General features: G+C 37.8%; 1 protein-coding gene and 1 non-coding gene across 2 annotated transcripts; both read right to left on the bottom strand.

The window, feature by feature from the left end:
• Window positions 1–26,408: 26,408 nt before the first annotated feature.
• On the bottom strand, window positions 26,409–26,514 carry LOC131923016 (U6 spliceosomal RNA). Its single transcript, XR_009382473.1, has one exon. It is a non-coding gene; the product is annotated as a U6 spliceosomal RNA (small nuclear RNA).
• A 35,054-nt stretch (window positions 26,515–61,568) lies between these two features.
• On the bottom strand, window positions 61,569–61,754 carry LOC131922412 (keratin-associated protein 8-1). Its single transcript, XM_059277196.1, has one exon. It carries the CDS (start codon window positions 61,752–61,754, stop codon window positions 61,569–61,571), a length of 186 nt encoding a protein of 61 aa, XP_059133179.1.
• Between the last annotated feature and the right edge of the window lie 2,201 nt (window positions 61,755–63,955).

Here is a 63,955-nt window from a genome sequence, read left to right as displayed (position 1 = left end):
AAGAGAAGCTACGCCCAAACTCCCAAATTATATGTAATTTTACTTTGTTAAGGTTAAAACCTTCCTTTTTGAAAAAAAAAGAAAAGGGAAGTGCTGTGGATATCATTCTGCATAAATAAAACACTGATTGGCCAGTGGCCAGGCAGGAAGTATAGGCGGGACAAGGAGAGAGGAGAATTCTGGGAAGCAGAAGACTGAGGGAGACATTGCCAGCCGCCGCCATGACTAGCAGCATGTGAAGATGCCAGTAAGCCACAAGCCACATGACAAGGTATAGATTTATAGAAATGGATTAATTTAAGATATAAGAACAGTTAGTAAGAAGCCTGGTATGGCCATATAGTCTGTAAGCAATATAAGTCTCTGTGTTTACTTGGTTGGGTCTGAGCAGCTGTGGGACTTGTAGGTGTCAGAGATTTGTCCTGACTGTGGGCCAGCCAGGAAAACTCTAGCTACAGACCACATCCTTTCTACAGGACATGGAAGGGTATCAAACAAATTTGGGGTCCTTAGTGTCTTGGTCATCCTAATCAGTACTGCTTTCCATGTTCCTAGATCCTTAAAATCTAACCCTGGAGTTCTAACCCTAAATTTAATTCCAAGGATCAGATCATAAACTCATTGATTCCTACCCCTTCTGCAATTAAATCATGAAACACACTACAAAGAATTCACAATTTTTTGTCTCTGAGTTTTATCTCTGTGCAGGCATCACTTGGACAACTGAGCTGAGTATGACAGACCCTAAATAAGCTCATGCTAGAGGAAGGGTGTTCTTTTGGGAAATGGGCATTTGCAAGACCAGATATATGCACAAAGAAAGTCACTCCCATTGGAGATCTTGTACAATCCCAAGTGTAGGGCTTATTGTTTTCAATATTGCAAGAACAGAAATGGAGCTACTGCCATATCTTTCCAAACTCTTTAGTTACTTTGTCATGAAAGCAAGTCATGAAGTCCACAGACATGAAATCCAAGTCAGAAATCAGAATAAAACTTGTATTCTCAGCCATGGATGATTGTGCTGTTGGGGACAACTGGAAATCACTGGAGAAATTTTAATTGTTTCAACTTATGGTGAGAAGGAGCCTCCTGGGGGTACCAAGTGGTAGAAACCAGGAATGTTCCTAATTTTAGGAGACCAAGAAGAGTACCAAAAACAAAAGTGTATTTGATCTGAAATACCAATACTGTGGAGGTCTAGAAACTGATTGACAGCCATATGTCTATCAACAGATACATCTATTATGAAAAATTCTAATCCAAGCATGTCATTTTTTCTTATGTTTACTCCTGATCCTTGATATCACTGTACATGAAATGTAAATGTTTTAAAAATTGTAAATTAAAGGGAGTCTGCTTACTTATTTTTCTTTGTCTTGCTTGCCTAGATTTGATTTGAGTATCACCTTAGAATCATGCAGACTCCAAACTCTTCAGCTGTTTTTCCACTCCAACAACTATGAGATCGAAGGTGGAAGACAATATAAACCAGAAAGATCATTCCCCCACCCAATGCTCGGCTTCAGGAGGTAGAATAATGAATGGAGAGCCACTAAATTAATGAATGTCTTCAGTGGGGTTTTCCCACAGATGACAGTTACATTTTGTGATGACTTAGGGCACCAAGCATTCTTTCTCCTTCTGTTGAGGAATCCCCTGCATTTTCTCCCCCAGTATCAGTCATTGGTCTTCCTGGTCCATCTGCGGTGCTGCATTCCTAGCAACAAACATCAAGAAAATAAAACTTCACTGAGAATCTCAGCTTCTTTCCTCTTCTGTCAATCTGGAAATTCAAAACTATAAATCCTACTTTACAGATGCTATGGAATGGATGCTTTGCTTTTCACTGCCATAGTACCTACTTCCAAAACACAAAGCACCAAATTATCTCCAAGTTTTCCCATCCAGATTGTATGGCTTCCAGTACATCCCCATGAAGATGTTGATCCAGAAAAGCACAAGCAATCTGTACTATGTACATCCATGAATAATAGGATCTGAATGAGTGCTTCACACACAATTCATACTTATCCAAGGCTTCATGCCTTTGGAAGTGTTTGGGGTAGAAACTGCACTCAAGAAATGTTACTCCCTCCTTTTTTTAAATCACACCATAGTTTTAGATGCTTGTATGTAGTAGATTTTTGGACATCCATACTTATTTATATTTAAATACTGATGTACTCATACTTTAATGCAACAGTTTTAAAGTTCAAAGGCACATACTCGATGGCATATGTGTGTTCTCTAATTCACAAAGTTGTGATGAAGTTAGCAAAACGCTTCAGAAATAAATCACTTTTTACATGGCCTTCATACAACCTGACTACGTCATTTTCATTATTCTTCAGTAACACTGTAGCAACAAGCATATGCCATTGAGCATGATGTCATGTGTGTTCTCAAAGTTGGCAACTACAGAATGGCTGTGAGGTGTTTCAACAGCATTTTACTTGATAGCATGATTAGGCCTCTGCTGGAGAAAAATATGGGATATTTTGGGAGAACTACTAGAATAATTCAAACATTATTGTTGTAAAATATTTTATTGTTTGGGCTACAGCCACCTTGATAGCTTCCTTGAGTACTTCCTTGAAGCTTACCTTGAGCCAGTAGGATATGTTACCAATGTCAAATATTCATTAGATAATAAATCCTTAGTGTCCATGAAATATATTCTAGAAACTTCCATAATTTGGGTTGTACATGAGCCCCTAACCCCTTCTCATATATTGGATTTATAAGTTCTGGTTCCAAAACTATTCTAAACTTTTACTAAACAATGAATAGCATACCTTTAATCAATCTATCTGTATTATTTGTACAATATCTTTACACACATATCATCTCAATTTATTCTTGTAATCAGATGTCATGAGTAAGGCAGGTAGTTGTCACACTCATGTTTAAAGAAAGAAGTATTGCTCAAGCCACAAGCTAAAGACACATAGCTGCCAGGTGCTGTTCCTAGAAAATCTCCTTCCTGTTCATTACAAGGTGAGTGACTAAATAAAGAAAGATTTAGAAAGACCTCTCCTGACTGGGCAGGCAGTTACATTCTCACAGTCATGGTCATAAAAGCATTGGCATTCTGTCCTTCTGTCCTAACTCACTGGCCAATTGCTACTTTTGCTTCATGCCTCAAGTCAAGTGCCCTCTCTTATGGAATTCTTTCTTGATTCTCTCACCACTAAATAACCCCTTTGTGTTTTATAGCTCTTATTCACTTGCTTCTGAAAATTGTCTCTTAATGTTTTTATTCTTATTATATAATCCATATAAAATTTAACAACTGGTTTCCAAACTACTGAGTATCTAGAAGACTTGATTTTTATCTAAAAATATTTCACTCCAGCCTTGATAGTATTCCTGGGTTTTTTTGCTTTGTTTTATTTTTCTGTTTTTATTCTCATATCTGCTTTTCTTATTTAAAAATTTTAATAATTGTTTTTGCTTTTTTGGCTTATGACACATTTGATCTAGCCATGGTGAGTTTTATCATTCAGGTCTGTCTTGCAATCCTAGGCTTCAAAAGCTAGTGTTTAATACAAAGGTGTGTAACAGAATAGAAAAGAGGATATGTGAAAGATGTTTGGGCCTGGTGAAATTGTATTCAATTTGTTTCCCTTGCCATTAATATTCGATCAAACAAACTTAAGGTAGGAAAAAGGAAATAGGTTTAAAAATTAAAGATTAAAATTTCAACTTTACCTTCCATTGGTTATACAAATATGCAATTCCCAAATCAAAATGTTAGGAAAAATGAGATAGTAAAACTGTCTAATGTGTGGTATGTAAAAGACCAAGCACAGAATAAGACTGGAGAGAGCAGAGGAACAAGATCAGGGTTCCCCACCACTCTTTCTGTTATCCATATTCATTCTCTCTCTCTCTCTCTCTCTCTCTCTCTCTCTCTCTCTCTCTCTCTCTCTCTCTCTCTCTCTCTCTCCATCCTGACTATAGTTTCCCCTCCCTCTACTCCTCCCAGTACTTCACCACCTCCCCTCCCCTCCAAGTCCACTCCCTTTCTGTCTCTCATTAGGAAAGGCAGGCTTCTAAGGGATAACAACCAAACACAACAAAGTAAAATATAATTAGGTGAAGGAAAAACTGTCATACTGAAGTTGGACATGGCAACCCAACAGGAGGCCAGGAGTTCTGAGAGCAGGCACAAGAGTCAGAGACCCACATGTTCTCACAGTCAGCAGTCCCATAAAAACACTAAGCTAATAGCTGTAGTATACACACAGGACCTGGTGTGTGATGGTGTATTGTTTGTAATCTAGGAAATAAAGCTTGCCTGAAAATCAAAGGACAGAGCTAGCCACAGAGTTAGCCATAGAAGTCAGGCAGTGGTGGCACACACCTTCAGTCCTAGCACTTGGGAGGCAGAGGCAGAGATCCGTCTGGATTTCTGTGAGTTCAGGGCAACACTGATTAATCCAATTTAAAAGAAAAACAGACCCAGGCAGTAGTGGCACACACCTTTAATTACAGCACTTGGGATCACACACCTTTAACCCTAGCACTGGGAAGGTTGAGACAGGAAGTGATATGGCTGGGCAGAGAAAGGAATATAAGGCAGGAGGAGACAGAAACTTGGTCTCCCTCAGGCTGAGGAGTTGGTGAGGTAAGAGATGGTAGCTGTGGCTTGCTCTGCTTCTCTGATCTTTCAGTTTTCACTTTGATATCTGGCTCTGGGTTTTTATTATAAGACCATTTAGGATTCATGCATCACTGGTGTGGACCCATGCAGGCCCTGTGCTTGCTGCTTCAGTCTCTACGAGCTTATATGTGCCTTGCTCAGTTGATTCAGAGGGTCTTGTTCTCCTGGTGTCCTTATCTCCTCTGGCTCTTACAATCTTTTCACCTCTTCTTCCTTGGGATTTCCTGCACTCAGAAGGGAAGGGATTTAATGGAGACCTCCAATTTAGTCTCTCTTTCCCACAAGTCACTCTGATGATGACTGGACAAGGCACTGATCTATAAGTATAGCAGAATATCATTAGGAATCATTGTATTGATTTTTTAAGACCAGTAGTGTTTGGTTTTAGCCTTTACCCTAGGTCTCTGGCATATCTAGTCTCTGGTTCTAGGTTAGCCAAGCAGTATATGAGTTCCTTCTTATGAGCCTTAGGTCAAATCAGACATTGACTGGCTGCTTCCACAAGTTCTATGTGGCCATTACTCTAGCGCATCTTGTAGGCAGGACAGATTGAAGGTAAAAGATTGTGTCCATGTTTCTCTTTCATTAGCCTGCAAAGTACCTTCTCACACCAAAGAGACTAGAAGGTAGGAGTGAAGGTTCCATGGAGGCACCAGATAGACTTCTTGATGTTCAAATAGTTGTGTAGATGTTGTCCCTAGCAATAGGGACCCACTGTCAGTTTCTACAGAAAGTATTTTGTCTTAGCAATAGCCTGGGTTGTTTGGGAATTTCCATGAGACCCCTTGGCCAACAACCCAGTTGAATGTAATCTAGTCCTGCCCCTGAAAGCCTTTCCTGGCCATAAGAGATGGCCAGTTGAGACTGTATTCCCCATGACTAGGAGTCTTCATTAGAATCACCTTCATAGACTCCAGGAAATTTCCATTGCACTAGGTTTCCACCCCCTACCACCATCCCCTAGTTCCAGCTGTCTTCTCTCCCCACTCTCTACTTCCATCCCATCTCCCCTCAACCTGATCCCCCAGCTCCAGTCCACATCTGACCCAAGTTTATCTATAAAATACATTCTATTCCTCCCTGCCAAGGGAGATCCATGAAATACCCCTAGAATCCTCCTCCTTACCTCTCTGGATTTATAGATTGTAGCTGGGTTATCATTTACTTAATAATTCATATCCCCTTATAAGTGCATACATACCATCTTTATCTTTCTGTGTCTGGATTACTTCACTTAGGATGATTTTTTTCTGCTTCCATCCATTTGCCTGCAAATTTCATGATGTCATTGTTTTTAAAAGCTGAGTAATAATTCCCCATTGTGTGAACCTACCACATTTTCTTTATTCATTTGTCAGTTGAGGGACATCCAAGTTGTTTCCACTTTCTGGCTATTATGAATAAAGCCTCAATGAACATTGTTGAGCAAGTGTCCTTATGGTTAGGAAGGAGCGTCCTTTGCCCAACAGTGGTATTGGGTCTTGAGGTAGATTGACTCCCATTTTTCTAAGGAACCACCATATTGATTTCCACAGAGACTGTGCAAGTTTGCACTCCCACTAGCAATGTTCTCACTAGCATGAGTCATCACTTTTTTTATTGATCTTAGCCATTCTGACAGGTGTAAGATGGAATCTCAAAGTAGTTTTCATTTGCATTTCCCCAATGGCTAAGGGTGTTGAATACTTCTTTAAGTGTTTCTTGGTCATTTGACAATCCTCCATTGACAATTCGCTGTTTAGATCTGTTCCTCATTTTAATTGAATTATTTGTGGTTTTTTATATATAGTTTCTTGAGTTTTTTATAGATTTTTGAATAGTATTATTCTATCTGATGTGAAGTTGGTAAAAACCTTTTCCATTCTGTAGGCTGCTGCTTTGTGTCCTTTAAATTACAGAAACTTTCATGTGATCCCATTTATTGTTGATCTTAGTGCTTGAACTATTGGTGTTTTATTCAGAAAGTTGTCTCCTATGCCAGTGTATTCAGAGTGTTTTTTCATACTTTCTCTTCTATTAGACTCAGTGTATCTGGTTTTATATCGAAGTTTTTCATCCACTTTGACTTGAGTTTTGTGCAAAGTGATAAATATGGGTCTCTTTGTATTCTTCTACATGCAGACATCCAGTTTGACCAGCACCATTTGTTGGAGATGCTTTTTAGAATGTGTATTTCTGTCTTCTTTATCAAAAATCAGGTGTCCATATCAGGTGTGTGGATTTATGTCAGGCTCTTCAATATGATTCCAGTAATCAGTGTGTCTGTTTTTATGCCAATACCATGTGGTTTTTATTAGTATAGTTCTGTAGTACAACTTGAAATTAGGAATGGTAGAACTTCCAGAGGTTCTTTTCTTGTTCATTATTGTCTTAGCTATCCTGGGTTTTTTGATTTTCCATTTGAGGTAGAGAATTGTCCTTTCAATATCTATAAAGAGTTGTATTGAATTTTGGCAGGGATTGCACTGAATCTTGGATTAAGTTTGCGTGTATTTTATTGAGTATTTTTACATCTATGTTCATACAGGAAATTAGTCTGTAATTGACTTCCTTGAGTCTTTATGTAGTTTTGGTATCAGGGTAGCTGTGGCCTCATAAAATGAATTGGGTAATGTTCCTTTTGGAATAATCTGAGGAGTATTAGTGTTAACTTCTCTTTGAAAGTCTGGTAGAATTCGGCACTAAAACCATCTGGCCCTGGGCACTCTGGGATAGTTTTAATGATTTCTTCTGTTTCACTAGGGGTTAGAGGCCTATTTAAATTGTTTATCTGGCCTTAATTTAAGTTTGGTAAGTGTTACCTATCAAGAAAAAATTTTCCATTTCTTTTAGATTTTTCAATTTGTTTGAGTATAAATTCTTTAAATATGTCCTTATGATTCTCTGGATTTTCTCAGTGTCTGTTGTTATTCCCCCTTTCCTTTCCATGTCTGATTCTGATAATTTGGATATTCTCTCTCTGCCTTTTAGTTACTTTGGATAAGGGTTTTTCTATCTTGTTGATTTTCTCAAAGAACCAACTCTTTGTTTCATTGATTCTTTGTATTGTTTTCTTTGTTTCTGTTTTATTGATTTCAGCTCTCAGTTGATTATTTCTTGCCATTTACTCCTCTTGGGTGTGCTTACTTCTTTTTGTTCTGGAACTTTTAGCTGTGCTATTAAGCTGTTAGTATGAGATCTCTCCAATTTCTTTATGAAGGCACTTAGTGCTATGAACTTTCCTCTTAGCACTGCTTTCATTGTGTTCCATATGTTTGGGTATGCTGTGTATCATTTTCATTGAATTCTAGAAAGTCTTTCATTTCTTTTTTATTTTTGTCTTGATACATTTTTTTCGTTCAGTAGTGAGTTGTTCAGTTTCCATGAGTTTGTAAGCTTTCTGTTGTTTCTGTTGTTGTTGATATCAAGCTTTATTCCATGGTGATCTAATAGGATTCAGGGAGTAATTTCAATTTTCGTGTATATGATGAGACTTACTTTGTGTCCAACTATGTGATCAATTTTGGAGAAAGTTCCATGAGTAGAAGGTATATTCTTTTATGTTTGGTTGAAATGTTCTGTACATATCTGTTAGGTCCATTTGGTTTACAACATTAATTAGCTCCATTATTTATCTGTTCGGGTTTTTTTTTTTTTTTTTTTTGGTTTTTTCGAGACAGGGTTTCTCTGTGTAGCTTTGCGCCTTTCCTGGGACTCACTTAGTAGCCTAGGCTGGCCTCGAACTCACAGAGATCCGCCTGTCTCTGCCTCCCGAGTGCTGGGATTAAAGGCGTGCACCACCACTGCCCGGCCTATCTGTTCGGTTTTTATCTGGAAGACCTGTCCATTGGTGAGAGTGGGGTACTGAAGTCTACCACTATCAGTGTGTGAGAGTCAATATGTGATTTAAGCTATAGTAGTGTTTCCTTTACAAATGTTTGTGCCCTTGTGTTCAGGACACAGAAATTAAGATTTGAAATGTCATCTTGGTGGATTTTTCTTTGATGAGCATACAGTGTCCTTCCCTATTTCTTTTGATTAGTTTTGGTTTAAAGTACATTTAGTTAGACATGAAAAGTGTTACTCCAGCTTGCTTCTTAGGTCCATTTGCTTGGAATATCCTTGTCTGTCCCTTCGTATTAAAACAATGTCTATCACTGGTATTGAGTTGTGTTTCTTGGATGCAGCAGAAGGATGGATCCTGTTTTTGCATCCATTCTGTTTGTCTGTGTCTTTATTGAGGAACTGAAACCATAGATATTTGGAGATATCAGTGACCAGTTCTTGTTTATTCCTGTTACTCTGTTGGTGGTGGTAGTATGTGTGGGTTTCCTTTGTTTGATTGTGATTATGTTAAATTATTTATTTCCTATGTTTTCATGTGTATAGTTAACCTCTTTAGGTTACAGTTTTCCTTCTAGCACCTTCTGAAGGGCTGTATTTGTAGATAGGTATTGTTTAAATTTGACTTTATCATGGGTTATCATATTTTCTCCATCTATGATGATTGAAAGTTTTGTTAGGTATAGTAGTCTAGGCTGGCATCTGTGGTCTCTTAGAGTCTGCAGCATATCTGTCCAGGCCCTTCTGGTTTTTAGAGTCCCCATTGAGAAGTGAGATGTAATTCTAATAGGTCTGCCTTTATGTTATTTGGTCTTTCTCCCTTGAAGCTTTCAATCTTTCTTTGTTCTGTATGTTTGGTGTTTTGCTATTATGTGGTATTTTGCTATTATGCTATTATTCTAGTCCAATCTATTTGGTGTTCTGTATGTTTCTTACACATTTATAGACATGTCCTTCTTTAAGATAGGAATATTTTATTCTGTGATTTTGTTGAAAACATTTTCTGAGCCTTTGAGCTGAGTTCCTTCTCCTTCCTCTATACCCATTGTTCTTGGGTTTGTATTTTTGTAGTGTCCCATATTTCCTGGATATTTTGTGTCAGGAGTTTTTTTTAAATCTCTCCTTTTATGGGTATATCCATTTCTTCTATCATATCTTCAATATGAGATCTCTCTTGGATCTCTTGTATTTTGCTGGAGAAGTTTGCCTCTGTAGTTCCTGTTCAAGTTCCTAAATTTTTCATTTCCAGATTTCTTTCAGTTTGGCTTTTCTTTGTTGATTCTATTTCCAATTTCAAGTCTTGAACAGTTTTATTTATTTCCTTACACTGTTATTGATTTCCCAGATTTCTTTAAGGGATTAATTAATTTCTTCTTTAAGAACCTCTATCATAATCATAAAAAACCGTTCTAAGGTCTTTTTCTTGTGCTTCAGCTATGTTAGAATATTTGGGGCCTGCTGTGATAGGATAGCTGGACTCTAGGGAAGACATATTGGCCTGACTGTTGATTGTGTTTTATGTTGGCATCTCGTCATCTGGGTTTGTGATGATTAAAGTCTAGGTGATGATTTCTGGATTTGTCTTTGTTGGGTAGGTGGTTTCTGCTTCCTTTCTGGATTTTCAGAGAGTATGATTGCTGTGTATTGGCTGTATTCTTGGCCTGTTCAGCTGGTGTGTTCACATGGAATGCCTGCTGGTGTGGTGGCTGGGAAACTGGAATGAGTTGGAGAAAGAAAGTTAGAGGAGAAGGTCTTGGTGATCTGTTAGGGATGGGATCATAAAGAAAAGGAGACTGCAGCAGGTTCCAGCTGCAGAGCTGGAGATGAGGCTGGAAGGATTGGACCTCAGGAGCAGAAGGAAAGGTGTGCATCTGCCTTCAGCCTACTTCTTGCCCTGAGAGGGGTGGCCCTTTGGTTAGCAGCTAGTGTATGCTGGAGTTGGGGTCTGGGATACAGTGATGAATGGGGAATGGAGGCTAGGAGGAGACAGTCTGTGAATCCAAAGGAGATGTGGACGGGGGTGAGGGAAGGCTGCAGCTGGTATGCTGTTGTAGTGCTCAGGACAAGACTGTGGGTCTGGGGGAACAGAGAGACAGGAGGTCCACAGGCAGCCTACCTGGGTTTCTGGTCAGCCTATTCCTCATATTCTAAGACACTATCTCTTTTGAAAAACTGCCTTTCTTTTTCTCTAGAATGTCCAATCACTGATACAGGTATGTGAGACAATAGATTCAAGAGAGAGAATAGCCTTCCACTCTCTTGTTCCTATTAGTACAACACTGATTCATCTACTGGTCAGATCCCACATTCAGTTCTTCTTAACCTTCTTGATAGGTGGCTCAGAGAACATCAAGGCTAAGGTAGACACAAGGATGCCAGCTGGCCTGGAGCTCCACTTGCAGTGATTTATCTTATCTCATCTAGGATCTGGTATCTGGCACATGTATTCTCATGGAACAGCTAATATAGTGCTGAGGGCTGAAGCTTATTGGGAGGATGTTTTACATTTAGAAGTTATTATCCCGAAAAAATATTGTGTAATAAGTCTAAGAAGGACACTTAGTCCTTTTGCCACATCATAAACTTCTGTATGAGTTTTGATTACCCATGGGGCGTCACTTTCCATGAGTATGGTGTTATGAGGATATGTTTCCACTAAGGGTCTCTTCCTTAGGCTTCTGTATTCTTCCCTCATCATGTCCTGCAATCAGAGATTTGATCTCCAGACTGAAGTAAAATTTATTAACATCACTTTCCTGATTCATTGGAACCAATAATCAGTTCAGACCTGTGACAGTGTGTTTCTAATTCTCCTAGACCGATCCTTTCCTCTTCTAATCATGTTTATAAGATATTACTTGTTGCAGTTTCTATAAATTCAATTCTTAATTCTTTACTTATGTAATTATAAATATACATTTCTTTTATTTCCAGAAAGAATGATTATGAGAAGTACATTAGTTTTAAAAACTGGGAAATTTTTTTAAGGAGAAGTAATATTGAAATCACAGCAAACCACATACCAAATTGTACTTATAATAAAACAGAAGAGACACCAAATCTGAAGTCATCGATGATTTAAAATAAGGTCAGTGACACGGACTTAATAGAGTTGAATATGAACTCTGGAGAGGGGAAGGAGTGGCGTGATTTCAATGCAGAGCATTTGTTTTCAAGGTCAAATGTCACAAAATTGAAAGCAACCAGGAAATGAAAAGGTTAAATTTTAGACAAAGTGAATGAAGTGCAACCTGTTTTCCAAGAATGTCAACGTCCTTCTGTGACACACAAAAACGCTCACAGGGGCTTAAATTGAATCAGAGTTTTCGATGTCTTCTCCCTTGGGACAGCTTTCTTCTTGTTACTTCAGCAGCGAATGATGCACTAGTAATTGTTTTTTGAAGCAAGAGGGAATAGCATCTCTTGTAACAAAAGTGAATGGTAACCGTGATAACTGTAGTCAGAATCAGAACCATGGCAACTGCCATTAGCTTGACCCAGAACCAGACCCAGAGCGCTAGCTAGCTACATCCACAACCTTTAGAGAAAGCTTCAAAGAAGCAGCAACCCACAACTTTGGGAGGGGCACATGTCAGGAGTTGCCAACCAGGAGCTTTGCAGGTCTGAATTCCACCTGAAATCTTAGACTTGCAACATGCAATTGGGGATGGGTGGGATGCATCCAGGCTGCAATTTGCTTCAAGTAAGTTCGTTTTACTAGGCACTCCAATTGTGTTAGAAAGTCTCTTTTTAATTGGTTGTCTCCCAGTATTTATCTCTAGTTAATAATGGGCCTGAAACAAAATTGACTTCTAATTCATCATTCTTCTTTTACTAAAAAAAAAAAAAAATCTTATGACTCATAGTCCTACATAAATCAAAATATGTTTGTTAGCCTCTAATTAAATTGAGCAGCTTTGAAATTGTATCTGTGTGTGTACACATTTGTATAAATATGTTTGTTTAAATCCTTGTTAAGTAAGATGAGTGTTATTACTCTAGTTTACGGGAAATAATATTGTCTAAAACTAAAATAAGTATCTGGGACAGAAACACATAGCTGTACTATAACAGAGGTATAACTTAGTCATGAAACACCAAATTCCACATTTTTCATGTCTGAGCTCAAAATAAGAGGCAAACTTCCAGGAATTAGCTTTCACAACAACATGGAAATATCAATATTGGCATCTCATAGAAGGCACACATTTTTGATCTGCTTTTTTTCATTAACGTGTCATTTATACTCCTAGGTAATTGTCACTGTCGCCACTCATCACAGACACTTCTTTTGCTGTAAACAGATACCATCACAGAAAGTGACAAGTGTTTGAAATAAAGAGATAACTGGCCATGAAGTGCCCAATCCCAGCTGGTGCATCTATAATACCATCCATATAACTAATGCTCAGGGAAAATAGCAGAACAGAGAGAAGAAAGATTGTAAGAGCCAGAGAATGAAGATGTCTGCTGTAAGGTACTGGATTCTATATATGATGGAGAACTCCACCCAGAAAAATTTCAACAATATGGTTGATTAAACAAGACCTGAGTAATGGCACCACCAACTGACATGCCAATGTGGGTGGGATAAATCTCCTAAGGCTCCATCACTAGATGAAGAGTTACAATCAATTAATAGCAGCTAATAGAAGGAAAATCAGCATTGCCCAGCAATGAACCCTCCGATGGGTTATCTAATCCCAAGTGGTCAGTCCTAAAAAATACACACAGCACACACTAACTGAAGTCAGGAGACTGTATCTATATATAAATATGTGTGTATGTATGTAAGAGAGACAATGATTAATGGAGAAGAAGTCATGAACTTGGGAGGAAGTTGGTAGGAGTCCCAGAATTGAGGAATGGATAGAAATAATGCAAATATAGTACTCACATATGAAATTCTCAGTAATCTTTGAAGATTAAATTAAAACATCATGTTTCTTACATTTTATTTGACATTCCTGCATTTATAGAAGGCAAATGTAACTGGTTGTTTGTAACTTACCCATTCCCCCGTTCAGACCACTCTAGATGTGGTCACTTGAGGGCAGAGTAACTTACAGTCTTCCTTCTGAAAGGACTAAGTCAAGAGTAAGAAAAAGGGAAGATGCTTCTCACAAGCCTTACATTTCTATATGTAAGCAATTCACTTGACAGTTCATGCTTCATTTTCTTTGTCCTAAAATAATGTAATTCCATACGTACCTATCTCTTTGGAGTGTGAGGATAATCTGAATTAATGTGAATCCCTGGCTGATAGTTCAGAGCGTTCATTTCTAATATAAAGTCAAATCTCTGTTCTTATTGCCTCTCACACTTACAAGAGTGTGAATTCCTTGGGTTCTAAAACTTTACCATAGATCATTAAATTCATAGTACTGAGTAAATTCCAAAATATAGTCTATAAATGTTTGATGCATAACTGTTAATACACCAGAATCTAAACAGTTTGAGAGGTAGATTTTTGTCTATCTGCAAAGCATTAAAACACACACACACACACACACACACACACACACACACACACACACACTTTATCTAACTGCTGCTTTGGATCACTAATCTCCTCAGTACTGAATAGATGGTGTCCTCTTCAGTATGACCAGGTTTCTATAATCTTACTAATACTATTTGATCTCTTCCTCTATTATTTGTTATCCTGTGGTCTGATCTTCTGTCTTCTGCTTCTGTATCCAACATTATCATTCTTCTGAAGCCTCCATATTCCACAGCTACTCTTTGTTTGTATAAATGCAGTAACTACACAAAATTTGAAGAGGCAATCAGAGATGCATCCCTCCTGGAAGATGGAATTGAAAGGGCAATGTGTGCATATGTTGATGGCTCCTCCTTGCACCAGTTCCTTCAGAGACAGGGCAGCTGTGGCTGCCTATGTTTTTCCAGGGAGAACTAATTACCAGAGGAACCTCTTCAGCTGCCAAGTCTGACCCACTGAGTCTTACATCTACTTATTCTGATTATGGTCTCTTGAATGGGACAGAGAAAATAAAATACAGCTCTCTAATAGTATTCAAATGTATGGCACCAGAGGCAAAGTTTCCAGAGCCAATTTCTATATTTTAAACACTATAAAGTACCATTTTCATTGTGTTTCTAGGAAAAGCAACCAACCATCTTCCCTTACCTAATACTCATTTTCTGATCATTTAAAGTTGTTTCCTTCCCCCACAGCCCTCACCTTTTGCATTTTCGCTATCCTTATTTTATGGATCTAATTGTGGCCTTTTTTCCAAGGAGATCACTATGACTAATTCACAAGTCTGTATGTCAGCTCCAGACTAAACATAGTTATTATTCCTATTGTTTTATGGATGATAAATCACAGAAGAAACAGAGGGGGGATTCCTCCAGGAATGTCCTTTCTTTTATAATAATTACCAACATCAACAATAATCATGTTTAGTGAATGGCAGATTTCAAATATGTAGAAAGGAGGGGTTTAAATATTTTTGCCATAAATAAACGATCTTTGGGGTGATAGATGTATCTCACCTGATCTAAACATAGCATAATACGTACATGTGTAAAAATAAATCACAATACCCCACTACAGTATATAGTTTATTTTATTTTTGTATCAGTTAAAAGTCTATGCCATTCTGGTTGATATCCATGGGAGGCCTGTCCTTTTCTGAAAAGAAACAGAGGAAGAGTAGATGGAGGGGGCAAGAAGGGAGGCAGAAAGAGGGACTGTGAGGAGAGGGAGGGGAAACTGAGCTTCGGAATGTAAATAAATAAATTTAACTTTACAAATCAACACTTGTGCTAAGAATAAAGGGTGAAGTTTCACCATTTGTGTAAATTTCTCACTACGCAATCACAATTGATAAGCTGACAGTTTTTATCCATTAGTGCTCTCAACCACAAATGAGACATCTGTATCACACACCCTTCCCACAAGGCTCAGAGAACATCCTGGATAAAAGAGCAGAAGATTGTAACAGCCGAAGGCCATTGAGGAATAGAGGTAAACAGTGTGTCTGGCTATGACAGGATGATTGCTTCCATGAACTCATAGCAGCTATGGTTCCTGAACAAGATCAAGACAATTGACATTCATTTCAGGGTGGACTGGGGAAGGACAAAAGAGCTCCCAATCCTAGAGGAAGAGCTATTGACACTTGAGGGTTGCTAGAAAAGGATGGGTCAGTTTTCTTTTTTGTTTGTTTGTTTTTGTTTTGTTTTGTTTTTCGAGACAGAGTTTCTCTGTGTAGCTTTGAGCCTTTCCTGGATCTCGCTCTGTAGACCAGGCTGGCCTTGAACTCACAAAGATCCACCTGTCTCTGCCTCCCAAGTGCTGGGATTAAAGGCATGCACCACCACCGCCTGGCAGGTCAGTTTTCTATAGGGTGTGGCTCTTGATAGATTGACCGTGCTCCAATGGATGGCCCCATATCCATGTGCACATCGACAGTACTAACTAGATTTGGTGTGTTATTTTTTTTAAAAGGAGTGAAGTTGGAAATGAGTATGAGGAGGATCCAGGAGGAATTGGATGAGGAAGAAGAGTGTGGATATCATCAAAATACATTGTATACATACATAAAATTCACAAAAAAATTATATTTTTAAAAATAACTATCCTTCAGCCTTCCTGAAGCCTAGCATTTTTCTACATGTTTATCAAATTATTTCTCTCCTTACTAATTCTATAATGTTAGATGCCTTTATTGATTTTTTTTTTGGTAGTGGTAATAAGCATTAGGTCCTCATTAAGCACACACAGCACAGTTGATATACTTTTGGCTACAGGGCCCTGTAGTAGCCCTCAGGATGCCTGCCAGTATCATGTACCTCTTTATGTAATCTATCAGTTTGGGTATACACAGGATCTGTGTCTTAGTCAGTGTTCTATTGCTATGAAGGGACACCATGACCATGGCAACTCTTATAAAGAAAAACATTTAACTGGGGCTTTCTTGCAGTTTTAGAGGTTTAGTCCATTATCAGCATAGTTGGGAACCATGACAGCAGTATGCAGGAAGATATGATGCTAGAGAGGAGCTGAGAGTTCTACCTACATCTAGATCTGTAGGCAGCAGGAAGAGAAAGAGCCCACTGGGCCTAGCTTCAACTTTTGAAACCTCAAAGCCCACCCCTAATGACACACTTGTTGTAGAATATTATTTTACGGTGTGTTGCATTTGTTGAACTCTGGGAAGCTATGTTACTGTACCTGTCTAAAATACCTAGTGGTCTAATAAAGAACTTAATGGCCAATAGTGAGATAAAAGGGAGGAAGAATGGATGGGGCTGACAGGCAGAGAGAATATACAGAAGAAGAAATCTGAGAGAAAAAAAGAAGTAGTCAGAGAAGGAGGAGGACATCAGGAGTCAGCCTCGTAGCCACATAGCCAGCCACGGAGTTTGAGTGAAAGTAATATTACAGAAGTAAGAAAAGGTAAAAGCCCAGAGGCAAAAGACAGATGGGTTAATTCAAGTTAAGAAAAAACTGGCAAGAAACAAGCCAAGCTAAGGCTGGGCATTTATAAGTAAAAAATAAGCCTCCGTGTGTGATTTATTTGGGAGCTAGGTGATGGACCACCAAAGAGATAAAGAGAAAAAACAAACAACAACATACACTTCTTCCAACAAGGTCATTCCTACTCCAAAAAATGCCATACCTACTCAAACAAGGTTATACCTCTATTAATGCCACTTGCTGGTGACCAAGCATACAAATCTATGAGCCTATGGGGCCCATTCTCATTTAAGCCATCACATTCCATTCCCTGGCTCCATAATCTTGTAGCCATATCATAATGCAAAAAATGCTTTCAGTCCAACTTCAAAAGTCCCCATACTCTGTAACAGTCTCAATACTGTTTAAAAGTACAAAGTCTCCATCTCCTCCTCTCTCTCTAGGGTCGGGGGAAAGAGAGCTTGGGGGAGTGGGAGGTACCAGCTGGATCAGGAGCAGATTGGGAGAATAGGGAGGGAGATACCATGATGAATGAAGACCCCAGGGGAATAGGAAGAAGCAGAGTGCTAGAGAGGTCCCCAGAAATCCACAAAGATACCTCCACTGTGGACTACTGGCAATGGTCAAGAGAGTGCCTGAGCTGACCTGCTCTGGTGATCTGATGGCCAAACACCCTGACTGTCATGATAGAACTCTCATCCAGTGTCTGATGGAAGCAGATGCAGGATCCACGGCCGAGCCCCAGGTGGAGCTCCAGGAGCCCAATCAACAAGAGAGAGGAGGGATTGTATGAGGGAGAGATATTGAGGCCATGATTGGAAAAAGTACAAGGACAAATAGCCAAACTAGTGGAAAAGCATGAACTGTGAACCAATGGCTGAGGAGCCCCCATGGAACTGGACCAGGCCCTCTGGATAAGTGGGACAGTTGATTAGCTTGAACTGTTTGGGAGGCCCCCAGGCAGTAGAGCCTGGACCTGTCCTTGGTGCATGGGCTGGCTTTTTGGAGCCTGGGGCCTATGCTAGAACTCCACAGGGGAGATCTTGACTTGGAGGAGGTGGGAATGGGGGATGGATTGCAGGGGAGGCCTGGAGGGTAGGAAGAGGGAGGATGGGGGAATCTGTGGCTGATATGTGAAATTAAGTTAATTATAAAATAAAAAAAATTATATATTTTTTAAAAAGTACAAAGTCTTTTATGAGACTCATGGCAATCTCTTAACCATAATCCCCTGCAAAATCAAAATTAAAAAGCAGATCACATACTTCCAACATATAATGACATGGAATGTATATTACCATTCCAAAGGGGGAGAAAGGGAGAATAGTGAGACCAAATATCAGCTGGGCAAACTCCAAACTTTGCACCTCCATGTCTAATGTCAAAGGGCTCTTCAGATCTCCAACTCTTCTCAGCTTTGTTGATAGCAACATACTTCTTTCTCTTGGGCTGGTTCCACACAGTCTGCAGCTTTCCTTGACAAGTATCCCATGGTTCTGTCTTCTTCAACATCTTGGGGTCTCTAACACTTCATCTTCACATTTTCACACAAAGACCTCTCTCAGCCTCTGTGCAGGGACACCCCTGACACATGTATGGCCTTAGTGGCTTTCTTTAGGCATGGAGAGAGATTCCACAACCCCTTTCTAGTATCTTTGAATCTAAAGCCAGAAACACACAGATGAAGCTGCCAAGTTCTGCTGTTTGCTGGGCCTCGAACACGACCGCCTCATTCAATTATGCTGTCATCAGCTTTCTGGGTTTGGTGGGTTCCTTCACTGCTTAAGCTTTTCTTTAATTCCTTTCTACAAGTTGGAAGGTTAGCTGAGTGGGGCCTTGCCCTGAGGTCACCACTCCCTTAATTCCATTTAGCATCAGGTTTTTTCTTTAATCTTTTGTCTCCTTGAGCACAGGACTTAAGTCTATTACATTTCCTGGTGCCTCTTTTCTCCTCAGATTGTACACTTTGTATTTTTCCTTGCTCAGTTTGCTCCTTTTCATTATAGATCTGCATAAGAGTGACCACTAATAACCACATGACAGTGTCAGTACTAGGTCCCCTTGAAATCTCCTCTGTCGTGCCATTAATCCCAAACTCTCCAATTTAGCCCAGGCATATTTTTTTGACAAGGACAGAAAGCAGCCGTATTCTTCACTGAAATATCACAAGAAGTGTCTCTAGACCAATTACTAATACTCTTCTCTTCTGAAACATCTTGAGCTGGGCCCTCATAATATACATTGCTCTCAGCATCAGTCTTACATGCATCTACTAGCATGTCCCATTAAGCCCAGTTTAAAGTGTTCAATTGCTTTCCTAATCCAAAGTCCCAAAGTCTAAATTCCACCAACAAGCAGCGTGATCAGGCCTGTCACAGCAATACCCTACTTCTGATGCCAATTTCAGCTTAGTCAGTGCTCTATTGCTGTAAAGAAGCACCATGATGATGGTAACTCTTATAAAGGAAAGCACTTAATTGGGGCTTTCTTACAGTTTTAGAGGTTTAGTCCATTATCAGCATGGAAGGAAGCATGGCAGCATGTGGGCAGACATGGTGCTGGAGAGGAGCTGAGATGTCTACATTTGGATTACAGGCAGCAGGTTGAGAAAGGGCCACTGAACCAGCCTTGGGCTTTTGAAACCTCAAAGCCCACCCACAGTGACATACCTCCTCCAAAAAGGTCACACCTACTCCAAGACCAGACCTTCTAACAATGCCACTCCATGGTGACCAAGTGTTCAAATCTATGAGCCTATGGGGGCCATTCGTATTCAAAGCACCACAATCTATAACACTTTTAAACCAAAGAATAGATAGTAGTGAAGGGATAGCACCCTCATGATTATGTTGTCTCTTAGGGCAAAAGTAAAGGGAATTTATCATTGTAATGAAGTCCTCTAGTCAGCTGATTTAATCAAAGAGGTATTTTTAGATATGCCTCACATATTCATAAAGAGAAACTCAAACTTTTCTCCTCTTCTTCCTCCTTTGCCTCCTTTTCTTCCCCCTCACCCTCTCTTTCTCTCTCCTTTACTCCCTCCCTCCTTTCCATACCTCTACCCATACCACCAGTCTTCAGCTTCCCCTTTCCCACACTAAAAGCTTTGAACATCCAGGTATTTTCTATAGCACCAAAAAAATAGACTCTTCCCTAAACCTGAAGAAACAAAGTAGATACTTCTGCTCGATACCTAGATGAGAAATCAACTGGCCAACAACTTGACTTCTAGAGTTAAGAGAGATTTTAATCAAATGGGCATTCAGCACAGTTGCTCTAGACTCCTGATCTATGCTGAGATAATAAATGCATAGTTGGTAGCTAAGTTTATTTGTTACATAACAGTAGATGGCATACATGCAAAGCCCATGAGACATGGGATGTGCAAAGGTGAATCATCCTCCATTTTTCACCTTCTCTTGTCCATAAAGCTTGCTACAAGAACATACCACTCATGTTCACACTCTTTTCCTATCTATTCATTGAAATCCAAGCAAAGTGTATTCCCTCCTACCATTCCAAAGTATACATCATGTTCACTAAGACAACCGTAACTGACCAAAGGATAAGTGGCAATTTGAAATTATTAATGTTACAAAGAAACAGAGAATAAAAAGTGAGAAACCATTCACAAAACAAACTTCTCCTTTCCACAGATATATCACCTGTTATTTGAAGTACTTCACATAATTTCTTATTTATAATCTAATGAAAATAATAACATTCCCTTACCTTACTACTTATCTGCACAATATGTTCACAAATACTGGAGGTGAAATTCAGGACTTCCTCTATGTTGTTTCCAATGCCTGAGAAACATTGCGACCAGAGGTGTGTCTGGCAAACACCAACAATCTGTCTCTGGACTTTCAATAGAAGCATCATCTCCTCCAGGAGAACTTCTTTGGTTCATACAATTTGACATTTCTCCTCTCCTCTGAAGTCATCACCCCTGCTATATTACACTAAAGTTTTTTCATGGTTTCTCTACTTTTCTCTCCAAATTCCATGTTCTTGCCAGCAATGCCTCTATTACGTATCTATCCCTAAGACACAGTCCAATGTCTGACTCAAAAGTGGCAGTTGAGCTGAAGATAGTTTAATAAATAAAATATAAGCAAGGAAATGAATTATTGCTTAACTAAAAATGAAGATATTGATCTGATATTTAAGATCTCATTTTAACCTTTCATTTTTATTATTTTAACATAGATGAAATAGTCAAAATAACAGCTTAAATGCCACAAAATTTTTATATTTGATTATAAAGCACTCTTACTATTAGCCTTATGTTCTTAAACATAGCCGGTGGAGCTTTGAAGGAGTGGATCTTTTTTTTTTTTTTTTTTTGAGACAGGGTTTCTCTGTGTAGCTTTGCGCCTTACCTGGAACTCACTTGGTAGCCCAGGCTGGCCTCGAACTCACATAGATCCGCCTGGCTCTGCCTCCCAAGTGCTGGGATTAAAGGCGTGCGCCACCAACGCCCGGCTGAAGGAGTGGATCTTAATCTTGTTGTTTTGCTAAATAAATGTGGTGTCAAAGTTCCATCTAAATAGTTGTGTATTCCTGTTGACAAGTACTACTTTTAACCTTGTTCAGAAAAGCTTCATTTTGCACCTAATGGAAGAGAATGAAGAGACTCATAGCTACTCAAGGTTCTGAGATTAAGTAACTGTTGAATGCCCATCCCTAAGACATCTATATCACTCCTTCCAAAGCTCAGGCAACAACCCTGAAGAAGAGACAGAAAGAATAATGAGGAAGAGGGATGTGAAACAGTATCTTTTTGGCCTTACATGACTGGTTCACTCATGAATTTATTGCAACTGTGTTTTGTTTTGTTTTGTTTTTTCACAAGACTGGGCCTTTTAATCTTGTTTCATGAATGGTGGTTGGGGCTCTCAAGGATCCCTTGCCTGGGATCTATTGACTATTTGTAGATGGATGCTGATGGAGAAGGAGTCATTGGATTCAGTGGTGTAGACAATGGTGAATCTCCTATGTTCTAGTGACTAGCTAAAACCACCTGTCATGTGGATATCCCTGGTTAATTCAATAGGCCACAACACAAAATGACATAAAATCAGGAGAGGGACTGAGGTGGTATTGTGTTCCCCGAAATATTGTGCACCCTAATAAACTTATCTGGGGTCAGAGACAGAACAGCCACAATATAAAACATAGAGGATAGGCAGTGGTATCACACGCCTTTAATCCTAGCATTCCAGAGGCAGAAATCCATCTGTTCAAGGATACAGCCAAGCACGGTGACTCACGCCTTTAATCCCAGAAAGCGAGCCTTTAATCCCAGGGAGTGGTGGTAGAAAGCAGAAAGGTATATAAGGCATGAGGACCAGAAACTAGAAGCATTTTGGCTGGTTAGGCTTTTAGGTTTTGAGCAGCACAGTTCAGCTGAGAGCCATTCAGATATGAGGACACAGAGGCTTCCAGTCTGAGGAAACAAGATCAGCCAAGAAGTTGGCCAGGTGAGGTAGCTGTGGCTTGTTCTGTCTCTCTGATCTTCCAGTGTTCACCCCAATACCTGGCATCAGGTTTGATTTTATTAATAAGAACTTTTAAGATTCCCGCTACAAGGGACTTTTAAGGAGAAAGGGGAGGATTAGAGGAGATGGCAAGGGAATCAGAAATGGTAGAGGTAGGTATAATCAGAATATATTTTATACATACATGAAATTGTCAAGGAATAAATTTAGAATTTTTTAAGTATCCTATGATAATCACAAGCCAGTTAATATACAATTGTGGCTAGAGAATGTACTAATGAGGTCCCACCACTCCATGAGGAGCTCTTGGCAGTTAATGGTAGTTGGGGCAGGAAGTGTCATTTTCCTCAGTGGTGTAGCAACTGATAAGTTATTGAAACTACCTACAGCACATGGACATGAACTGTAAATTGCTAATGAATAGCTTCTACATTTAGTTGACAAAAAGATTCCCAGGTCTTTCTTACACCCTGCATTTTCTCGTGGAACTCTTTCCTGTGTGGCCAACCTCCATCAGGCAGACAGCGGGTAAGACCAGTCTTCTCTTCTTTTATTGAGTGTTTAACAGATCCTTTTATACTAAACAGTGCTAATGCCTTTGCAGAGGGGTAAATTAAACACAATAATTAAGAAAAAATAATTTTATATTTTGCTGAATATAGAATGTTCACTTTAATCTTATATACAAAGTAAAGATTCGTAAGTCTTAATTAAAAACAAAACAACAGAATGCTAGGTATAACATTGCTACATCCTTTATCATGTTGCTTTTTGTTTGTTTTCTCCTAAGGTTATTAATATCATAAGTGGGATGATTTATTCTTGTTTATCTTGCATGCTCATTCTCTGTGCATATGCAGCACAATTGCTAGATTTAAATGCATCAAATGTGGTTGGACATAAGACATTAGTTCTTACAATAATGATCTGGAAAAACTATATCAAAGAAAAAGCAATAATTCAGGATGGGGAGATGGATCAGTAGATAAAGGGCCTGCTACATGAGCATGGGGACCTAAACTAAGATCCCTAAAATGCACACACAAAAAAGTGGCATGTATCTGAAAGCCCAGTGATGAGGAGGCAGATGTAGGTGGATCTTTGGAGATCACTGACCAGTCAGCCTAGATAGTCTGAACAACCCAGGTGAAGATCAATTGAGGAAGATATTCAACAGCAACCTCTGGCCTTCCTGTGTACATACAAACACACCACACACAACAACAACAAGTGTTCTTTTAGCATTCAGGTTACAAAGCTACACAATACATTTTGTAGCACATGATTGATTTTTTTTTTCTAAATTTTCACCTCAAAGACAATTCAAGGATCTCACTGTAAAGAACTCTTGACTCCATGGTTAAATAGTCTTCATGAGAATATTTCTTGCACCAGGTAAAGGCCAGGGAATTCCTAGCCTAGACCAGAGAAATAGCATTCCAAAGAAGGGGAGGTTTTAGGAAATAAACAGACCTCAGTGAGAAAGTGCCTGAGGTAGTGAAGGAGGAGTATTAGAAGAAGATATTAAATTTCCAGATCTTCACCACTTGGCAATTCTAAACAATTAAGATAATTTCTACTGTCTTCATGGAATGATTAAAAAAAAAGTTCCCACAAAGCTCAGTGAGAAAATGACCCAGTTTCCAGTACTTGAGAATAACAGTGATTAAAATGTATAATGAGAGCTCTGATATTCCTCTCCGCTGGGTATGCCACACCCAAAAGATGCTCATAAAAGCAATGATCCAGTTATTAAGTCTATACACTGACTAATGTCACAACTACCACAGTGCTTTATTATAAACACTGTCTGCCGTTGCTACAAAATTTACTTTGTCATTCTAGTATAACAGCAAGCAGGGTAACTATAACAGTATGTGAGTATAGGCCTACCAGCAGCACATTGCTTATGGACTGGTCCTTCCAGTTATAGATAAAGTGAGTTCCCTCTCTGTAGTTCTGTATCACCAACAGAATGTAATTTGTTAAATATTGGGAAGACCATAAATAAGAATGGTAACTGGTTATTTCTTTAATTACAGAATTCAGATGAAGCTAGTTGTCTCTTTATCTAATTTATGTCAAGCAAAAGCCCAAAGAAGGCCATGTTATTTAGGCTCAGTTATGTCAATGTTGATGCTGGTAACCTAGACAATACTTATTTCATAATAACTAAGCCTGTGCTTGCAACCAACAACTCCCCAATTTTATGGTACAATAACAAAACATGTGAGTTGTGTTAGCATATATTAATTATTTATTTTTTCTGACCCTTTCAAGACAAGAGAACTACAGTATATGATTTTCAAACATGCAAATCATGTCAAGTCACATCCAGTAGTAGTTCTACACATCTTCTCAGAAGGCATACACACCCAAGTAATGAAAACACTGTCAAGAACTCATATTCCCAACAGGCAGTGGGAGGATGACTGATGATTCTTTGAAACTACTCATGTCATGTGATGCACTAACCTGATTTTTCACTTAACATAAGATTATTACCAATTAAGAGTTGATTTAATCATTTTATGTCAGGAGCAGCATTCAACACATGAGACCATCAGTGCTCATCCAGATAAACCACAGTGTTCAGGGTTTGCAGAACAAACAGAAAATGATCCAATGACAGGAATAGTGCAAAAAAAGTACATGTCATCACTTTTCACATTGTATATGGGTTAAATAGTTCACTCGAAAGCAACAATTCAGGATGGTGAGATGGATCAGTAGATAAAGGGCCTGCTACATGAGCATGGGGACCTAAACTAAGATCCCTAAAATGCACACCAAAAAAAGTGGCATATATCTGAAAGCCCAGTGATGGGGAAGCAGATGTAGGTGGATCTTTGGAGATCACTGACCAGTCAGCCTAGATAGTCTGAAAAACCCAGGTGAAGATCAATTGAGGAAGATATTCAACAGCAACCTCTGGCCTGCCTGTGTACATACAAACACACCACATACAACAACAACAAGTGTTCTTTCAGCATTCAGGTTACAAAGCTACACAATACATTTTGTAGCACATGATTGATTTTTTTCTAAATTTTCACCTCAAAGACAATTCAAGGATCTCACTGTAAAGAACTCTTGACTCTATCACTGTAAAGAACTCTTGACTCTATGGTTAAATTAAATGTTCTTCTCAACTGTTCTCAGTCCATCCTGTCTTCTCCATGCCTAGACAAAATACCAATGCAATCTTTCCTTAAAAATAAAAAGTGTGAGATTTTTTGCTTTCAGATTCCCTCCCCAGCATTAAGCCTAAGGTCCCAAATTGCCAATAAAACAAGGGAGTGCTTAACCAGATCTGTGGTCTGCTTCTCTGTTGATCACATTAATCAATGACCTCAGAGATTCAAGAGACAAAGATGTGGTCCTGGTTACACCACCACATTACATCATCTCCCCAATAAGTTTTGTATCCTAACAAATATTTAAGTATTGGGAATTTCCATAAATCAAGAACTTGTATGTAAGATTTATTCATTGAAATACTTGAAACAGTTGGACTAGTGTCTACTTTTTATTTTAAAATTCAGATAAGAACTATTATCTCAAAAAGACCAAGTATTGGTAATTTCTTTAGCTCGATTGAAAACCTCAACCTTTTCTGTGGGTGTGATTAGATAAAGTGCCAAAGACATATGCAGTTTTGTATTTATTTCATGTTGTGTTTATAAGAATCTGGGCTGTGATGTTTATAGCCTAAAGTAATAATTCAAAACTTTCTAAAGCTATTCAAAGAGACCAAAGTTTTACTAGTGTCAGTGGGGGGGGGGGAGAAAAGCACTTACTGCTTTACAAAATAACTCATGGTGTGTGTCTGTGTTTGGTTTGTAACTATTTTATTAAGGCTTTTTAAAATCTATGTTTATCAGGGATATTAGCCTACAGTTTTCCTTATTATTGTTGTTGTGTTTTTACTTGGCTTGGTTATTGTAATAATAGAGTTGTTGAGGAAAATATGGAATGCTTCATAAACCTCTATTGTCACCCTTGCTCAGAGGCCGTGAGAATCTACTGTGTCGTTCCAATTTTAGTATACATGCTGCTTAAGCAAGCACATAATTGAGTTATCTCACCTAGAGAGACGACAGGAGGAGGGAAGCAATCTGAAGAATTGTCTGCTTTGTTTCTCATTGTGCAAGGGTAGGAAACAGCACAAAAGAAAGAGGATACATTGTTACAGTCCAGTGCAGTTCGCTGTGCTTTCTGTAGCATGGAAAGTAATTTAATTTCTTATTTTTACATTTTTCTAATGGTTGAGTCTGCTTTTCATTTCTTCCATCACCCATCCTTCTAGAGATCTGATAATCTAAAAACTATTTTGTTTCCACTTTGACAATATTTATTTGGTTCTTGCTCCAAAATAAAAATGTAAGAACTAAACAGCAGTCTCAACACGCAGCACCTTCTCCGATTTTGTTTCACCCACACAATCTGATTTTTACTTTTTATTTTCTATCTAAAACGCTTTCTGGTGCTGGATGTTTGTCTGAAAGTAATAAGGGTAAAATCTTGTACATGGATTTGCCCTATTTTGTGAATACAATCTGTTTAAATAAAAAGCAATCAACTTGGTTCTCTTTAAGATGAAAGTCAGAGCCAGGCAGTGGTGGTGCATGCCTTTAATCCCAGCACTCGGGAAGCAAAGGCAGGCTGATCTCTGTGAGTTCGAGGTCAGCCTGGTCTACAGAGCAAGCTCCAGGACAGGCTCCCAAGCAACATAGAGAAACACTGTCTCAAAAAAAAAAAAGAAAGAAAGAAAGAAAGAAAAAATGATGAAAATCAGAAAAGATCAAATCAGATCCCATCAAATTTATCAAGTTAGATATCTCTGGGGTGTTCTGGGTTCTGGGTCTTGAAAAACAGTCAATCACAGCTACTATAAAGAGTTCTCTGCTCCTTGCCATCCTTGGAAAGTCATATTATTTCTTCAGCAGAGTTCCCTTGTTTCTTCTTTGTCTCAGGTGGAAATATTCCAGAAACTATACAAGAGACATGAGCTTCTGTGGAAAACTTCCAAGGACACAAGAAACACCCAAATATAGACAGAAGAAAAGAAGAATATGCCAAGGACCTATGCCTCAGCACTGAACAAAGGAAAAATTAACTACTCCAAAATGGAGAGGGGCATGACCAGAAATGCTTCCCAAAAATTTCATGGTAAGGGAAAAATGAACAGGCTAGTTCAGTAAGTAATATACATAAGATGGAGAGAATCATTATGAATCCTCTTGCTTTTTGTTGTAAAGTCCACTTTGTCATGATTTTTTGTCGTAACCTGTTTTAAACCAGTTACATTCTTTATGACTGGTTTGGGACCAGTTATATAATTTTTTAAATATCAGAACCTCAACTCTTCCATTGTTTGACAATGTTCTATTGTACACAAACGTATTTACCCACGTATCAGCTTATAGAAACAAGTTTCTTCCATATGTTACCAATTATGAATAATAATACTATGTTCATGCAGCTCAATTTGGGTTATGTAATGCACTTTTGTGTTTAACCTTTTAAGAAATTTCCAGGTTATTTTCCAAACATCTGTATCATTTTGGTTTTCCTCACCACTGTGAACATCCTAATGTCTCTACATCATCAGCAACACCTGTCACCTGAATCTTTTCCAACATTCATCCTAGCAGGTACAAGGTGATGCCATGTGAAAATGTGGTTTGCATTTGTCTGATGGCTAATGTCATCAAGCATCTTTCATATGTTTGTTAGCTGCTTGCACATCTATCTTCTCTGGAGAAATAACTATTCAATCTGGAGGTCCATGTTGAAATCAGATTGTTTTTTACTATAGAAGTGGAAGATTTCCTCATTCATTCTGTATAAAGTCAGTCACAAGCTGTATGGTTTGCATTTTCTTCCATCCTATGGATTGTTCTGAGCATGTCATTGAAAACCAAAGTTTTTAATTTTGACAATGTTCAATGTATAAATATTTTTCCTTTTATTATGCCTACTTTTTAACTATAATAAATTTTTGCCTAAAAGTCATAGTTTTATTGCTATATTTTTATGAGTTGTATGATTTTAGATCTTATATTTAGTTTTATGACCTAAAGTAGTGTTTTTGCATACTCAAAAGAAAGAGTGAAACTTCATTCTTTTGCATAGGATATTCAATTGTACAGGCATCACTTGTTGAATTCAGTATTTTTATACCTATAGAGTGTAGCGGTATTCACAAATTAGTCACTGTGTGTGTGTGTGTGTGTGTGTGTGTGTGTGTGTGTGTGTGTTCTGAGGACTCATTAATGTCTTATTATATTTTCTAATTTTTAATCATTCATTTTTTCTTTAGTATTCCTTAATGAATATTTGATTTTGTGCAAAGAACTAAAGATAAAATTCAGAATTCTTTAAAATTAACTTGTGGGATGAAAGTAAAAAATACAATTTTCTTATCTTTAAAGTGCATTAAAACAAGGTCAGCAATAATTAATTCTGCAGTAACTAATATACTGAAATAAAAAGAAAATTAGAAATGAAGAAGTCATGTTGAAATGGTAGTCTTCCACACATGAGATGAACTCACTGGTGTGTGGTCTCCTTATTTTTAAATTGAGATGATAATCTTGCATGAAACCTGGGGTTTGATGTGAAGGTAAATCAAAATATTCTTGCAAAGTTTTTCATATAAAAAAATCCACAAAATCAAAATTTACAAAACAAAAAATGCAGCCATAAACTTAGTGCATAAAAAAATTAGAGTTATCTATCTATACATGCTGGAGCATGTGGTGTGGCTGAGATGGTGAACAGGAGCCAAGACACAAACTCTGGCCTTAAACAGCTTCTTGTTAGGAAGAAGGACTCTAGGTTCATGCCCAGTACAAATTTAGAGTTTGTGCCCTTTTAACTTCGCCTGTAGAATAATTACTCCAGGCAATCTGTGGCAAAGACAGCTTGTAAAAAGATTATAAAGAGACTATAAGATAATGAAGCAAATGGTGGAAATATAAAAATAGAAGAGAAGAGGCAGCTCCCGTGTTTGACATACTATGCACAACTGTTAGTTGTAGAGAGAATACATGCTGTGAAATTCATCACATAGTGAATATTTTCCAAAGTTTAAGAAAATGTCTTTCATTTTCCTAATAATAATTTATCTTTTACATGCAAAATCTCTCATTTCCTTTTTCCTTCTATCTGAGTAGACTTGCCCAAGAGTTTTCTACCCTGACTTATGAATATATAAGCTGTGTCTTAAAAGTGAACATTATACATGGCTTAGAAAAAAGAATTAAAAATAGACTACTCAGAAGCTGCCACAATTTAAGTCATACTGGACTCACTGAATGTATACCCATAGCTTAATAGATTGGTCAGTAGACAGTGATGTGTTTGGAGAGAGAAACTGGTAAAAACAGAGAGGAAGCCTGACCAGTTCTTACATTTAGCTCTCAAAGCAGACCAGTGCTTTTGGACATTCTTAGCAACCTAGTGATAAATGGTTTAACAACATCATAAAGGTTTTTATAAGCACAAATAAAAAACAATGTCCTGTGATATTAATTTAATTACATATATTTTAAAATATCAACATAAACAACAATATACAGATAGAGAGTTCAGAACTCTTGATTGTGCAAAGTATGGTTAAGTTTCTCCATAGGCTAAACACTCAACTGGAATAGCATGTTGCCTGGCTCTGTCCACAAACAATAAGGAAAAATGTAAGAAAAATCAACACAGGCATCCTAAAATTCCTCACAAATTAGAATTAAAGGCATAAAAAACAGAAAGTCAAACATTTATAGGAATGCATGAAACATTTGAGGACATGGTGGTCAATGGAGTCACCATAGCCACAGGTGGGTCTAGAGCCATAACATGGCCCTGTTTCAGTCACCACCACATCCAGAGCCTTAACAATAATCCATTCCTGGGTCCCTGTGTCAATCACAGCCGTGGACAAGGTCATATCCACAGGCCTCGTAGAACTCTACAGAACTGAAAAGCATGAGGTGAGCAGGTGGGTTCCCATCCCAGTGTAAAGGAATATTGACTGACATGCCATGTACCAGGGGCTCTTCTTCTGTGAATGAAACATATGCCTTCTCCCCATCTCCCTCAGCTTGTGTTGCCGTCTTTCATTATATCGTAGTGTCTTACAATTTACTTTGTCACAGCAGTGAAGGAAGTCTTCACATGATCTCTCACAAATCTGTTTCTCCCAAAATGTTTCTTTAGTTAAAAATAAGTGATTTTTATAAATCTATCACAAGTAACCAGCAATGTAGCACCAATCATGAAGGAGAGGGTCACAAGTGAGTACACAACTTTGTGAAGGTGCTTACAACATACCTTTTGCCTCTTTTGTCTTCCTGTTATTTCCATCTATGCCCTGGTGTATGTATGAAGTCAGAGAAGCACAATTATACTATGTCTACCTGCTTTCAAAATAACTTACAATTGGTGCTTGGTCTTATCTACCATCAATATAGAGTTAATTGCTGAAAAAAATTATCAGCATGTGTATCAAAACTATTCTTTATTAATAAATTATTCTTCTCTTTAGATTATGCATGCCTTGTATGTTTTTTATTGTTCTTTAGACAGGACCCTGATATCTAGTCCAGTCTAGCCTTGAACTTCATGTCTCAGCCTCCCAATTTCTAGGACAGTGGGAGTGTATCACCATGTCCAGATGTCTCATGTGTGTATTTTAATATATTCTCATTAGTCAAAATTCATTCAAAATCTACTAAAACATGTTTCACACTTTCCAACATATCCCCCACAAGCCTGACTATCACTAGACAACACCTGTCCCTTAGTGATTGACCTAAATATAGCCTCACCCAAGTAAAGAAATAACATAGATCCTAAGATGGTTTTGTTGAAAATAAATTTTATTTTAAACATTTAAGGAATAGACATGATGCTATAGAGCACAGTATAAAGGTTACTATAATGACACAAATTAACCATCATCTCAGTTAACCCTGTTTTTAAAATTTTTTAACCAGAGCAAAATGCAGTCAATTGGCATGAATCCCAGTCACGGTGCAACTGGATCTCTCATAGCCTCCAGCAGTTGTTTAGTGCTCTAAGTGGGTCCATTCTATGAATCTCCCCCTCTGACCTACAGCTTCACAATTTCTCCCACTACCCCTAGCCTTGGTACCACTCTTGTTTTGTATTTTTTCCCCTCTGTATCTGAATATTTGGGTTTTTTTTGAGATTGCACTTTTAAATGATATTTTTCTCCCCATGTCTGATATTTTTTTCATTTAGCATAATGTTTTCAGGCTCATCCTTGCTGTGGCAAATGTTTGGCTCATTACTCATTGACAGTATAATCACAGTGCGGCCACAAGTGAAAGCAGATTGCCACGCTGACTCCTCGTACATCAGCTTGGATAACAAATTACTCCAGCATCCTGTTATCACAGACAGGAGGGATGACCCATCTACATTTCAATCCTAACCTTGTCATTTGCCATATGTGGATGTCAGACAAGTCTAACCTCTGTCGCTCTCTCAACATTAAAAATACTAATAGCAAATAAATGGTAAGTGAGTTAAGCTATAAGAATGACACCTGGAAAGGAAAGTTATTGGTACATTCTTAGATGTAAACCATGGTTAGTGTTGGATACATTTTAAGACCAATTACACATTCAGAAAGAGAAAATGTCCTTGTGGCCTCTGGCACTTTAGAAGTGAAACAAATGTGAGCTAGAAAACCAATTAAATTAATATTATTTGGTTATACATAGCATTGACAAAAAAATGCTAATGGGGACCTTTGGGACTGTGAAAGTTTTAGAAGGAAATGGTTATTAGCTTTTCCACATATTACCTGAGGCAAAATGAATGTTAATATTCCATTGAAATATTAACAGTTAAATTTGAATAATAGTTCTAATTTAACAATCATGGAGTATGAAAAAATGTACTGAGAAAATTCTGAAGATAAAAAACATAAGTAACTTACTAGCTATATGAATAAAGTAACTTTTAAGTAATAGCTTTACATATTATTTTCATTTTGAAAGAAAAATGTAGAACACTAAAAGAAGTTTGTCCCCCAGGAATATGAAAGCATTATTATTAAAAAGTGAAAGGTAAATAAAACAGAGGGGATATAGAATCTATAGCCACTGAAATAAAATAAATTCACCTTCCAGAACTTACCAGTTATGGAAAAGGTTTATAAGGTGCCCAGTAATGTTCTTAGAGTTCAAAATATGGGAGTTAAAAAGAATTATTAAGGAAGCCATTTAGTATTTTTGAGAAAGTTTATTTAATTCTATTAATAGCTGCATAATTTCCCTTTCTACACATGATATACGAAGAAAAGCCATCAGTAGAACACATATTTGAGCAGTTATTACTAAAAGCAATGGTAGATTTGAAATGACTCATTTGTATTTTCCCCTGACAAATGCCAACCTGCAGATTAAAGGTTGTCAGCCTGGATTGGAAACCAGGCCACAGTTATGAACTAGATTGCAGTCAAGTCCCCAAATAGACTCACACTGACAGCCTCCACTGAGAGCCCTAGACAAGAGTTGCTGATTGCGTAGATGCTTTTTACATTCCATACTGCTCTAAGATTCAGAGTTCTTTCCAGCAAAAAAATTTAGCTCCCTGGAAACACAGCAAAGTAAAAACAGGCCACAGCCATTACATCAGAAAGTCCCCAAAACTCCTAAACTGATTCACCCAGCATATAAGAAGAGATTATCTGCCTCCAATTAGCATTTAGATGAATAAAGATAAACAATCCTAAAAGTATGATGGACAAAAAAAAAAATACTTCTCCTTGCCAAGAACTCCCAATGAACTGATTTGAGAAATACATGAACCTTAAAAGAAGCCAGTCGGACATGGCAGTGCACACCTATAACCCGAGCCCTGTGAGGCTCAGGCAGGAGGATAGCTCATTTGAAGCCCGCCTGAGCTGTAGCATAAGAATATGTCTCCAAAACAACAGAGAGATAAAAGGCAGAAGCCATCGATAGCTCCAGCGTTGCTGGAGGCAGATGTCACTCTGGGTGTGGGAAGACATAAGCACAGTGGGTTTCAAACAGGGAAGATAAGCCAGCCCTCCTGATTTCCTTCCAACGCCACAAGTGGGCCTTGGACTGTAATTTCCAAAAGAGGTTCCAAGGCCCAAGCCAGCTGAGTGAGAATGTGTGCTGGTAAGCCACCAGGGAGGAAAGCAAACACGGTCCAACTCAAGAATCCACCTCGCCAGAGCACCACAACCGCTTTCATTTGGGGCCAGTGCTACTTCCTTTTAATCTACATCTGACATCACTGCGCTACTTCTCTCTGAAGGCTGTAACTGACAACATATAAAACGTAATAGCAGGCAGCCTTACTGTTCCAAAAATGAAAGGAGATTCGCCTCAACAGCAGCTCAGTTGCCATATGCTACACGGACTCTAAGTGCATGTTGAAACACGGCACACTCTGATCATAAACACACCTTATCTTCGTGCTCAGCACCTGGGGCAAAGGCAGGTTCACGATGTATGTCTTTCTGGAGAGACAAATAATAACAGTATTTCAGACTTTACAGTGTTTTAAAGCTTACAAAGTGTTTTCATGCACATAATCTAGGATGGCAATAAAAAAATGTGAATTCTATTTCACAGGAAAGCAAACCAAGGCTTGACGATATTAAACAACCTCCAGATGGTTAATCAAATGGTAAATACAGGGCTAGCCGACAACTAAAACTTCCTTGTTCTACAGGGCTTTTTCCATAGTCACCATTCTATAGTATATACTATATTGTTTTAATAGGTATCATAAGAACAAATTATAGAATCAAAATCTGTGTCCTGGCCTTTAATTATGACAGGATAGATAAGTAGATTCATTTTTATAATCTATACTCCCACTCATGTGGCAAATATTTATTGAAATGGAAAGTAGCCCCTACCCTCAAGAATCATACATACAATAAATAATAGGTAACCAATTCTAGGTTAGTCAGTTTTCTGCTGCTGTGACAAAATACTTAAAATAATTAAGTTAAAAGAAGGAACCGTTTACTGTGGCTCACAACTTCAGTCAGCTACATTGCTTTGGGCAAGGCAGAGCAACAAAGCAGGAAACCTCTCAACTAGAAAGGCTGCCCACTTCATGCTGGATGGGAGAAAGATTGAAAAGCAAGGACAGAGAATAAGAAGCTGTCATCCCAATATCCATCCAACCCATCCAACGACCCAAATTCTTCATCTGGGACCCAGATCCTCAAGTCTCTGCCATCTACCACAGTGGCAAGATCTTAGAGATAAAGTGTCCAACACATGAGACTGTGGGTGGCATTCAAGCCCCAAACAGTAACTTCCAAAGCAGTAGAAAAGTGATTACAAAAGCATAGAGATGGGCTAGACATTGTGAAAGCTCCGAGGGGATGAAATGCACTATGAGCAAAGGAAACTGGTCCAGGGCAAAGGAAAGAAAATGTATAAAGAAGTAAGAACTCAAGAGTCAGGGATGCTCAGGATGCAGCAGATGTTTGATATAGAAAACCCAGACTCTGTCTTTGGATTTCCACCTGTACCTCCTTCCTTAGTCACTTCATCTAGTCCTGTGGCTTTAAATATTTTATGCTTCCAACAACTACCAGATGTTTAACTCTTATCTGCATCACTTCCCAGGCTCATGTCCAACTCATTGCCCAAGTGACATTTCCACTTGAATATTTGATGTGTCTTGACCAGGAAAAGCCCAAAATTGACCTCCTTATTTGCCCTCCATGCCTCTTGCAGTCTAGTTATCTCAATTTAAGACTGACTTGCCTTTCTTATTATTCAGCCTAAATCTCAGAGTTAAATCCTTTAGCATCTCTCCTACATTTTTACTTCACAATCAATCATTCAATGAAAACAGTAAATTCTGCTTTTGAAGTATGTCATCATTTCCATCGTGATCACCAACAACCAATTAACTGCAAGTAGCCTTCTAACTGTTCTTCCTAGTTCTACATTGCCTGTTGATACCACGTAAGCCAGTGGTTCTCAACCTGTGGGTCACTACCCCTTTAGGGGACAAATGACCCTTTCACAGGGGTCTCCTTAGACCATTGGAAAACACAGATATTTACATGAGGATTTATAATAGTACCAAAATTACAGTTATGAAGTAACAACAAAAATAATTTTATAGTTGGAGTTATCACAACTGTATTAAAGGGTCTCAGCATTAGAATGGTTGAGAACCATTGACTTAGAAGGATCTTTTCAACATAGTAGCCGGAGAGACTCTGTTACAATATGTATGTAGGAAAAAAAGCAAAAACCCATGAGTTATTCTTGATTATCATCTAGATAAGATTTACAATTACCTAGAAGACACACCTCTAGACATGTCCATGGGGTGCTTCCAGAAAGGTTTCACTGATGTAGGAAGATGTACTGTGAATGTGGGCAGCCCTATGCCAAGGGCTGAGCTCTTGGACCAGATACAAAAGATAAATCAGGCTAAGCATTAGAATTTTTTTTCTCTGCTTCTCCAGTATGGAATCACTGTTATGACTTTCTCCCACCACTGTGTCTTCTCCACAGTGATGGACTGTATCCTTTCAAACCATGGACCAAAGCAAATCCCTCTTTCTTATGTTATCTGGTGCAGGCATTTTGTCATAGTAAAGAGGAAAACATAACAGATATAAGCCCTTAGCTGTAGTTCTCTGGCCTCATGTCCCATAACACACTCATCATCTTCACTGCCTGAGGACTACGCTGTGGCTCTTTCTACAATGCGATAATCAGGGACCACCCGCTGGACTTCTGCTTACTCTGCCTCAAGAGTTCTCCCCAGATAAATATGACTCATATTTTATCCCCTTTCCTGGTATTCTTGAACATTCTCTTCTGAAAATGATTTTTTTCTGATCATCTTGTTTAAAATTTCAACTGCTATTTCTAGTAATCTCTGTATCATTAATTCCCCATGTTTATCTTCAAATATTTTTGTATTATCTGACATAATATATTTTACTAACTCATTGCAAATTTCTGTTATGGTTTAAATATGGTAAGTCTCCCAGGGTCCCCCATTTACAACTGGTGACACTATATTTTACTAAGCTGTAGAAACTTCAGGAAACAAGGCCTTCCTACAGAATATAGGTCCCCAAGAGAGTGTTTTTGAAGGTATTATCACATGCTGGACACCTCTGTCTCATTCTGCTTCCTCATCTAGTTTGATGAAATACGGATGCTGTGGAATATTAGTTGAAGATGTGTTACATCGGTTTATGCTGTGGAGTTTAATGATGCAAAAATGTGTTGCATTTGTTTAACTCTGTGAAGCTGTGTTACTGTGCCTGTCTAGAACACTTGATTGGTCTAATAAAGAGCTGAATGTCCAATAGCAAGGCAGGAGAGGCATAGGCAGGGCTGCCAGGCAGAGAGAATAAATACAGTAAGATCAAGAAGAGGGGGGAGTGCAAAAAAAGAGGAGGAGAGAGGATGCCAGGGGCCAGCTACCCCGGTACACAACCAGCCATGGAGTAAGAAGGAAAAAAAGGAATGGAGAATAGAGAAAGGTAAAAGCCCAGAGGCAAAAGGTAGATGAGTTAATTTAAGTTAAGAAGAGCTAGCTAGAAATATGCCTAACTAAGACTGGGCATTCATAAGTAAAAAAAAGTCCCTGTGTATTTATCTGGGAGCTGGGTGGATGGGCCCCCAAAAAGCTAAGATGAAAAAAATCAACTACACTGAGAGAATGTTATTGAAGATTAACACCTGGTCCCTGGTCCCTCTGTCGCTTTCTACATTCTGTCTGTAGATGTCTACTTTAAAATACAATACTAGCTACAGTCACCATGGCAAATATTCTCCAAAATTTATCTTAAACTACAAAATCTTAATATTCATTTGACCAACCCTGACACATATCTCCATCTCACTCCAGATTACTGTTTTTCTATTCTCTAGTGCTGAGTTGAACTACTTTCAACTCCACACATCAGTGATATCATAAATTTGTCTGAGTGTTTCTGGTTTGTTTCTTTAAGTACAATACCCGCCAAGTTCGTATATCTTGTCATAAATAATAGATTTTTTCTTTCCATTTTAATTAAGCAATATCCATTTTATGCGTGCATTGCCTGTTCTGTACCTGTTGCTACAATGAACACAGCAATGCAAACATTCCTCTTGGTGCAAACATTTCTATTTCAATTCCTTTGAATAAATACTAAGACGTGGAAAATCCAGGTCATTTGGTAACCTTAATTTCAAATTTGAGAGGAAACTTCACACTGCTTCCCATAATATCTTTACAAATTGCATTCCCATTCACTGCACACAAGGGATTCCTTCCTTTTTTCACCTTCTTGGTGACTCTTATCTTTTGAAGTATAGACTCCCTAATAATATCTCATTGTGGCCTTAATTTTCCTTTCCCTAATAATTATTGATTTTTGCATCTTTTCATAATCTATTAACCGCTTGACTAACTTCTTTGGAAAATGCAGTTAGGTCTTTTATCTATTTTCAAGTTGGGTTATTGGGAGGACTTGCTCTTGACTTGTGACTCTACATATTTTGAATGCAGGGTCCTTTTTAGCCACATGATTTATAGATGTTTTCTCTGTTCCCATATGCTGTTTTCACTCTATTGACAGTTTCCTTTGCTATATGAAAGCCTTTTTGATGCAGTTCTATATGTTACTTTTTATATTTGTTCCCTGTGGTTTTTGTGACCAAATGTTCATCATCAAAACCAATGTCAAGTAGATTTTTCCCTGTGTTTCCTGCCTGGCATGTTATAGTTTTAGGTTTGACATTTAAGTCTTTAATCCATTTTGAGTATATATGTTATATATATAAAGTAAGATAAGGATGTCATTTCATACTAATGTTTATAGATATCTATGCCTCCCATCAGTAATTATTGAAGAGAACATCTTTTCCCATTGGGTACTCTTGGCATTCTTGTTGAAGATTGGTTAACTATGTATCTATAGGCTTCTTTCTGGACTCTTTTCTGTGTACATCTGAATAGAGTGAAGTTGCCCTTATTACTCTTTTCAATGTATCTATTCCAGAATTTCTCTGAAACTCCCCCACTTATGTTCCAAAAAAGTATTCCTGACATAAATGGTTGGTTGGTTGGTTGATGTTGAAGTTTAGTGAGGAATACAATCACTTCACTGCTGTTCTATCATCTTGCTGATATCCATATTGTTTTTATTTGGGTACAGATCTTCTACATGCTTGTTTGCTCACTTATTTTGTATGCATTTATTCAAACTTATCATATTTGTGTTACATTTAAGTAAGCCTAACATAGTCTATAAAAAAAAAGATTGCTTATAGAGCACAAATTGTAAAGTTAAGTAAGTGTTCACTGTAAACCCATGTTGGAAAAAACCAAACTATTGTTCGGCAAATTCTGACAAAGAAACATACTAAAGATTTCCAAATGATTAAGCCTCCCTTTTCTAAGAGAACATCATGAAAGAGCATTGTCTCTGTAGTTGTTGAAATATGATCATTGCCATAGCTGAATTTTCTTTGAACCCATCTAAGAAACTGAACCTTATGATGATGCCATCTAAAGAGTTTTAGATGTGGACTTAGAATTCCCTGTCTTGAGGTACTATTAAATTAATTATAACATCTTTGCTGTTCAAAATCATGGGCTTTATTTAGTTAGGCCAAGGTAAGACCAACAGATCGGAAAACAAATGACATTAAAAAGGCAGTTCATTATTTTCACAGGTTGCCAGATAAACAGGCATGCCACACCACCCATGGCCATATAATGAACCTCTGGGATCAAGACAAGGAAAGGAGAGTTGGAGGACATAGGAAAGAATCATTACCATAAGTCCTATGGGAAATGATAGAAAAGTCTGGATAAACATGTTAGAGATTGACTACATAACTGAGATTTTTAAAGGGAAAAGCCTAAGCTATGACCCTGGCAATCCCAATAGGGTAGTGATACTGCCCATCTTCACACACCAATTTAATATAAGTGAATGAAAGTAAGAAGCCAGAAGAGGGGATTTAACCAATGCATGCATCAACAAGAGGAAATAACACAAGTCCAGAGACCTTCACATCCATCTTCAGGACATTGGCTTGGCTTTTAATATTGAGAGAAAATTTCAGGAGGGAAACAAAAGGCATGCATGATGCAACTGCTCTGATAAACTTGTGATCCCCTTAGTCATTGTCTCAGAAGTTGTTACTATCACTATCAGTGATTGAGGGGACAATTTGATTCTCATAAGTTACATATGTTGCCAGGCAGTGGTGGCACAAGCCTTTAATCCCAGCACTCGGAAGGCAGAGCCAGGTGGATCTCTGTGAGTTCAAGGCCAGCCTGGTTTACAGAGAGAGAACCAAGACAGGCAGCAAAACTACACAGAGAAACCTTGTCTTAAAAAAAAAAAAAAAAAAAAAGATTACTTATGCTTCAGAATAGATAATTTCACCAGTTTGGGATTCCAGTTTCCAGTTGCTTGTGATTAGTTTGGGTTTCATATAACAAAGATGTTTATCCATCAGTCCTGTTGCTCTTGTAATTCAAGGTAATTCAAGAGGAAGAGTTTAGAAGACAAATACAGAACCAGAGAAAGGCAACATCGGGTTAGTTAATCTCGTGATGGTGCTCTTCTTCAGCTGCTTTGAACAATTTCACTGAGCTCTGTGGCACAGGAAACATGTCTAGTGTCTAGTCATGGGACTATTTGAACAGGTGTTCAGTAGGCAGAATGTGAAAATCTAAAAGAAAGGCAGCAGGCAGGGGATTGGGGGCAGGGAGAGACTAAGGCCTATCATGGGCTTTTGAAATCTCAAAGCCCATTTATCTCCAATAAAGACACACCTACCCCAACAAGCCCACATCTCCTAATGCTTTCCAAGCAACTTACCAACTGGAGGCTACATATGCAAATATATGAGCCCATGGGGATCATTTTCATTCAATCCACCACAGTCTGGGAGGAGCATTACATCCAAGGTCAGAAAGAATCTAAGAGTCAACCAGTCACAATGCATAAAGTAAAAAACATGATTAGTGCATTTGCCTGTACATAAAGCTTTGTTTGGTCATTTCAGAACTCTTTTCTTTGAGCCTTGCATGATAAGAAGAAACCTTATCTTGACTTTCAAGGTGACTTTCGAATAAACTATCCATATCTCAATTTCCATACTTGCATACCAAACTCAGAATCTTCTCTAGAACAGAGAAAGCAATACATTCAATGGCCTGCATTCTTGAGTTTGGTTATTTTAATAGATGATTCCCACAAGTAGATTAGATACCAGATATCTATTCAATTAGTATTGTCTATCAAGTGCAACATCAGTATTTTAAACACCATTTAGTTGTGAAAAATGCTGTTGAGTCTAGTTTAAATCGCCATATTCAAGCATGACACAAAAGTTCCAAAATTCCTTTTGTCCTTGGTTAAGAATATTGACTTAATTAAATTGCTATTTCTCTGATTATAGCAAATGATTCTTTTATTCTAGTATGGACTGTAACTATGACCTGAACAAAAATCTAAAGGGTAAGAACAAAACTCACAATGTAAATAATTGCTAAATCTCTCAGACACTCCATCTTGTTGGCAATGACGAAGGCAACTGTGATCACTTTTAATTATACTTTTTACAAAGAGATTTTTCTGAACAGATTCATAATGTTGATAATTGTATATGGCCCAGAAATCTCTCAGATGAAGACAAAGATAGAATCACAGTAACTGCATCCTTAATTCAACATCTTTTCTGCATGTCCAAATGTCAGATACACTCACTATAGGAATAGTATATTGTGTTATATCATAAGCTCTTTGGCCAACAAAAAAAATACAACCTAGATTTTTTTAAGTAGTTAAAATTTAAGTATTATCTTGAAGAAAATCTGTACTTTGGGGTCGAAGTCACTGAATGAGGGACTATTTAGGATTATACTTTGGAAAAATTCTAGAGGACTCTTAAAGGAAGTACCTACCCACAACCCAGCCCACCACACCGAGTTTGATTTCTAAAAGAAACCTCTATGATTTGACGCTAGCTTAAAGTTTCAGAAATATTGATCTAATACAGTCTCAAAATATTTAAATGAATCATTGGTGTATTTTTCCTCTTTGTTTAAATGTATTGTAATTCTTAATACTTTGGACTCCCAAAATCAAGAGTATTCATAATCACCACTAAAAGGCATATTACTCTTACGATTGTAAATTCTTCAATTAGCAGATGACATTTACAACATATACACCATTAGCAGTTAAATTTATCATCTATTGCTTGCCTACATGTAAAAGTTAATATTCACACAATAATCCAATAATCGTAAATCTTAACATGTATTTTGTGTACAACTGGCATTGTCATCGATAACAATCACATATCAGAAATGATGAAAATTTAGAGATATGAAGAATGAGATTGAAGGTGGCATTGAACTGAGGCTGAAGCCAAAGCAAAATTGAGATTTATTTTCTGGGTAACTAACTAATATTTGCTCCTCTTTTGACTCTGCCAATTCAGTCTTAGAAATCTACTTATGCTCATGTCCGGGACAATTCCCTAAGCACAACCTAGAACATGCTGTGTCTCTCAGCCACAATGAATTCTACCCCTTAGTTACTGGTTGAATTTCATTTCTATGAAATTCAAAAGTATAAATATAGCCATGATCTAATATTAAATAAAATTAGAAATCTATGATTGATTGCATAATAACTCTGTGTTTACTTTCTGTCTTGTCTTCTGGTAACTTATAAGTATGCCCTAAAGAACAAGAACACTGCTCAAATGTATCTTTAGGTAAAACTGTAGTTTTAAAAGATCTCGCCGGGCGGTGGTGGCACACGCCTTTAATTCCAGCACTCGGGAGGCAGAGCCAGGCAGATCTCTGTGAGTTCGAGGCCAGCCTGGACTACCAAGTGAGTTCCAGGAAAGGCACAAAGTACACAGAGAACCCTGTCTTGAAAAACCAAAAAAAAAAAAAAAAAAAATCTCTATTGCCTAATATTATCTCACTGAGAGAAGTTCACAGCTTTGGGGATGTTTAATACATGACAGTTTGACTCCATTGCTTTGGGGCCTGTACTAAAGCAGTACCTCATGGCAACAGCATATGGTGACCACACTTCGTGGCCAGGACATCATTTTAAAAAATGATGAAGACATCGTGTCTTAAAATCTCCTTTTAGGGTACAATCTCAATAACTTAAGCCCTCCTGTTAGGTTGCACCTTCTAAAGACTCCATCCAATAGCAGAAAGGGTTGTGGACTGAGCTACAGCACATGTCTTTGTGCGGGAATTCCAAATTCAAAGTACCACAATATTTAAATACTATGGTATCTAATAGTGAACATTGTAAATAATTACAAAGTACTATACAGTTTTTATATCACAAAAAACAAAGTATTATAAAAAGTCTGAACATGATCTTTCTCAATGCCAGCACTTATTGTTTTATGCCTGATCACATCTGCTGACCAGTCTGTGAAAAAGCATTTATTGCTGCTTGTTTCCAATACAGTGTGTTTAACCTGCATGTCTTGTTGCCCTGAATGCTGCCCTCACCATTTTACTGACAAAAATATGTTTAGCTCAGCCAAACAGTCAATTTGGAGGAGAAAGGTTATACCATCTTGTTACTGCTTCTTTTCAACCTGTTGGCAATACTTCTTTTGTTTTCTTTCAATCCATGAGATATTAGTGACAATCTCATAAACCAAGCAATTAATCTCCATAGAAATAGGTTCACTATCAAAACATAGGTATTTAAAAGAGTAAAGTAATATGTCCATAAATAGGATGTTCTAGAACAAAATCATGGAAAGTCATTTTTGCTCATACACTTATTAGAAGAATCTCATCTCAAAAATTACCCTCAGTCCAGTACCAGTATAAAGTGAATCCTAAAAGTTTTCACTGGTAGAAGAGTGTGGTGTGCACTCAAAGGACTCAAGACTGCAATAGTATTGAATGCCTAGTTGAGAAATCAAGTTCATGTTAACTAGAAACTTCAACCCTACTTAATAATGTCCGTGGTGTTAGAAGGTACTTTACACACTTCCAGAGGAGAAAAGTAATTATCAGTGTCACCCAGCTATACCAAAATCACCAGCTACAACATACAACTAAGACCATCCTGCCTGTAATACATAATGGTATGATGCTGGTGCAAATGTTATAGGAGTAACCAATCCCTTTTTATTGTATGTAAGGCCCACTCCAACCTCTATCATCTTTCAAACCTCATTAGATAAGCTTCTTCTTACAGTAAATGGGAATTAACAAAAAGATCCACACATGAGCAATGTGCAGAGAGTAAGAAACTTTGGACCATTCAGCTGTAAATTGGACTTTATTAGCAAATCCTTCCCATCAAGTCTTGGGAATCTACACAGAACAGGAGGCAGAAAGAATGGAAATTTGTTTTATTTTTTGTCTCAAAAGTAAATATAAAAGATAGAAGAAAATAAAGCAAAAAAATGCAAGTAAATTATTTGTAATCAAAAAAAGTAGTTAAGTCTAAACTATCAAGGTGAAGATCTTCATCTTGCATAACAAGAAGTCAATAAATCATGTATAAATTTGAGAAAACAAAAAATTATTACAATGATATGATTAAGTATGAAAAACTAAAATACTTGAAAGTAGTTGTTACTACATAGAAAAGTAGGGAAATTGGTGATATCTCCTTTTTACACAAGTCACTAAGCAGTTCTTTTTAAAGACTTTGATCATTTTCAAAATCAACTAATAACTATAAAAGATAATTGTAATTAGAGACAAATGTTAAAAAGTAAGTCTGGGGAATGGAAATTTATGAACAGTTATCTCCATGACTTTGTGAATGAATTTAATTGTAATGATTGATATTAAAGGGGTATATGCATTTTGAGCCTTAAAATATTGTTAAAATATTGCTTAACTTTGATTTAATATCTTGACTATAACTGAAATTTAAACCACATAAATAATCAAATTTGAGAACTGGTTATTTAGTGATGTACAATTCATTAAAAAAAAGTTTTAATGATCAGTAATTGAAACATTCTAACTATGTAAAACCTGATATCAAATAAATAGGCCATATTTATATGGAATAATATTATACAGTCATCCTAAAATTGTGTTTTCCAATAATGTAAAATTATACAGGAGAGTATTCAAAATAATTACAATGTAATAAACACTTTTATAATCTTTCATTTTTGATAATCATTTCTCTATAAAACAACATAATTATTCCTAAGTAGTGAATAACACATTTTCTTCCTAATTGAGTTTTCTATATTGTCTGCAACACTCAGTTGTGGATGGAATAAAAGAGAATAGATTTGTAATTTCCTAGAGATGTGAACTCAATCCAATTCCTATATTTTCCAGAAGGACTCAATTCCTTCCCCTTTCTAGTTCCTCATGTGTTTCTCTCTAGGCTCTTCCTCAGTTTCTTAAATCCTGAGTGAAATGCAGATGACAAAGTAGAAGAGGGGTTGGACATGCCATGTGGCAAAAGAAGTAAAGGTGACCTCAGATGTGCTCTTCTCCTATTAACACCCATTTTTGTCAGGTTCCTAACTAATTAAATTAATTCTATACAATACATTGCTGATTCATTCCTAGTGGCTAACTGGTTTGATTTCTGCAATATCTTTCCAAGCCAGTATTTCTCCATCATTACCCTGGCCCCACCTGACCCTCTCTCTCCCTCTACTGCCAAATTTCATGGTTTCTGCATATATTTTTTAAGTTGCCTATGAGAACCTGTTCCCTCATGTAAGGTTTGGTGAGCATATTCCCTTTAGCAACACTGGAGAAAATGTGATAAGCATACCCGACTTCTTTTTCATCTAGATACATGTTTTTCAAAAGGTGATTCTGATACTATCTGGTAATCACTTGGTACTTGTTTAAATGCAGATGAATCATCTTTCTCCAAACTACTGAACTGGCAGGACCCCAAAAAATGCATCTTTAAAATTTGAGATTGAGTCTTTATGCAAACTCGGATTTATAAAACAAAGAATTCAAATGTTTATGAAAATAACCCCATGTTTTTTACATATAAGTAAATATTAACACACTTTTAGAAATTGTGAATTCCCTACTTCAACCTTCCATTTTTTTCCCCCCAAATCTAGAACAATCAACCAGGAAGTTTTTTCCTACCTGAGTTTCTGGAGGGAACTCTGTTCTTAGCATGCTCTACTTCAAAGACAAATTCACAGTTAGCAAAATGTATATAGTATAAACCCATGAGATAGATTTCACACAGCTGGATAGCGTGGGATCCCATTTACATCACCTTGTCAGAAGGAAGGACAAAGCCATTGTGATGGAAAATTTATTAACAGTAGCCAGACAAGTTTTAGCTCAACTCAACAGTGGGTTTTGGGGAACTACTTACTTAGACAGCTGGTTATGCCTTTGGACAGTGTAATACTTTTCAGAGAGTACTAAGTCTGTAGAATATTCATTTTCCAGCCAGGCATGTGCACTGTGCTCAAATAAACACAAATCATACTGAATAAAAAATAAGGCAAATAATTATGAAAATATTTTTTTAAAAAGACAATTTCTGGTGGAAGTTCTCAAGATCACAAAGCTGGGCACAGAAGAGTAATGTGTGATTCTGGGTCTCAGGGTCCAGCTGTGGTTTGGAATGAATTCCTTTGCCATTGGTTTTTCATGTTTACTGTGGTAGTCTGAATGTAATTGGCCCCCATAATCTCATAAGGAGTGGCATCATTAGGAGGTTTGACTTTGTTGGAGTGGGTGTGGCCTTGTTGGAGGAAGTGTGTCACTATGGGGGGGAAGGCTTTGAGGTTTCTTGTGCTCAGAATACCACCCAGTGTCTTAGTTGACTTCCTATTGCCTGCAAGATGTAGGACTCTTAGCTACCTCTCCAGTACTGCATATGCCTGCATGTTGCCATGCTCCCAAACATGATAATGGACTGAACCTTTGAAATCATAAGCAAGTCACCCCAATTAAATGTTTTACTTTATAAGAATTGCTGTAGTCATGGTGTCTCTTCATAGCAGTAGAAACATAACCAAAACATTTACTTTTAAGATGTCAATCTCAGTGATTCAGAAATAAATCAGAAGCACTCAGGAGACAGAGGCAGGCAGATCTCTGTGAGTTCAAGGCCAGCCTGGTCTACAGAGCAAGTTCTAGGACAGCCAGAGCTGTTACACAGAAAAAAACAGTCTCAAAAAAAAAGAAAAGAAAGAGAGAAAGAAAGAAAGAAAGAAAGAAAGAAAGAAAGAAAGAAAGAAAGAAAGAAAGAAAGGAAGGAAGGAAGGAAGGAAGGAAGAAAGAAAGAAAGAAAGAAAGAAAGAAAGAAAGAAAGAAAGAAAGAAAGAGGAAAGAAAAGAAAAGAAAAGAAAGAAAAGAAAAGAAAAGAAAAGAGAAAGGAGAGGAAGAAGACAATCAGAAAGCACAGTGAGACTCACTCTAACAAAGTACAACTTTTGGGCTGGAGGTGTAGCTCAGTGATAAAACCCTTTGTCTGGCAAACTCAAAATCCTGGATTAAATTCCCAGTGCCACCAAAAAAAATTGTCATCTTTATTGACATTTTATATTTAAAGAATTTTAAAATGTATTTTTCATCTTCCTTTCACATTCCATTTAGAACACTCAATAGCCTTTTCTTAGCTTGCTGTGGAATGTAAATACTGCTTGAACTCATTGTAGTTTGTCTTGAATTCACAGCTTCTCTTTTATTGGTTTAGCTAGTGAACTCATACAGAACACTCAAAAAATTGGCCATATAAACAAAAACAGAATGTGAGGGTCAGATAAGAGTTTAATTTTAAACATTGTATATTTAGTTTCCCATTAACAGGTACAGTATTTTTGTTTTAATGTCCATCATGACGTGATTATTATAATCCAGCTATTGTCCATATCCACCACCATCCACTGCTGTTGTTTGTGTTGTTATACAGTCAGAGTATTGAAAATCTACTGACTCAGGAAGTATCTCAGTGCATACTGCAATATTATTAACTATAACTTTTGTCTTACAGACTAGGTCTCCAGGACCATTTATCTTACCTAAGTTAGCATTATGTCCTTTGACCCAGATTTCCATTTCATCCTTCTGTCTGTCTTTTTATTCGGTATCCTAAAATTCAATTGTTTTTACTGCCATGTATAAGGGAGACCACACAATATTCTTTCTGCAGCATAGTTTACATAGCATAACATCTTCCAGATTCATGCAGATTGTTCCCAATAGCAAGTAAAAAGGTTCTTAAATTTGATCACAGTATCTATGTACCAATTCTAATTAGCACTGTAAATGTTGAGCCAAAATAAAGACAAAAGAAAACTGAAAAATATTCTCTAGAACCCAGCTCATAATACACAGGAGATTAGGTTGTGACTAATCTTTAACTCAAAATGTCTTACTCAAGGGAATAATATAAACAAAAGTAGGGAGGGAGGCACCCCTTGAAAAACTCACCATAGTCTATTTACTCCTTCCTTAAATCAATACTCCATTAATAGAAAGAGAGAGTAGAGTACCATTACCTCGCTGCCAAGTGCAGTAGGAAAATATATCCACAGAGAATGAATTGGGAGAAAAGAAAAAAAGTGAAATCACACACATAGCGCTGAGTTAAACGCGTTTATTAGAATCAGAGCACCAATGAGAAACACATAAAGGTTTGAGAAAACAACAGATGCCAACTACATTGGGAGTCATTTACAATAAGGTACAGTGTTTTAGAATGAAAACTAAGACTTATATTAAAGTTCTGTACACAGACAAATAAGATGGCTCAAGCCTGTAATCTCAGCACTTGAGAGGCTGAGGCAGGAAGCTTATAACAAGTTTGAGGCCACCTGAGACTAAATGGTGAGTGCTAGGTTGGGCTAGTTTACAGAGTGAGCTCCTGACTCAAAAAGACAATAAATAAGTAAAGTTCAGCACACAAAATCTATAACAACTCTACTCTTTCCAGTTCAATATATTGAGAAAATAAACATGAATTTTATCACTTGGATTTTTCTCGCATACTATTGCTTCAAGTTTTATTTCTGAGATACAGTGAGATATAGTTCACATATTCAAAGGTTAATGTAAATTGAATGTCAAAAACAGTCTGCAACCCAGTAGCTGGAAGCCACTCTATTCATATCTAAATGCACAGCCCACAGCAAAGAGAGGCTGCCAGACCCAGAGCCAGCACCATGTGCAGCCCAGAAGAGCACAGCCGCTCCAGGATGATCTGGACAGAGGCTCTCACATGAACACTTTGCTATGAGTTGGACTTTAGTAGAGGAGGCATGTTTCCTAAGAATAGTTTGCACTGTCCTTCTGGGGTCTTTCCCCATCCTGGTGGTTGACATCCTCAATGCTCTTTCAAAATAGTCTTATATGCCTAATGTCCTCTTAATGAGTTTAGTTCTTACAATGACAGGTCATTGTGAATGGCGTCAAGATCTTAGTTAAAGTAGACCCCAATTTACCACCAGAAATCAGCCTTCTAAATAAGCCAGAGTGCCCCCACTGTGTTATCTACAATTGCTCAGAATTGTAGATTACTAACATCTTTGAAGCATCCAAAAGGAATTATTAGCACTGTGTTGCCTGAGGTTGAATATTTGCAAAGTTATTTCTCCTGAGAACTTTGTTAGAATGGCTTCTTAAATCATAAAATGATTTGATATTTTATATTAAAATACAGAGTTACAGAAGGCCATGTTCTTGCAAGTAGCATATAAAGTATATGTGCATATCCCCACACACCCGCTACTGTCCCTTTTTTATTCTCCTTTTGTTGGTCTCCTTTGTTCTACTAGAATTTTGCTTCTGTTTTCAAGTCATCTATATACATATTGTGTTTCCATGTGTGTCTGGTGCCAGAAGAAGTTAGAAAAGCCACCATGTGGGAGCTGAGAACTGAAACCAGGTCCTCGGCAACAATTGAAAACTTCTTAACCACTCTAGCCCCCACATGGATATTTTTCATCTATAATGTGTAAGATCCATAAATTAGAAAAGCGAATATGTCATATAATCTTTATGGGACTGACCTAACACAGTTTAAAGCTGGGGTTTGTTAAGTCATCATTGGAGTTAGACAAGATTGTGAGAAACAAGAGAGGACATTTTCACAGGGTCCATAGTTGATATAAAATATGCACTCAGTTTCCCCACTTCATAGGACACTCTTACTCCTTCAGGTTTTACTCACTACCTGACTGTCCACAACACTCAGAAACATAAAAATACATATTAACCTTTAAACAGGTTAAAAAAAAAATCTGTGAACACATTCTAATTATTGCATATATTTAAATCACTATGCTTACTAATTTTTCAATCTCTTAACTTTTACCTGGGGTGTTACCCACATTGCTAAGAAAAGATCCAGTGAGTTTATTTACATAGAAAAGGAGTGTGTTACAGCATCATGATCCAAATTAAATAAGTAGTAGTTATATGAGTAGTTTTTCAAAGTTACTGAATTCCTTAAAATACACTATTGAGCCGGGCGGTGGTGGTGCACGCCTTTAATCCCAGCACTTGGGAGGCAGAGGCAGGTGGATCTCTGTGAGTTCAATGCCAGCCTGGACTACAGAGTGAGTTCTAGGAAAGGCGCAAAGCTACACAGAAAAACCCTGTCTCAAAAAACTAAAAAAAAAAAATACACTGTTGCATAGGAAAGCACAGTAGAAGATGGCCTGGAGCTTGGTGTGTATTTTGAGAGAATTAATGAATGATAATGCCTGAAAACAGACATATAAGTAGCATTAAACAGGTTATATTTAGAAACATATGTGTGCACATACACATACACATACAATAAAAATTGGTCTTAAAAAAAGAGGCAGTAAATTTGAAGTAAGCAGGGAGGAGTATATGGGAAGATATGGAGCAAGTAAAGAGCAGGGAGAAATGTAATAATGAAATTATAATCTCATAAATTAAAAAAGGAGAATTAATGAAAAGAATATAGTCACAGTTCTGTTGTTTTCTAGGTTTGTAGTGTTTAAATAACTGCTGTACAGGGATTTCAATCATAAAAAGGGACACCTGTGCACTTAATCTAACAGTGGCTTGAGAGACAAAATACAGGCCTTAAAAATTGAAAATGCTCGGAAATGTTCCTTGTTCTCTTCAGAAGCTGCATATGGTGCTCGAGAATAACTCCGCAACTCACGTGCACCTGCTGAGTTCCTGGCTTTGTCACTCAGGAGAGTATAACTTGGTCTGTAGGCAATACACAAAGGACCACAGTAGGGGAAAGCAGATTGCAAGCCAGACTGAGAGCAGCTCTGTTAAGTTTCTGATCTTCAACAATGACACCTTGTCATTGCCTAGGTGCAGAGGTGTAAACCGGAGGTAACTAGCTTGCCCTATTCATGAGGTTCTTGTGACGCTCTTAGATCATAGCTCAATGCTCAATGACATCACAGTAAAGGGTAGATGAAAGCAGGGTGAGATCATAGGAAGCAGTATAAACACATGTGAAGTGTCTTGTCTTCTGCTCATCCCAAATCTAACAAAGAGTCACAAATTAAAACTATTTGATATTCATTTGGTAAACCAGTTCACATCCTGTTCTGTACTGTATTTCTCAGACATGACACAATTAGGATCTTTCAGTGAAAAGTATATTTTATATTAAAAGCACATGTTGCTAACACTACACATTTGGATGAAAAAGAAAAGGAGCAATGCGGAAGCTGAAGAATTTGTCTTTCTAGAAACTTCCAAATTAATGTCAATGCTGCTAGTCCTGAGATCACACAGTGAAAAACTGCCCTACCCTTGATGGAGAGCTACAGGCAATCAATGGCTTCTGAGAAAGAGAAAATCAGTTTTCTCTGCAGACAAGCTCCCTGACAGGTAATCCAATCTCAAGTGGTCAGTGCTAAGCACACGTACATTCAAGCAACACTAAATGCATTCAAATAAGATGTGTGTGCATATGCATGTGCATGTGTTCATGTGTGTAATTAATTAAAGAAAAGGTCATGGATTTAAGAAGTAGTTGGGAGGGCAAGCGAGGAATTAGAAGGGGAAGAGGAAGGGGTGGAAATGATAAAAATATAGAACACATTTAAAAATTCTCAAAAAATAAAAACTGGGGATGAGTGGTGGGCAATGGAGGGTAGGGGATGGGGATGAGAACATAAGGGAATGGGATGGTTGAGCTGGAACAAGGAGGGAGGGGAATGCAATGAAAGAGATACCATGATGGAGGGAGATATCATGGGGATAGAGAGAAATCTAGTGCTAGGGAGGTTGCCAGGAATCCCCAAGGATGATTCCAGCCTGGGTTACTAGCAATAGTAGAGAGGGTGCCTGAACTGAACAGAGATCAAGCCGGTGAATACCCTACCTGTCATCATAGAACTTTTCTCCAATGACTGATGGAAGCAGTTGCAGAGATCCACGGCCAATCACTAGACAGAGCTCCAAGAGTCCAGTCAAAGAGAGAGAAGAAGGATCCTATGAGCAAGTACATCAGGATCATGATGGGGAAACATGCAGGGATGATCAAACCAAACTAGAGGGAACTCATGAAAGTTGAACCAATGGCTGTGGAGCCTATATGGGACTGGACTAGGCCCTTTGCATGGTGAGAAAGTTGTGTAGCCTGATCTGCTTGGGAGACTCCCTGGCAGTAGGATCAGAATCCATCTCTGGTGCATGAGCGGGCTTTGTGGAGCCAACTACCTATGAAGAGACACCTTGTGCAGCCTTGAGGCAGGGGGAAGGGCTTGGACTTGCCTCTACTGAATGTGCCTCCCCATAGGAGGCCTTGTCTTCTTGTAGGTGGGAGTGGGGGGTGGATTGGGAGGGGGAGGCTGGGGGGTGGAAGGAGGAAAGAGGAGGATCTTTGATTGGTGTGTAAAATGAATGAAAATTTTTTCTTAATAAAAAAATTTAAATTTAAATTAAGAAGTGAATAAGAGAGAAATAAGCATACATACCCATATGGGTTAATATATTAGGTCATATTTTAGTGAATTTTAAATTGATCTAGTATGTGCTATACGCTTGAATAGGTACAGTATTTTTTTTATTTCAAATACCAGTCAAATTGTTTTAATAAATCTAATTAATCCAAACCCCTTTTAGTTATCCTAAATATTAGAACAAATGTCTTTCAGCAGTCCAAAAATTCAGTCTTCATTTTACTATTCTATGTAAAATATTATCTTGATGTTTTACATTTTATGGTGTTTTTGAGAGAGAGTACCTGAAAGTAAAAGCACTATAAATATATTTAAACAAAAAAATTAGAATAACATATCCCATGTCCACTCAGGGTAGTTTTTGAAAAAACCAAAAAATTTAGACATAACCTCAAGATGTCAACCCTGACAAACATATGAGAAGCAAGCACAGCTCACTTGAGAGCCCTGGTCCTAAGGACAAACTCTAGCAGAGTCTGGAGACAGAAAGAGTAAGGTTCACATCTCACATGAGTTGCCCAACATCTAAGGAGAGGCTGCATTTGGCCAAGCAGCATCTTTGGGCTCCAGAAAGATCGTCACCAGACCAGACACAGAAAAACCGAATACCCAGGAAGTGCCAAGGGCTAAGCTATACAGAGCAATTAGAAAAACTTCCCGTTTGCTCATGTAGATCTCATCTATTTCTCCTTCCCTGAGCTATCTACACATCCCTCTTAGGGTCTTCCTTATTAGTTAGCTTATCTGGAGCTGTGAGTTTGTAGTCTGGTTATCCTTTGCTTTACTTCTAGTATCCACTTATGAGTGAGTACATGCCATGTTTGTCCTTCTGAGTCTGGGTTACCTCACTCAGGATGATATTTTCTAGTTCTATCCATTTGCCTGGGGGAAGGGAGGAGGCCGGGGGTGGGAAGAGGGAGAAGGGGGAATCTGTGGTTGTTATGTAAAGTGAATAGAAAATTTCTTTATAATGAAAAAAAAGAAAGACTTCCTTGCTCAATATGTACTGCAGTGATAGTGAGAAAGAAAGAGAAACTTCACCCACCCTCAGCCTGGATGGTGCCTGAGACTCTGTACCCTTCCCATGGTACTTCTAATGGAAGATATCATAGCACATGACCCAAGGGGAGAGAATGTGACCACTAAGCTAGGTCCATGGCTATATCATGAAATATGCTCCCTCCTCCCTTGAGACTCCCATATAACTTCAACAGCGCCTGTGATGAGAAACATATCTCCTCTACTCCTTTTTAAATTGATATATAGGATCTATACATACCCATGGCATGTGATGGACATGTGTACCAAAATAATGAATATTTAAATCAAGGCAAGTGTGACTATATCCTTGACATGGGTGTCACTTCTTTGTAGTGACAACACTCAAAATCCTTTCTTTGAAACCTTTACTGAAATTTATCTATAAGTGTTCTACTGTGTAATCAGTTCTAAAACTCATTTATCCTAAGAGTTGCTGACCACCTACTGGTGAATGTTTCCCATCCCTCCCCATCTCCACATCCCACCTGTCTGTGGTAACCACCATTCTACTTCTTGCCTCTCTGAGGCCAGCTCTTTCAGATTTCACATATGAATGAAATCATGCCATCCTTATCATGATGTACTTGGCTTATTTCACTTAATACAAAGTATTCCATTCTCATCTCTATTGTTGGAAAAAATAGGATTTCATCTATTTACAGCTGGATAGTATTCCATTTTTGTATGTATACCACATTTTTAATTCACCTATCCTACCCATTGGTATGCACTTAGGTTAATTTCATTTCTTGGCTATTACTAATAGTCTTACATGACATACTTGATTCATTTCCTTTTGACATGTACCATACATTCTTTAGATGAAGGAAAATAATATCCTCATTAATTTTCTAGGTCTCATTGAAAAAAAGAAATAGATCCTCATTATTCATGAAAGAAGTTTAAGCTCCACTAACTGCTAGTCAATGAGAGATTCTACTTTATGGGTTTTGTACCTATAATGAGAAGGTACTGTAGTGTCTTCAAAGTGTCCCATCAAACCAGACTCCAAATTCAATCCTCCAATTATCTGACTTCTGGACAACAAGAAAATATGACAGCTGCAATTCCAGACCACGTTTTGGTCCCCAGGAATTTATTGAACACCCTCATGCTTCAGGAAACTCAGGATTTGAGAGGTAGACATCAAAGACTGTGCAACACAGCAAACATTTCAAACTAGAAGCCAAGGTAAAGCAGACAAGCCTACAAGAAAATGCATCCACATGTCATAGTTAGAAAACGTGGAGTGGGTACAATGGGAGAACAATTATAGTAACAGATTAAATACGTGGAAAGTGGTAGGTGAATGATGCTGAAGTTCTGATTTCAGGACCAGTGTGGGTATAGCACAATGTTCAGCAAAGGGTTCTGTCTCATTGCGTTATAAACTGCAACAAAAAAGCAAAAACCTGAAGCAACCAAGAAAGCTCTGATACTCAGGAAGCCTCCCTCTCTTCTCTCTTGGCTGCTGTTCTGTTTCTGAACTGGGCAACTTTGGAGAGCGTGCGCTCATCTTATCATTCTAAGGCAGGGCAGGAAATCATTTTTGACATTTATGAAGAAAAGTGCTGAAAAGTCCTCTCTATTTGATGTTTCTAAAATTCTAAGGGACAGTTAAATGAATGTCTCAGAAAGATCTGGGGGAGGGGCGTGAAATGATTTTGCTCCAGCCTCTCAGTGGACTCTGGAGAAATATCATCTGTAATCATCTCTTCATTGTCAGAAGGATGTTTGGAGCTCAAGGTCTATGTATTCATAGGATTTCTCTTGGATGCCACAAAAAATAGTTAAATAGTATCATTTCCAGGTTTGAATAAATGATTTTTTGAAAATATCATTACTATGATTAGAGATTTAAGAATTTATTCACTTCCCATTCATATTACTTTTCACTAAAGACCCAATATAATGTGTGAAAGTAGGATGTTGTATTTTAAGAGTGCGGTGGTGACAAACACAGATGAGACATCTTTGTGGCTAATAGTTTTTAGTTCTTTTGGAAGCAATGGAAATCTATTCTCTTCATAGGGAGACATTAAAAAGCTTCCAATAAACACACGCCAATAGGAAGTCCCACTCTGCAACTCTAAACTCATGAAACTGCGAATGTGTCACTAGGACTCTCTCAATTTCAATAAATGCATGGGTGAAATTAGAACAATGGAACCTAGAATGAAACCAACCATATGTGATTATAAAGAGCAATAATGACCTGCCACAAACCTAGAAATCAATTAAATCTTAATTCTCTTGCCTCTTTCCTACTTATTTTTAATCTTGAAATAATGGTGTAAATATCTAAAATAAAGATTAGAAGTGTCATAAGAAATCAATAGTATAAAAACTTGTTCTAATCAAGCACTCAGCTCAAATGTAACTATGCTACACTAAGGACATACACCAACCTTCATCTGAGACCTGACAAGTTGTATGGTTGATTGGTTGGTTGAATAGGTGGATGGATGGATGGATGGATGGTTAGATGGTTAGTTAGTTAGTTTCAAAGTATAATTTATTTTCATATATGCCCTCAGAACATGTCCATTATTCAAAATCAATCATAGTTTGAATCTCTGAGAAGGGTCACCATTTGGTGGAAGGAGATTCTAGGAAATCGGATAGAATCACATTAAGGATGAAGCATTTTCAGGTTCAAGTTCACTTCTTGTGTTTGAAGTTGTCAAAAGAAGTGCAATGATAAACCTTCTTTAGATGAGAAAATAATTACATTTGAGAAAAATTATCTAATTTAAATATTATACATTTATTCTTCCATGTTTGAGATTGTTAGAATTTGAATGTGAAATGTTCTGAGCAGGCCCCTGTGTTTAAACACTTGGTACCCACCTTGTTGTTTTTGAGAGGTTATGGAACCTTGGAAATTGCAGCCTAGATAGCAGGAGTCGTCCACAAAGGTCATGTCGCTGAAGGGTTTAACCCGCTCCTGGATCTCCTTTCTGCTTCTTCATCTGCTAATATGTGAATGGCTGCCGATTCATGCTTCCTCTACTAAAAATGGAACCCTGGTGCCATGCCTTCCCCCACTATGATGTACTATGCCTCCTGAAACCAAGGGCCAAAACAAACCCCTCCACCCTAAAGTTGCTTTTGTCTGGCATTTTGTCATAGGAGTAAAAAGGTGACTTATGCAAGTATTCATGATCCAGACGTTTTTATTGAGTAAATAGAAGTTGATTTCATAAAGTGTTTGATCGTCTTCCTTAGATATTCACTGGTGTCAGAAAAAAATGACAATGAAAGGTGGAAATGGATCTGGAATCTTTGAGAAGGATGAATTCTGGGGCTTTAAGTTTCCCTGTGCTGTGGAGGATCTCTCTTGACCTCTGTACTGAGACACTGTTCACACATCCAATTAGGAACTGACTTTGCCTTGCAAGCTTGAGTCCTCTGCTTCTCTAGGAAATAAGAAACTTGGCAACAAAGCTATACCATGAAAGGTGAAAACACAAGTGAGTAAAGTGAGTGGGAGGGAAAATCATTTTATTATTTTTCTTATATGCATGAACAATAAAATGTGGTTATGTGATGCCTTACATCTAACAGACTCTGCTGTCTTCAGACTCCTGACTGTCTTCTTTTGTGGGAAACACATTTACAGGTAGGTATGACCAGATGCACAACTCACATACAGAATGCCACTCAGAGAATACTTCTTCAACCTTGGGAAAAGGACAGATGATACATACCTTCAAAACAACCTTTAGAGACCACTTGGGAAATGTTTGTTGAGACACAGAGCAGTAGATATTCTGTTAAAATCAGCTCAGCAGATTTCATAGGAACTTTAAAACACCACATTGAATCCAGGTGGGTAAATAGATATTATCTTCATATTCAGTTGCCACTGGTGAGTTATTTCTGCTAAGTAAGCAAGGAGTTTCAAAGTCTAATGACCAGTGTAGAGGGGTTTCCTAAGATGGATAGAAAGCCTAAAAATGAGACACAGATAATCAAAGACATTGGAGATGTTTTTTGATATGTAGATTGTGGACATGTTAAAAAAAATAACCTCTAAAGAACACTGAAGCATTCAAAAACCTTTCCTTTTATGGAAAGAAGGTGGCCGTGAAAAGAAGTCAGTAAGAAAACCATAAACAGAATGGAAATCTCACTGTTCGAGGTTTAGGAGAAAATTGAAGAGTACAATTCTTCAGCTCATAACTCAGCAGAGAATTCTAAAATGCCAGAATTCATCCAAGAATAACCTCTCTCTCCTTTTCCTTCTCTCTCTATATATACAGACAGATAGATGATAGATAGATAGATAGATAGATAGATAGATAGATAGATAGATAGATAGATGATAGATAGATGATAGATAGATAGATAGATAGATAGATAGATAGATAGATAGATAGATAATCTTCTGAAAATAAGAGGATTTCAATATTTAAATAAAAATAATATTTTCCAGTTCTACAACCTTCATCCAGAGGGAAATCTCAACTAAGCATATCATGGCTATACAATTAGAAGAATCAAATGTTAAGCTATGAGAGAAAGAAATCAATTTGTGTGACTTTGAGAGAAGACCTTACATCATAAACCACACATGCATGAGGCTTGCAACCCACCAATGACTTGGATTCAGGATGACTTATAAGACATTGGCAAATGGATGCTTACCATCTTTTGTATGTTTGTTGATCAAACTTCAAGGTAATCCAGTTGTCTACAGTGAGTCCCCACACTGTATACAGAGTATTGAATCTAACTCAAAGCCAAGTAGACCTGCCACTAGAAAAACCAAGCTAGCTACATTCCATGAAGAGCACCACTGAGCCCATGTGTAGCACAAAATATTCTTTCTATTCTTTCTGTAAATGTACTTATAAAAATGTACTTGTTTTAATTTATGATGTCTCTATCAGTATAGATGAGTCATCTTAGTTCCTCTATTCATACTTAACAGAGGAACCTGAAAAAGACAATAAGTGAAAAGATTTTAATATAAATCTATAATTTTTCTGAACTGGTATTACAAATTACTTGAATATTTTCAATTCAGATTCTCAAGCACAATAGAAGTTCTTTTTTCCTCATTAGCTTTCCCAAGTATTATCTCTTGATATGTGTATTTTATAAAGATCCACGAGTGAGCAAAGTGAAATTCAGTCTTAAAAAGATTACCAACTGTGACCCAAAAATGTGTCACAGTGGTAGTCTTGCCTTGTATCCCTGGGGACCTGCAATTCATCCTTAGAACTGAAAAGAAAGTCAAATTACTTCAAATAGTGCAGAACATAGTCCTATTGCATAACAAAATGTGAACTTGAAAACCTCATAAATACATAGCATATCATGGCATCTGGCTTCAAAACACTGGTCTATTGAATCTCTGATATACAATTCTTTTTTGAACACTTGTAGACATTATATCCAAAAAGAGTCTCTAGTTTGAAATATTCCAGCAGCCACCTTTGAACTGAGATTGAAAGGTACCCATCACACATGTGGCACTTAATGCATGCACTCTGTTTCCTGGGTGTGACAGTCATCCTTCCTCAGCCTTTGTCTTGCTGGATGTGGTAGAAAACTCTAAGTAAATGATTTTCCTTTACCAAGGCTCAGTTTTACAGATAACCCTGAACTTGGTGTTCCCAGAAGAATCAGTAAAGCCATACCTGTTTTCTGATTAGCTGATTAGGTCTTCACGATCAGAGAGAGAAAGTTGCAGATTCAGAGCCAAAGTATATTTAGTCCTCTTAATAGCCACTGAATGCCCAGCTCTGTGTCTGATCTAACATTATTTTAACTATCACATAAAACCTTTGGAGAGCATTTTTAGCAGACCACTAGCTTCCATCATCCCAAAAGCTAAAGATGCCACCGGATAGTATCGGAAACTTACAGCAGAAAACCATCTCCCAGATATCCCCACCAATGTGTTCAAAGCATGCCTTGATTTATGACTTTTTTTTCTTATCCTTCAGCTAAAAAGCTTCATAAACTCTTTCAGTGTTGAAATGTGTTATTTTGGGCAACATGAATCTGTTTTGGGGCCACAGTCACTCCTACTTGGTGAAAGAAAAAAAATATTTCTTATTACCTTTGAGGTGCAAGCTTTGTTCTGTGTTGACATGATAAGGTGGGTAAAAATAGGAAAAGGTGATAGGCAGACATATCTATATGTCTATCCAGACAGACAGACATGTAGATGATAGATAGATAGATAGATAGATAGATAGATAGATAGATAGATAGATGGATGGATGGATGATTGGTGATATTGTGTGTATGTGTTTGTATATTTATGTGTATATATATGCATATTTATGTATGTATATATGCATATTTATGTGTGTGCATTCATGTGTGCATGTGTGTGTGTGTGTGTGTGTGTGTGTGTGTGTGTAGAGTAGCCCAAAAATAGTGTTTCCTTAAACTGTGGGTGTCAAGTCCCCTCTAGTATCCCTGAAACATTAACTAAAAGCTTCAGAATCCCTGGACTTTATTCAGATGTGCATCAAGTCAGAATGCCTGGGGGTGGGGTGTGAGATTTTTATAGTTCACACCAACTATGCAGACTACTCTCCTGCATACTTCTGGCTTACAGGCTCTCTGGTATCTGTTGAAGCCCAAGACCTTATAGCAGTCAACCATCATTCCAATCAATATATTTCCTTATTCCAATTAATTGGTCTATTTTTTTAATCTCTCTTACTTGTGGGTTTATATAATTCATACTTCTCAGCATGAGTTAACATTGTGCCTACTAGAATGAAGTGGAGGTTGTATTGGCTGTGATAATGTCCATTGTTGTTCAAAAGAAAATTATATGCTACTAGGTATTCTTGACATTAATGTTTGCTGAAAGACATCCATTGAGTAAAATGTGGTGAAGATAATTCTCTTCTGAAGTGATTTCTCCAGTCTTTACATGCTCAGGTTAATGATGTGCAGTAAAACCATTTGCAGATATTCAGTAAAAATGCAGAACTCAAATTGCCCATTGCTGGAAATATTTGTACCATACACAAAATGCTGTCAACAGGAGGATTGAGACATTTTTGACATGTCTTATAAAAGAGCTATTGCTCTCTTCTCTACAGGAATAGAAAGAAAGGCTGATATATCTCTGGAGATACTCATTTGTTATAGCTCATATCTTTTAATAGTGGAGCTCACTACCTGGTATTGATTCTCCAAAGATTAAGAAGCTTCCCATCGTTGTCTCTAACCTGTGTGCCTCTAAGCTATGAAGTAGACATCTAAGATGATTTGATACAGGGGATTTATCACTTCACTTAACAGAATCTCAGACTCCCAAAGGATGTATGTACCTTCTCTATTACTTAATGCTCCAGAGTCCTTAAAGAGGGGACATAGTGCTAAATTCTGTAAGCATTATTCCCTGGGAGAGAGATCACGGTGAGTTTCATCAACACTAACCTGGAACAACTGTGAAAGTTGCTCCTGTGTTGGTTTCCCTAGGGACAGGCAGGAATAGTGAGATGGGAGAGATGCCAAATAACACTGGATGCATCCTTGGCATGAGAGATGTCAGACTCATAAAAATCCTTCTTTGTTGTCTTATTCCAGTCCACCATCCGTCCTCCCTCATTAACTCATGGCATGGGGAAGGATCAGATAAGCAACTTTTTTCAGGATCAGTACCTACCCTCTTGTCAATTTTCCCCACAGGATCAAGGATGATTTGCCTCTTCACAACTCCTAAGGCTAAGTGATTAAAAATAAACCTGCTTTCCTCCCCCACTCAACGTACCAGAAAATATGCACATACCCAAGAAGTAAACTCCACTCAAGGATGGAAACATTATGCAAGCTGAGACAAATTTATTGAGAATTTGACAGACACTTCCTCAAGTTCACCATGACAGGGAATCAGGAGAGTCCTGAAAAATTCAAAAGCAAAGCATGCCATGATGATTGCCAAGCTTCTGAAAAAGTCCCAAGAAACAGGATCCAGAGAAGGCAGCTTGAGGCATCATCTAGATTTTCAGTTCCTTTGCTTGAGACTCAGTTGTAAGATCTGAAAAACAGCTTCTGGGAAGAGGTGGATGAGCAAGTGAGGATGAAAGAAGAAGGTAAAGCTGGAGCCTGGAGGTGCCACTCAGCCTTCACGAAGAGAGATGAGTCTACGCCAGGGAGATCACGGCACATCAGTAGAGAGCATATGGCCAGTATCTTCTGTAAGCTCCACAGCCATTGTAGCCATAGCCAAGGCCATAGCCCACTGGAGAGTAGGTGCTACCATAGCCACAGCCAACACTGTACCCCAGAGGGTAGCCATAGCTGCCCCAGTAGCACCCTGGGAAGACAGAGCCTTCAAAGTCGGTGTAGTACATGATGTGAGGAGTGGAAGGCTTAGGTAGGAGGGGAGTGAGTGTGATGGATTCTCTAGTCTCAGACCGTCTTTATATACCCTGACTAAGGGGTGGGGCTTGAAAAAATACAAGGCCTTCATTTTCATTCTTGACATCAATTTGCATGACACAAAGCTCGTTAATTTGCTGTGCTCTTGCTTAAGAGTCTTTACGAAAGCTTTTGTGTGATATAACGCAAGGAGACGATTCCATCAAACAAATTACGTGCCTTCCAAAGGGGGTTATTGCGGGACTTCAAAGCCCTTGGTCTTACCGACCCTATATGTAATTTCAGTAAGCAGGCTTTGTAACGCCAAGAAAGATTCCAATGTTGTTAACTCTAACGCAGTCATCTTGTGCTCTGAACTTATACCAGGGCTGGTTTTCAGTAGATAGGTGTTGGACATTTGAAGTCAAATAATAATTCATGAGTTTGTCTCAAAATAAAAAAAAATCAGAGAATCTCTTAGCGTTTGCTGGTTTCAATAATTCTCTCTCTCTCTCTCTCTCTCTCTCTCTCTCTCTCTCTCTCTCTCTCTCTCTCTCTCTCTCTCTCTCTCCACCCACCACAGACCTTCCTTCATCTATAGCCAATCGGTACAGGAAACTAAACTCTGCAGAAAAGTTAATTTTATAGATCCCATCAGAATTGTATCTAGTAGTACATGTCTATACCACCTCTGCAATTAAAAATTGGTAACATCAAAGTATAATTTGTTGATTAATCCTAATACTAAATGTCAAACCAGTGATTTGCTGATCTGATACACTATTTCAGGTAAATATTAAAAGAAGTAACATGGCAAAAACAGGGGAAAATGGAAATTTTTGTCCTAAAATAAAGACTATTATTCTACTAGATCCAATAAAAGCATTTTACTTGAAAAAAAATGATGATTTTATAAAGTGTCAAGTGATAATATGAACTCACTGTTGCTTCAGTTTTAGAATGATTATGTATTCTAGGATGGGGAACCTAGACCATTCCCCTTTAAATAGAGATATAGCCTACAAATAAGAACTGGAGGCAGGATCAGATTTATCAAAACTGTTTTGGACTGAACATGACCTGGTAAATCATTCCCCCAATGCTTGCATGGAAATTTCCCTTCATAGAACTTTGTATGGGACTTAAAGAAAGTATCACAGATGAGGGCACATAGCATGAAACAGAAAACAGAGCAGAGTCAACCTAGATGGTACAAAGCAGACATGTGTTATACACCAGCCCCTAGACTTTACTTAATATCCCAGAAGTGACTCCATTCTATCAGCAGTAAGGGGGCATACATTCATTCCAAGGACAAAATGAGACTCTTAGAGAAACTCAAAGCCATGCCAGTGTTCTAACCACTAATTGTTTAATTACAGCAGAGGCAATTTTGAAAACACCCACAGAGTTGCCCCACCACCCTACTTCATAAAGCAAGGGGCTGCCTATGGTGATTCAGAACTTAAAATCAAATCCTTCATGTGATGTACAACTAAAAAGGGCCAGAAAATTACAATTAGTTTCATTGCTACATGTAAAGATACTAGACAGAAAAGCATTCCCTAAAGACCTTAGAACGAGTTATATTATACTGCAACCTTTATCATATTGCTGCATTTAATAACAAAAATGTAGGTAACATTGGGGAAAGAATTAAACAAAAATACATTGTATAACAAGAAAAAATATTTGAATCAATGCCAAGGTTCAATCATAAAAGCCTAATTAAATACATTCCTCTCCCCCACCACCCACCTACCCAATCTGACACATGCTGATTTTTGCCCTTGATGGTATAATATATAGCTTTGTATATGCGTAATAATGGTGAATAAAGAATTTATATTTGCTGTCTTTTTAAAGAACCATATGCCCTGCTTAGAAAACACAGCTTGAATTCTATCCACAATTTATACAGAAAATAATGTAAAGAGAAAACTTTAGGGAAATAACATTGTTTCTCAACAAGTCATTTTTTTTTAAAATAATAGGCAACTCAACCTAATTGAATATATAAAAGCTTTGTTCTGATATGTGATTTTCAAGGAGAATCCATGTTTCACAGAGCCTGAACTTTGTACATATTGAGAGCCTTCCTTGTGAACAGGAAAACAATATAAATACAAAATCAGTGCAAAGGTAAATCACCACAAAGAATTTAAATGCCAACAAAAACGACAAATGTTAGAAA

Source organism: Peromyscus eremicus, chromosome 12 (genome assembly GCF_949786415.1).
Source record: "Peromyscus eremicus chromosome 12, PerEre_H2_v1, whole genome shotgun sequence".
Taxonomy (NCBI): Eukaryota; Metazoa; Chordata; class Mammalia; order Rodentia; family Cricetidae; genus Peromyscus; species Peromyscus eremicus.
Note: the sequence above shows the minus strand (reverse complement) of the source record. Positions and strands in the feature narration are given on the sequence as shown.

Excerpts from the sequence above, each read along its gene's own strand:
- LOC131922412 (XM_059277196.1), bottom strand. The coding sequence starts at position 61,754 with ATGTACTACACCGACTTTGAAGGCTCTGTCTTCCCAGGGTGCTACTGG.